The sequence below is a fragment of the Malaclemys terrapin genome, chromosome 2 (genome assembly GCF_027887155.1).
Source record: "Malaclemys terrapin pileata isolate rMalTer1 chromosome 2, rMalTer1.hap1, whole genome shotgun sequence".
Classification (NCBI taxonomy): domain Eukaryota; kingdom Metazoa; phylum Chordata; order Testudines; family Emydidae; genus Malaclemys; species Malaclemys terrapin.
Genome location: NC_071506.1, coordinates 284,988,281 through 285,058,817, shown reverse-complemented (window position 1 = coordinate 285,058,817; position 70,537 = coordinate 284,988,281). Strand labels below are relative to the sequence as shown.

Genomic DNA, 70,537 nt, shown 5'->3' with positions numbered 1-70,537 from the left:
TAAAACTAGAAATATAAAATGTAACTCTGAGGGCCTATTGTAATTATGTAAAGTGTGGACCATTAATGATGGTTTGGAATCTTGATGACTCCCATTGTCTGCAGATGGCTGTATTTACCTGTGAGTCTTCCTGTATATGTGTGTGCTGGCAAGTGAGTAATGAAGTCTTGCAGTGACGTGATCATGTCACCTGAACTGGAATCCATCTTTAACCTGGTGCTTTTCCAGTGAGGGGGGGTGGAAACCCAGAGAGACAAAGAGTTCCCGCCTTATGCAAAAGATATATAAAGGGGGGAAGAGAACAGAGAGGGAGAGGAGCCATCATGAAGAATCCCCTAGCTATCACCTGAGCTGCAACAAGAGCTGCACCAGGGGAAAGAATTGTGCCCAGGCCTGGAAGGTGTCCAGTCTGAGAAAAACTTACTGAAGCATCTCTGAGGGTGAGATTATCTGTATTCAGTTTGATTAGGCATAGATTTGCGCATTTTATTTTATTTTGCTTGTGACTTACTTTGTTCTGTCTGTTACTACTTTGAACCACTTAAATCCTACTGTCTGTATTTAATAAAATCACTTTCTATTTAGTAATTCACTCAGAGTATGTATTAATACCTGGGGGAGCAAACAACTGTGCATATCTCTCTATCAGTGTTATAGAGGGCGAACAATTTATGAGTTTGCCCTGCATAAACTTTATGCAGGGCAAAACGGATTTATCTGGGTTTAGACCCCATTGGGAGTTGGGCATCTGAGTGCTAAAGACAAGCACGCTACTGCGAGCTGTTTTCAGGTAAACTTGCAGCTTTGGGACAAGTGATTCAGACCCTGGGTCTGTGTCTGGAGCCAGACGGGAGTGTCTGGCTCAGCAAGACAGGGTGCTGGAGTCCTGAGCTGGCAGGGAAAACAGAAGCAGGGGTAGTCTTTGCACATCGGGTGGCAGCTCCCAAGGGGGTTTCTGTGATCCAACCCGTCACAGCCATAACAGGGACGCACAGCAGTGCCGCGTGAAAATTAAGGAGCTAAGGCAAGCCTACCACAAAGCCAGAGAGGCAAACGGAAGTTCTGGGGCAGAGCCGCAAACATGCCTCTTCTACGTGGCGCTGCATGCCATTCTAGGGGGTGCAGCCACCACTACCGCAACCATGTGCTTTGACTTCATCAATGGAGAAACATGCAACACTCTCATCACTCTCGTCACCGCGCTGCAATCGCCTCATCGGCTAGTCCTGGTTTTGCTTTGGCATGTCCTGGCTCTGCATATACTCCAGGACAATGCGCGTAGTGTTCATAGTGCTCATAATTGCCGCGGTGATCTGAGTGGGCTCCATGATCCCAGTGCTATGGCGTCTGGGCTGAAAAAAGGTGCGAAACTAGTATCTGGGTATGTCTACACTACGGGATTAATCCGAATTTATATAATTCGAATTTGGAAAACAGGTTGTATAAATTCGATTGTATGCAACCACACTAAGCACATTAATTCGGCGGTGTGCGTCCATGTACCGGGGCTAGCGTCGATTTCTGGAACGTTGCACTGTGGGTAGCTATCCCATAACTATCCCATAGTTCCTGCAGTCTCCTCCGCCCATTGGAATTCTGGGTTGAGATCCCAATGCCTGATTGGGACAAAAACATTGTCGCGGGTGGTTCTGGGTATATCCTCCACCCTCTCCAGGAAGCAACGGCAGACAACCGTTTCGTGCCTTTTTCCTGGGTGAACAGTGCAGATGCCATACCACGGCAAGCATGGAGCCCGCTCAGCTCAAGACAGCAGTCATGAACATTGTAAATACCTCGCGCCTTATCGTGCAGTTTATGCTGAACAAGAACCTGGAAAACCAGGCGGCGAGGAGCAGGCTACGGCAGCGCAGCGGCGAGAGTGATGAGGATATGGACATGGAATTCTATCGAACCGTGGGACCCGGTCCTTTGGAGATCATGCTGTTAATGGGGCAGGTTATAGCCGTGGAATGCTGATTCTGGGCCCGGGAAACAAGCACAGACTGGTGGGACTGCATAGTGTTGCAGGCGTGGGACAATTCCCAGTGGCTGCGAAACTTTCGCATGCGTAAGGGCACTTTCTTGGAACTTTGTAACTTGCTTTCCCCTGCCCTGAAGCACCAGAATACCAGGATGAGAGCAGCCCTCACAGTTGAGAAGCGAGTGGCGATAGCCCTGTGGAAGCTTGCAACGCCAGACAGCTACCAGTCAGTCGGAAATCAATTTGGAGTGGGCAAATCTACTGTGGGGGTTGCTGTGATGCAAGTAGCCAAAGCAATCACTCAGGTGCTGCTACAAAAGCTAGTGACTCTGGGAGATGTGCAGGTCATAGTGGATGGCTTTGCTGCAATGGGATTCCCTAATTGTGGTGGGGCGATAGATGGAACCCACATCCCTATCTTGGCACCGGAGCACCAAGGTACCCAGTACATAAATCGCAAGGGGTACTTTTCAATGGTGCTGCAAGCACTTGTGGATCACAAGGGACGTTTCACCAACATCAACGTGGGCTGGCTGGGAAGGGTTCATGATGCTCGTGTCTTCAGGAACACTACTCTGTTTAAAGGGCTGCAGCAAGGGACTTACTTCCCGGACCAGAAAATAACTGTTGGGGATGTTGAAATGCCAATAGTTATTCTTGGGGACCCAGCCTACCCCTTAATGCCATGGCTCATGAAGCCATACACAGGCAGCCTGGACAGGAGTCAGGAGCTGTTTAACTACAGGCTGAGCAAGTGCAGAATGGTGGTAGAATGTGCATTTGGCCGTTTAAAAGGTCGTTGGCGATCTCTACTGACTCGCTCTGACTTCAGCCAAAGAAATCTCCCCATTATTATTTCTGCTTGCTGTGTGCTCCACAATCTCTGTGAAAGTAAGGGGGAGACCTTTATGGCAGGGTGGGAGGCTGAGGCAAATCGCCTGGCTGCTGATTACGTGCAGCCAGACACCAGGGCGATTAGAAGAGCACACCAGGAAGCGCTGTGCATCAGAGAAGCTTTGAAAACCAGTTTCATGACTGGCCAGGCTACAGTGTGAAATTTCTGTTTGTTTCTCCTTCATGAAAACCCGCCCCCTTTATTGACTCATTCATTCTCTGTAAGGAACCCACCCTCCCCGTTCCCCCAGCTTTCTTTCAAAGGAAATAAAGTCACTATCATTTAAAAATCATGTACTCTTTATTAAGTGATTATAAACATAGGGAGAGAACCAACAAGGTAATCTGGGTGAGGTTTGGGAGGAGGATAGGAGGGAAGTAAAAGGCCACTGAACAAATTCAATATAATGACAGCCTTTTGGTTGGGCTGTCCACTGGGGTGGAGTGGGAGGGTGCACGGAGCCTCCTCCCCCGCATTCTTACACGACTGGGTGAGGAGGATATGGAACATGGTGAGGGGGGAGGGAGGTTATACAGCGGCTGCAGCGGCACTCTGTCATCCTGCTGCCGTTCCTGAAGCTCCACCAGACGCCGGAGCATGTCCGTTTGCTCACGCAGCAGCCCCAGCGTTGCAGCCTGCCACCTCTCATCTCAAGCGTCCCTCAGGACCTCACGTTCACTGGCATCTTTCCTAAATTTAGATACAGTGTCCTTCCACTCATTCAAATGAGCTCTTTCATTGCGGGTGCATTCCATTATTTCCGTGAACATGTTGTCTCGCGTCCTCTTTCTACGCCGCCTTATCTGAAATAGCCTTCGGGACGGAGGAGGGAGGCTTGAAAAATTTGCAGCTGCTGGAGGGAGGGTTGAAAAAAAGGAGAGAAGTTTTTAAAATGATACATTTTACAGAACAATGCTTATACTCTTTCATGGTGAAAAACACTATTCACATTACATAGCACATGTGATTTCAGTACAAGGCCGCATTTCCCATCTTAATATTGAGTGCCTGTGGCTTTGGTGTTAGAGATCACAGACGCAGGTCCGGGCAACAGAATTCAGCTTGCATGCAGCCATGGTAAGCCATTGTCTTTTGGCTTCTGCGCCCTCCTTTCCCACATACCAAGCAAAGCCCGTTGACTGCTGCGGTTTTCCTGTTAACCTTCAGCAGCAGAAAGCAAACTACCCTCCCCCATCCAATTCTCTGGGATGATCGCTTTATCCCTCCCCCCACCGCGTGGCAGGTATCAGAGAAGATCCCTGCAGAAACCAAACTAACCCCCCCGCCCCCCCTCCCGCCATGAATTCTCTGGGATGATCGCTGTACCCCTCCCCCCACCGCGTGGCTGGTAACAGGGAAGATCCCTGCTAGCCAAACGCGAAAAGCTCAGGGCCAATCCCCCCCCCCCCCCCCCCGCTTGGCTAACTGCAGGGAAGGATTTCTTTTCAGCCACAGGCAAACAGCCCAGTAGGAACGGCCACCTCTGTCCCCTTAATTAAGTTCCCGTATTTCAACCAGGTTACCATGAGCGATATCACTCTCTTGAGGATTACACAGCAAAATAAAGAACGGATGTTGCTTGAATGCCAGCAAACACCGGGACCATACGCTGCCAGGCTTTGTCAGGCAATGATACCAGATTACTTGCTGCAAGCATGGCGTGGTCAAGTGTCCTACCATGGAGGACGGAATAAGGCTTCACTGCCCACAAACCTTGTGGCAAGGCTTTTGGAGTACCTCCAGGAGAGCTTCATGGAGATGTCCCTGGAGGATTTCCGCTCCATCCCCAGACACGTTAACAGACTTTTCCAGTAGCTGTACTGGCCGCGAATGCATCTCAAGTCCTCAGGGCAAAGTAATCATTAAAAAACGCTTGCTTTTAAAACAAAAGTTTTATATTTTAAAAGGTAAACTCACCTGAGGTCCCTTCTATGGGGTCATGGTCTTGGATACTGGCTTGGGAGGGTTGGGAGGGTACTTCAGTCAGGCTGAGAAAAAGATCCTGGCTGTTGGGGAGAACAGAGTGCTGTGTGCTGTCCGCAAGCTCATCCTCCTCCTCTTCCCCGTCCGCAGAATCCTCAGGTGTAGCTGATGAGATTACCCCCGCCTCGGAATCCACAGTCAGAGGTGGGGTAGTGATGGCAGCCCCCCCTAGAACTGCATGCAGCTCGGCGTAGAAGCGGCATGTCCGCGGCTCTGATCCGGAGCGACCGTTTGCCTCCTTTGTTTTTTGATAGGCTTGTCTGAGCTCCTTGACTTTCACGTGGCACTGATCTGAGTCCCTATTGTGGCCTCTCTCCATCATGCCCTTGGAGATTTTTTCAAAAGTCTTGGCATTTCGTCAGCACCCTATTTGCTTTCAGGTTATTTACTCATAGTATTCATTTGTTTGCTTTGCCGTGCTGCCACTCTCTGCATCTGTTCATTTGTTTAAGTAACATCCTTTCAGTTTTTGCTTCTGTTTCCTCTTATTACAGTGTAGTATCTGCTTAGCACTTTTAAAAAAAATCAATTAGAAACAAAATCCTGATCCTACATTCAGGAGGAAGGTTTCTGAGAATTTGGCTGCAGAACTTTAGTGTCTGCATATTTCATTCAATATTATTTATTCGGATGCAGGTCTGATGCAATCTGCCCACCCAAGAATGCCCATATGAAGCATGGGGTGCCCTCAGAATACCTGTTAAAAGAGAAGAAAAGAGTAGATTAAAAGTTGGGGAAATCAACCAATGCATCAGCACTTCTTTGCATCATTGAAGCACCAGTCATGGGAGTGAAACAGGTTCAAAATCCCCATCGTTTTTTCCCACTAGACAGCCATCCAAAAAGAAAAAGGCCTTCAGCCAATTATTTCCTTACACTCTGAAGGGGTGAAATTCAGTCCTGTGCGGACAGCCAGGGCAAGCTCTGTGCATCACAGCGGGTTTAAGTGGCACTTCACTGCACAGGGGCTGTGAGGTTTCAGTGGCAGAGTTTTCCTCCTGGATTGGAACAGCCGGCTGGAATCCTGCGAGGTACAGAGCAGAGAGAGGTTTGGGCCACAACGTTCACCTCAGAGGCTGAGCTTCTGCAGATTTTTGGGACGTTCCCATCTGAGGAGGATGTTTTTGGCCAGCCCCAGTTCAGAGCTTTCAGTCACCTCAAGCGGTGATTCTCTGGCACAACTGATCTAAAGTAGCTGAACTTGACAGGCCTTGCCCCCATCTCCGACACCCCTTGCACCCTGCATTGCCCTCTAATAGCCCCGTCCCTTCTCTTGATCCCTGCCAAGCTCAAATACAGAGCCTAGCTCACGCTCCTCCTCTCTTAGACCCTCCCCTTACATGACCCTCCCCTACCTCTGACAGACTGCTCACTGTGCCCTTCCCCAGCTCCTGGAGGAATCCTGGCTCCTCAGAACAACCTGGGAATGGCTGGTTCCAACCTCTGTGTGGGGTGCGTGGTTTTCCGTCGAAGCATCACTGAGAGCCAGCGCTTCTGGATTTCACAGGATGAGGCTATGGCTCCCCAAGCTGGGCCAGCTGCAGGCTGCGTTGCTGTGGACAGATCCCAGACATTGGAAGACAGAGGGGGAGGAAACCCCTGCTCATTTCCAGTTCAGAGATCCCCATCGAAGACGGGCCACGAGGGGAGGAGAGAACGAAGGGCAGAAAGTGAAGCTGCCACTGTGGGGAAGGCACTCCTGTAAAACCCAGTCCAGTTCCCAGATCTCCTCCACATTTCCAGGTGTGACTTTGGAGAGGTCACTTCATCACCTTCATTCCCTGTCTGTAAAAGGGGGGCAGTAGACCCCCCCACAAGCAGGAGGAGGGAGGACAGTCCCATTGTCTGTGAGGGGCTTGGTCACTCTGGGCACGGATTGTGCCAGAGTGAGGGAAGGGACCCAGAGTTTGCTCCCTAGAGCCAGGGGAGGAGGATGGGATCAGAAGGTCAGCCAAGGGGGATGGGTCAGGAACTGCTCCAACAGACGGGGCATAGGGATTGGGTCAGTGCCAGGGACTTGGTACCTTCCTTCAGCAAATGGCTTCCCTCTTGTCATCAGCAGTCTGTATAATATCTGACTCCTTCCTAGTGTCCTCGAGGGGCTCCCTTCATTCTTCTTGAATGTAATGGAGTTGTTGACCCAGGTCAATAGCTGGGAAGTTCGGAGAGGCCATTAGTAGTGTGGCATGAAATCAGTGGGAAATCTATAGTTAGCAAAACAAAGGTGTCATTGGCCTTTGGAAATTTGGAGCTGATCTGTCCTCTCAGCCGAAGGTACTCGTGCACAGAGGGATGAAGCACGCCATCTTGGTCAGGTGATCTATGAGAGTCAGTTCCATCATGTGGCCATTTGAATGAGTGAAATTCCTGGCAATGGCTGCCATGGATGGAGCAGGGTCTCCAGAGGCCTGAGATGCCAAGAAGTTAGGTGCGTGGTGCCTTGGTGAAAGCGCAGAAGTCACGCGAGTCAAGCTAAGTCTGAATTTCGGCCCACGTCTGGCAACACCAAATAAAGCAGGCCCTGGTACTCAAAGTAGATGTGTCTACTTCCACGATGAATGCTGTGCATCAGAATAGATGCAGCGGTGAAGGCAATTCTGGGCTGTTTGCGGGCTTGTTGGAACTTGGATGACCAAACCATTGCGGCCATTTTGTGGAGGAGAGCTCTCGTGGGGGTTACTGGCTCTGAGAACCCTGGGCTGACGCAGCAGTAAAGCTGGTGAAGTCTAGGAAGCGCTGCTCTTCTTGAGGACTTCAAACTTTGTCCCATTTATGAATGGCTTCCACCTTATTTGCATCAATCGTAACACCTTCTGGGGAGAGGATGTACCCCAAAAACTCTGTGGAGAATTGGCTGGAGGTACGCTTTTCCAATTCTGTGTTGAGACCACACTGCCGAAACATCTCCAGGTTCGGATGAGGTGTGTGTACTGCTCTGGGTTTTCCAAATAGAGGAGTATGTCACCTGAATGGATGACACTGTCCCCAAATACATCACTGATGAAGGGTTGCAAGGTCAGGGGACTGTTAGTTAGCTCCAATGGCATATCAGACAGTTAAAATGTCCATAGTGTGTTTTGAAATCTGTCTTCCATTTGTCCCTTGCCCAAATGAGTGTTAGATTGGAAATCCTCGCAGATGAAGTTTGATGAAAACCTTTGCCGATTTCCTGTGAGCCAACAATTGTGAGATTCACAGCAGGGGGTAATGGCCTGGACTTGGACACTGGCTCTGGTTCTCTTTCTGCTTTGTTTATTCATAGATTCATAGATTCTAGGACTGGAAGGGACTTAAAACAAAATAGACACCGGAAGTATTAAAGTGCTTGATTTACAGATCCTCAAGCTAGTCCAGTTTATACCATCTCAGGATCTAGCTCCACCAGTCCTGATTACAAGAGATGTACATGTTTTGCAGGAGACCAGGTGAGGTTACGTTTGTGTCCAGATGTGTTTTGTATTGGCTGAGTTGGCCACTGCACTTGCTTTTCCTGTTTTGTTGTGGATTGTGTTTCTACTCATCTGTAGATCTGTGTTTCTACTCATCTAAAGCTGGCACAGATGTCTTTTAGGTCTTCAAAGTCTAAAGACAATGAATAACGTATGGGCGGCACAGGAAACTGCAGTGGAAGAAACCTAAACTAGGACGGGGATATACAGAGGAGGGTAAGGGAGTCAGGCATAAGGATGTTCCCATGGCTGAGGGGTTAATCCTAGATTTGGTAGACCCAGATTCAAGTACTTGTTCTGTCAAAGACTTCCTGAGTTATCTTCACAACTTGCTTTATCCCATTGTGCCTCAGCCCCCCATTAGTGGAATGGGGACAGTCATAATTCCTGACCTCACAGGGGTGTAGTGAGGTTAAATACATGCAAGGTTGTGAGGTGGGCAATTGTCATGCTACTGAGGAGTATGTGAAGGCAATGGATCAGTACATCGAACTTTCCAAAATTCCTTTGAAAAGCCCAGATTAGCTGCTTCAAACAGCAACTCCCAGGGTGGCCTGAATGCACTGGCTTTTAGCTAGGGTTTAAACAGAAAGCATCCCTGGACGTGGGCAGAGGTTGGCTTATTAGTTAATGTAAACACTTTATTATTACAAGATCACCTCCGGTTTAATTTGCTGGTCGTTCTGCAGTCCAATAGGCTCTTAGTTATCCAACACTGGGTAATGTGATGTGTCATTGCACAGTGAGTTAAATCCAGGCAGAAGCACGGCCATTTCTTACACTGCCTCATCTGGGAAGTTGTGACAACGTGGATGAACTGGGTATGGCTTTTGAGTTAAAAATCCATCTTTTCCCTATAATGGTTTGTGCGCATGCTAGCTCTGATCTTCAGACTGATTGGAACAAGGGGGCTCTCCAGTAGCTAGATATCTGGCTTCCTTTAATTGCAAACGTGAAAACCGGAGAGAAAAGAAGGAGGACGGGTTTGTAACTATTTGGACCATTGCATCTATCATATTCCACTATTGCATGCTAGGTTGCTGTGTGAGCACACTGAGCACTGATCCCATGGCAGGGCTGGTCCTACATTCTCCACTGGCAACTGTTAGAGGAAGTGTTCGAAGTATGCGCAGACCAACAAAAGCATTTGGAAAGAGGCTGGTCATCTTATTTGTGCACATATATTCCAGAACAGCCTTTGGGGTAGATCCTGCTGAAATGTAACTTGAAAGGGCTTTCAGTTTGGGGTCTCTTATGGGATTATCCCGTGACTCGTAATCAAAATGTCTTCTTCTTTGGTGACTCTTGTATTTTTTGATGGGTGGTAAAATAGCTTTGGTGTGAAGTTTCTCTGCCAACTTCTGTGCACTCTTCAGAACGTTTTGAAATCCCTCATCTGACCGGTAAGACTGTAGGTATGACTTTGCTTTGTCCAGTTGTTCCATTGCTCCAGTTATATCAAGGTCAACACCTTAAAGTCTCTTGCTTACAACATTTATTTCAAACAGTATGTCATGCCACAACACTAAGCCACACAGAAATTTGAAGTTATTTATGTTTCTGGTGATTCCATTTCCCTCTGCCACTGTTCTCCCACGAACAGTTCCTGTCATAGTATTATCCTCGATAATGGCAACTATGGCATCAAACTCAGGCATCAGCTTCACAATTTTAAGGAATTTCTATTGTTTGGCACATGCAGCTGATCTGAAGTGCAACGCAGTGCTAGGATTTGGGTAGCAAGCATTCTCACAAAGGCAATGAGGCTTTTCAGAACATTTTGCCAGTAAAGAGACTCGGATGCAATCTTCTCTTGATGCTGATCATCTATGGTGGCCTTTAAACTTAGTCTCATCTCAAGTTCTTTCCATCTATGGAATACTCTCTGGTGAATTGCTGTCGTCTCATGGCATGCCAGATTTCTAGCCAGATTTTTCCAGTCCTTTGTTCCTGTAGAACCCAATGTGGCTGGAACATTAGCCTGGAAGAGGTTGCAACAAAAACAGTATGCAACGTTCTGGGTTTTTCAGTACATACGCCATGGCCTCTCCACTTTGTCACCATTGGGGATTTCACATCAGGAATGTGTTGGATGGAAACGTCTATTTTCATTCTCTTTGGAGGACATGAAGTTTTTTACTTGCTGTGGCCCATGCAGTACAAGGAAGTCCCTCAGGCTACTGCTCAAGTGGGTCCACAGTCCTGGATCATCTAGACTTAAGGAACTAAACTCAGCAGCAGCTGTTTCTTGCACCTCCACCACACTCTTCTCTGATCTACACTTTTCTTCAGGAATGTGCCTGGTTACACCCATTTGAGATGGAGATATGGATGCTGCAGTAGCTGCCAGGTCACCTGCACTCTGACTAACTGGAAGATCAGGCATCTCCTCACCACTCCCATCCTCACTGGGGCCGGAAGGCTCACCGTGAACATTTGTGTCTGTGTATCTCAGGAGAGCTCCTTCCTGCTTAGGTAGAAAAGCTTCCTTTGCTTTCTTTCTTTTTCTGAATGCTGCCCCAGAGGGGCGTTTTCGTCTTTCACTCATGACTGCTGTTCTGTGCCAGCTAGAGTGGCTCTCAACACTCAATTGAAGGGGACAAATAAGCAGGCTGGTAGCAGGGCCTGAGTGAGGGAAGAAATCAGCCTCTTAAGGGCCTAACTGGCTCCTACTATTTCAGTTGACCACCTGTTCTCCTCAAGTTGGTTCAGGAAAGCAGCAGGAAACAGGAAGCTCCCTGACAAGCTGATGTTAATCAGTCCAGGCTCCTGCAGGTGCTAGACAGGTGCATAAGAGGCTCCTCCTCCTTTCTCTCCCTGCAACTCCTGTTACTTTCCGTTATTCTCCTCTCACCTTTTCTCCTGACTGCCTGCACGGTGCAACCTAGGGCGCCAAGATTTGGGGGCGCCGCTGCCAATCAAGACGCTTGCTGCAGATCGCAGACTGTAGGAAGGGAGGACGTGTATGGTAAGAACCACGCTCCCAGTGAATTGCTCTCCTGCCCTTTAGAAAGCCAGCGAAGGCCTTTGCGTGTGACTCGATACAGATAGGTACATTGACACAGTAATGGCTCTTTTCCCTTGTAGCCCCTGCTGGGGCCAAGCTGTGCTGTCCGTGCGGTACAGCCGGGGCTGGCTTGCATGGCATGCTCCGACAGCGGGCGGGCTGCAGGATTTGCAGGCAGAGGAGGCTCTGCTCCCTGGGGAGAGATGGGAGGGATGGCCCCTTCCTCCAGCCCAGCACGCCACCATCTCTGTGCATCTGGAGCAGGGAGAATACATATGCACCAGCAGCAGACACCATTTTCTACACTCTGGGGCCTAGTGGTGCCCCCCCACAGTCTGTCACCTGAGGCGGCCACCTCAGTTCGCCTCATGGCAAGGCCAGCCCTGTCCTGTGGGCACGGAGAACCTAACTCCCATTGAGGTCAGCCAGGGAGGCTGGATGTGCACATTACAGGAAATAGACAGTCAGGACAGCAGAATCCACTGAAAAAACCGCGTATTGCCAATTGCAACCCAGGCTGTCACTGGGTGGCTCTTTGTCCTGCCTCTCTTGGCTAGCGCGTGAGCAGAGCTTGGTGAGACAGCTGCTGCGGCTGTGGCAGCCATCGAAGCGCCTTTCCCGTCGTCTCTCTTCTGGCTGTGGATGCTCGACTGCAGCCGCTCCACAGAGGTCCCAGCCTCACTCTCTAATGTCCATCTCCCCGTGCTTGCATGGCGCTTCATGGACCATTGAGTAGCCTCATGACAACATCCCAGTTGTGGACACAGGCACCAGCCACCGATTCCCCAAGCCAAAGTCCCCTTCGCAATCCAGGGAAACAGCCGGGGTTGTCTGGAGCGCAGGGTTTGGCCCATGGTGACTGCAGACACTGCACCGGCTGCACAGCGACTCCTGGGATCCCTCTAGCCCATCAGCACTCGGCTCTCCCGCATTCTGCTGAGCGGCTGAGATCTGGGGGAACAGAAACCCTTTGTTAGAGATGGAAAAATCTCCTCACAGGAACACTCTGTCAGTGGCTGCCAGAGGCCTTCCCTGTGAAACCCAAATGCGCAGCCCCTCGGATTCCCACAGGGGAGATCTCAGCTCATTCCCTTGTCACCCGTGGCTGCAGTCTCTGATAGTGGGAATGGAGAGGGTTTTTTTACCAATGGTCCCTTCTACAGTGCCCATAATGGGAGGAGGTTTGGCCTTGTGATGTGAAGCCCGGGTCTGAGAATCAGGGCTCCTGGGTTCAGCAGCTCTGGAAGGGGGCGCGGTCTAATGGCTGGAGCTGGATTGGTTGACACTGAGTGAGAGGGGCTTGTGCTGAAGGAGCCTGGTTCAATCCCCACCATTTCCTGTGATGTTTACATGTGGCCATGAATGTACTTACCTATCAGTGTAGGTTGTTTAGCCTATTCCAGGACACATGTGTTACATCTGCTGCTGGCCATCCCTCAGATGTAGGTCCTTCATCCACTCAAGGACATGGTATATCAAGGTCAATCCAGCAACTCCCATCTGGTCTTCACCTCCTAATGGATGGCGAACTTTAACCTGACCAGAGAAAGACAGGGTGGTGTTCTTCAGGAGAATCTCCTGGAGCTCCCGTCTCCCCTGCTCCACCTCACAGCCCGGCACTCTAAGGGTTTTCCAGAGATACCACTAATCTCGGATAAACAAAGCAGCTGAGATGAGGTCAGTGTGGGTGGATTTACTGCGCAGTCTGGTTCTAATGGAAGAACAGATTTCTCCCCTGCTCTAGGGAGATTCCCATAGGAAAAGTCTCTGATGGTGGGGATGGGGGCAATGCAAACCCCTCAACCCCTAGAATGGCAGGAAATCAGGACTCGAGGAGTTAAGTGGTGTCCCTGTCCTGCTGGAGGGAGCGGATCTGGAGAGCAGAAAGAGCACTAGTGGCATTGTAGGAAAGACAGTGACTTCTACCTGTGAAGGTGGCTGAAGCTTCTTGCAGACATTAGAGTCCAGGATCCTTACACCTCCTTTGGGGATCCTTTTCCTAGGAATAAAATAAGGACAACACCATACAGAGAATGACGTTTGAATCCCAGGTCTGGGATCCAGGGAAAAGGGATGATCTCAGCCAGGCTACGTACCAGGAACCTGATTTTTGTCCCAAGAGCCACAATTACCCAGATGAGGTTTTCTTCCCTATTTGCTTTCAGATTATTTACTCATAGTATTCATTTGTGTGCTTTGCCGTGCTTCCACTCTCTGCATCTGTTCATTGGTTTAAGTAACATCCTTTCAGTTTTTGCTTCTGTTTCCTCTTATTACAGTGTAGTAGCTGCTTAGCACTTTTAAAAAAAATCAATTAGAAATAAAATCCTGATCCTACATTGAAGAGGAAGGTTTCTGAGAATTTGGCTGCAGAACTTTAGTGTCTGCATATTTCATTCACTATTATTTATTCGGGTGCAGGTCTGATGCAATCTGCCCACCCAAGAATGCCCATATGAAGCATGGGGTGCCCTTCGAATACCTGTTAAAAAAGAAGAAAAAAGTAGATTAAAAGTTGGGGAAATCAACCAATGCATCAGCACTTCTCTGCATCATTGAAGCACCAGTCATGGGAGTGAAACAGGTTCAAAATCCCCATCGTTTTTTCCCACTAGACAGCCATCCAAAAAGAAAAAGGCCTTCAGCCAATTATTTCCTTACCCTCTGAAGGGGTGAAATTCAGTCCTGTGCGGACAGCCAGGGCAAGCTCTGTGCATCACAGCGGGTTTAAGTGGCACTTCACTGCACAGGGGCTGTGAGATTTCAGTGGTAGAGTTTTCCTCCTGGATTGGAACAGCCGGCTGGAATCCTGCGAGGTACAGAGCAGAGAGAGGTTTGGGCCACAACGTTCACCTCAGAGGCTGAGCTTCTGCAGATTTTTGGGATGTTCCCATCTGAGGAGGATGCTTTTGGCCAGCCCCAGTTCAGAGCTTTCAGTCACCTCAACCGGTGATTCTCTGGCACAACTGATCTAAAGTAGCTGAACTTGACAGGCCTTGCCCCCATCTCCGACACCCCTTGCACCTCGCATTGCCCTCTAATAGCCCCTGTCCCTTCTCTTGATCCCTGCCAAGCTCAAATACAGAGCCTAGCTCACGCTCCTCCTCTCTTAGACCCTCCCCTTACACGATCCTCCCCTACCTCTGACAGACTGCTCACTGTGCCCTTCCCCAGCTCCTGGAGAAATCCTGGCTCCTCAGAACAACCTGGGAGTGGGCGGTTCCTACCTCTGTGTGGGGTGCGTGGGTTTCCGTCGAAGCATCACTGAGAGCCAGCACGTCTGGATTTCACAGGGTGAGGCGATGGCTCCCCAAGCTGGGCCAGCTGCAGGCTGCGTTGCTGGGGACAGATCCCAGACATTGGAAGACAGAGGGGGAGGAAGCCCCTGCTCATTCCCAGTTCCAAGATCCCCATCAAAGACGGGCCACGAGGGGAGGAGAGAACGAAGGGCAGAAAGTGAAGCTGCCTCTGTGGGGAGGGCACTCCTGTATAACCCAGTCCAGTTCCCAGATCTCCTCCACATTGCCAGGTGTGACTTTGGAGAGGTCACTTCATCACCTTCATTCCCTGTCTGTAAAAGGGGGGTAGTAGACCCCCCCACAAGCAGGAGGAGGGAGGACAGTCCCATTGTCTGTGAGGGGCTTGGTCACTCTGGGCACGGATTGTGCCAGAGTGAGGGAAGGGACCCAGAGTTTGCTCCCTAGAGCCAGGGGAGGAGGATGGGATCAGAAGGTCAGCCAAGGGGGATGGGTCAGGAACTGCTCCAACAGACGGGGCATAGGGATTGGGTCAGTGCCAGGGACTTGGTACCTCCCTTCAGCAAATGGCTTCCCTCTTGTCATCAGCAGTCTGTATAATATCTGACTCCTTCCTAGTGTCCTCGAGGGGCTCCCTTCATTCTTCTTGAATGTAATGGAGTTGTTGACCCAGGTCAATAGCTGGGAAGTTCGGAGAGGCCATTAGTAGTGTGGCATGAAATCAGTGGGAAATCTATAGTTAGCAAAACAAAGGTGTCATTGGCCTTTGGAAATTTGGAGCTGATCTGTCCTCTCAGCCGAAGGTACTCGTGCACAGAGGGATGAAGCACGCCATCTTGGTCAGGTGATCTATGAGAGTCAGTTCCATCATGTGGCTATTTGAATGAGTGAAATTCCTGGCAATGGCTGCCATGGATGGAGCAGGGTCTCCAGAGGCCTGAGATGCCAAGAAGTTAGGTGCGTGGTGCCTTGGTGAAAGCGCAGAAGTCACGCGAGTCAAGCTAAGTCTGAATTTCGGCCCACGTCTGGCAACACCAAATAAAGCAGGCCCTGGTACTCAAAGTAGATGTGTCTACTTCCACGATGAATGCTGTGCGTCAGAATAGATGCAGCGGTGAAGGCAATTCTGGGCTGTTTGCGGGCTTGTTGGAACTTGGATGACCAAACCATTGCGGCCATTTTGTGGAGGAGAGCTCTCGTGGGGGTTACTGGCTCTGAGAACCCTGGGCCGACGCAGCAGTAAAGCTGGTGAAGTCTAGGAAGCGCTGCTCTTCTTGAGGACTTCAAACTTTGTCCCATTTATGAATGGCTTCCACCTTATTTGCATCAATCGTAACACCTTCTGGGGAGAGGATGTACCCCAAAAACTCTGTGGAGAATTGGCTGGAGGTACGCTTTTCCAATTCTGTGTTGAGACCACACTGCCGAAACATCTCCAGGTTCGGATGAGGTGTGTGTACTGCTCTGGGTTTTCCAAATAGAGGAGTATGTCACCTGAATGGATGACACTGTCCCCAAATACATCACTGATGAAGGGTTGCAAGGTCAGGGGACTGTTAGTTAGCTCCAATGGCATATCAGACAGTTAAAATGTCCATAGTGTGTTTTGAAATCTGTCTTCCATTTGTCCCTTGCCCAAATGAGTGTTAGATTGGAAATCCTCGCAGATGAAGTTTGATGAAAACCTTTGCCGATTTCCTGTGAGCCAACAATTGTGAGATTCACAGCAGGGGGTAATGGCCTGGACTTGGACACTGGCTCTGGTTCTCTTTCTGCTTTGTTTATTCATAGATTCATAGATTCTAGGACTGGAAGGGACTTAAAACAAAATAGACACCGGAAGTATTAAAGTGCTTGATTTACAGATCCTCAAGCTAGTCCAGTTTATACCATCTCAGGATCTAGCTCCACCAGTCCTGATTACAAGAGATGTACATGTTTTGCAGGAGACCAGGTGAGGTTACGTTTGTGTCCAGATGTGTTTTGTATTGGCTGAGTTGGCCACTGCACTTGCTTTTCCTGTTTTGTTGTGGATTGTGTTTCTACTCATCTGTAGATCTGTGTTTCTACTCATCTAAAGCTGGCACAGATGTCTTTTAGGTCTTCAAAGTCTAAAGACAATGAATAACGTATGGGCGGCACAGGAAACTGCAGTGGAAGAAACCTAAACTAGGACGGGGATATACAGAGGAGGGTAAGGGAGTCAGGCATAAGGATGTTCCCATGGCTGAGGGGTTAATCCTAGATTTGGTAGACCCAGATTCAAGTACTTGTTCTGTCAAAGACTTCCTGAGTTATCTTCACAACTTGCTTTATCCCATTGTGCCTCAGTCCCCCATTAGTGGAATGGGGACAGTCATAATTCCCAACCTCACAGGGGTGTAGTGAGGCTAAATACATGCAAGGTTGTGAGGTGGGCAATTGTCATGCTACTGAGGAGTATGTGAAGGCAATGGATCAGTACATCGAACTTTCCAAAATTCCTTTGAAAAGCCCAGATTAGCTGCTTCAAACAGCAACTCCCAGGGTGGCCTGAATGCACTGGCTTTTAGCTAGGGTTTAAACAGAAAGCATCCCTGGACGTGGGCAGAGGTTGGCTTATTAGTTAATATAAACACTTTATTATTACAAGATCACCTCCGGTTTAATTTGCTGGTCGTTCTGCAGTCCAATAGGCCCTTAGTTATCCAACACTGGGTAATGTGATGTGTCATTGCACAGTGAGTTAAATCCAGGCAGAAGCACGGCCATTTCTTACACTGCCTCATCTGGGAAGTTGTGACAACGTGGCTGAACTGGGTATGGCTTTTGAGTTAAAAATCCATCTTTTCCCTATAATGGTTTGTGCTCATGCTAGCTCTGATCTTCAGACTGACTGGAACAAGGGGGCTCTCCAGTAGCTAGATATCTGGCTTCCTTTAATTGCAAACGTGAAAACCGCAGAGAAAAGAAGGAGGACGGGTTTGTAACTATTTGGACCATTGCATCTATCATATTCCACTATTGCATGCTAGGTTGCTGTGTGAGCACACTGAGCACTGATCCCATGGCAGGGCTGGTCCTACATTCTCCACTGGCAACTGTTAGAGGAAGTGTTCGAAGTATGCGCAGACCAACAAAAGCATTTGGAAAGAGGCTGGTCATCTTATTTGTGCACATATATTCCAGAACAGCCTTTGGGGTAGATCCTGCTGAAATGTAACTTGAAAGGGCTTTCAGTTTGGGGTCTCTTATGGGATTATCCCATGACTCGTAATCAAAATGTCTTCTTCTTTGGTGACTCTTGTATTTTTTGATGGGTGGTAAAATAGCTTTGGTGTGAAGTTCCTCTGCCAACTTCTGTGCACTCTTCAGAACGTTTTGAAATCCCTCATCTGACCGGTAAGACTGTAGGTATGACTTTGCTTTGTCCAGTTGTTCCATTGCTCCAGTTATATCAAGGTCAACACCTTAAAGTCTCTTGCTTACAACATTTATTTCAAACAGTATGTCATGCCACAACACTAAGCCACACAGAAATTTGAAGTTATTTATGTTTCTGGTGATTCCATTTCCCTCTGCCACTGTTCTCCCACGAACAGTTCCTGTCATAGTATTATCCTCGATAATGGCAACTATGGCATCAAACTCAGCCATCAGCTCCACAATTTTAAGGCATTTCTATTGTTTCGCACATGCAGCTGTTCTGAAGTGCCACGCAGTGCTAGGATTTGGGTAGCAAGCATTCTCACAAAGGCAATGAGCCTTTTCAGAACATTTTGCCAGTAAAGATACTCGGATGCAATCTTCTCTTGATGCTAATCATCTATGGTGGCCTTTAAACTTAGTCTCATCTCAAGTTCTTTCCACCTATGGAATACTCTCTGGTGAATTGCTGTCGTCTCATGGCATGCCAGATTTCTAGCCAGATTTTTCCAGTCCTTTGTTCCTGTAGAACCCAATGTGGCTGGAACATTAGCCTGGAAGAGTTTGCAACAAAACCAGTATGCAACATTCTGGGTTTTTCAGTACATACGCCATGGCCTCTCCACTTTGTCACCATTGGGGATTTCACATCAGGAATGTGTTGGATGGAAACGTCTATTTCCATTCTCTTTGGAGGACAGGAAGTTTTTTACTTGGTGTGGCGCATGCAGTACATGGAAGTCCCTCAGGCTACTGCTCAAGTGGGTCCACAGTCCTGGATCATCCAGACTTAAGGAACTAAACTCAGCAGCAGCTGTTTCTTGTGCCTCCACCACACTCTTCCCTGATCTACACTTTTCTTCAGGAATGTGCCTGGTTACACCCATTTGAGATGGAGATATGGATGCTGCAGTAGCTGCCAGGTCACCTGCACTCTGACTAACTGGAAGATCAGGCATCTCCTCACCACTCCCATCCTCACTGGGGCCGGAAGGCTCACCGTGAACATGTGTGTCTGTGTATCTCAGGAGAGCTCCTTCCTGCTTAGGTAGAAAAGCTTCCTTTGCTTTCTTTCTTTTTCTGAATGCTGCCCCAGAGGGGCGTTTTCTTCTTTCACTCCTAACTGCTGTTCTGTGCCAGCTATAGTGGCTCTCAACACTCAATGGAAGGGGACAAATAAGCAGGCTGGTAGCAGGGTCTGAGTGAGGGAAGAAATCAGCCTCTTAAGGGCCTAACTGGCTCCTACTATTTCAGTTGACCACCTGTTCTCCTCAAGTGGGTTCAGGGAAGCAGCAGGAAACAGGAAGCTCCCTGACAAGCTGATGTTAATCAGTCCAGGCTCCTGCAGGTGCTAGAGAGGTGCATAAGAGGCTCCTCCTCCTCTCTCTCCCTGCAACTCCTGTTACTTTCCGTTATTCTCCTCTCACCTTTTCTCCTGACTGCCTGCACGGTGCAACCTAGGGTGCCAAGATTTGGGGGCGCCGCTGCCAATCAAGACGCTGGCTGCAGATCGCAGACTGTAGGAACGGAGGACGTGTATGGTAAGAATCACGCTCCCAGTGAATTGCTCTCCTGCCCTTTAGAAAGCCAGCGAAGGCCTTTGCTTGTGAATCGATACAAATAGGTACATTGACACAGTAATGGCTCCTTTCCCTTGTAGCTCCCTGCTGGGGCTGAGCTGTGCTGTCCGTGCGGTGCAGCCGGGGCCGGCTTGCATGGCATGCTCCGACAGCGGGCGGGCTGCAGGATTTGCAGGCAGAGGAGGATCTGCTCCCTGGGGTGAGATGGGAGGGATGGCCTCTTCCTCCAGCCTAGCACGCCACCATCTCTGTGCATCTGGAGCAGGGAGAATACATATGCACCAGCACCAGACACCATTTTCTACACTCTGGGTCCTAGTGGTGCCCCCCCACAGTCTGTCACCTGAGGTGGCCACCTCAGTTCGCCTCATGGCAAGGCCAGCCCTGTCCTGTGGGCACGGAGAACCTAACTCCCATTGAGGTCAGCCAGGGAGGCTGGATGTGCACATTACAGGAAATAGACAGTCAGGACAGCAGAATCCACTGAAAAAACCGCGTATTGCCAATTGCAACCCAGGCTGTCACTGGGTGGCTCTTTGTCCTGCCTCTCTTGGCTAGCGCGTGAGCAGAGCTTGGTGAGACAGCTGCTGCGGCTGTGGCAGCATCTCAGCGCCTTTCCCGTCGTCTCTCTTCTGGCTGTGGATGCTCGACTGCAGCAAGTCCACAGAGGTCCCAGCCTCCCTCTCTAATGTCCATTCTCCCCTTGCCCGCATGGCGCTTCATGGACCATTGAGTAGCCTCATGACAACATCCCCGTTGTGGACACAGGCACCAGCCACCGATTCCCCAAGCCAAAGTCCCCTTCGCAATCCAGGGAAACAGCCGGGGTTGTCTGGAGCGCAGGGTTTGGCCCATGGTGACTGCAGACACTGCACCGGCTGCACAGCGACTCCTGGGATCCCTCTAGCCCATCAGCACTCGGCTCTCCCGCATTCTGCTGAGCGGCTGAGATCTGGGGGAACAGAAACCCTTTGTTAGAGATGGAAAAATCTCCTCACAGGAACACTCTGTCAGTGGCTGCCAGAGGCCTTCCCTGTGAAACCCAAATGCGCAGCCCCTCGGATTCCCACAGGGGAGATCTCAGCTCATTCACTTGTCACCCGTGGCTGCAGTCTCTGATAGGGGGAATGAAGAGAGTTTTTTTGGCAATGGTCCCTTCTACAGTGCCCATAATGGGAGGAGGTTTGGCCTTGTGATGTGCGGCCCGGGTCTGAGAATCAGGGCTCCTGGGTTCAGCAGCTCTGGAAGGGGGCGCGGTCTAAAGGCTGGAGCTGGATTGGTTGACACTGAGTGAGAGGGGCTTGTGCTGAAGGACCCTGGTTCAAACCCCACCATTTCCTGTGATGTTTACATGTGGCCATGAATGTACTTACCTATCAGTGTAGGTTGTTTAGCCTATTCCTGGACACATGTGTGACATCTGCTGCTGGCCATCCCTGAGATGTAGGTCCTTCATCCACTCAAGGACATGGTATATCAAGGTCAATCCAGCAGCTCCCATCTGGTCTTCACCTCCTAATGGATGGCGAACTTTAACCTGACCAGAGAAAGACAGGGTGGTGTTCTTCAGGAGAATCTCCTGGAGCTCCCGTCTCCCCTGCTCCACCTCACACCCCGGCACTCTAAGGGTTTTCCAAAGATACCACTAATCTCGGATAAACAAAGCAGCTGAGATGAGGTCAGTGTGGGTGGATTTACTGAGCAGTCTGGTTCTAATGGAAGAATAGATTTCTCCCCTGCTCTAGGGAGATTCCCATAGAAAAAGTCTCTGATGGTGGGGGTGGGGGCAATGCAAACCCCTCAACCCCTAGAATGGCAGGAAATCAGGACTCGGGGAGTGAATCGGTGTCTCTGTCCTGCTGGAGGGAGCAGATCTGGAGAGCAGAAAGAGCACTAGTGGCATTGTAGGAAAGACAGTGACTTCTACCTTTGAAGGTGGCTGAAGCTTCTTGCAGACATTAGAGTCCAGGATCCTTACACCTCCTTTGGGGATCCTTTTCCTAGGAATAAAATAAGGACAACACCATACAGAGAATGACGTTTGAATCCCAGGTCTGGGATCCAGGGAAAAGGGATGATCTCAGCCAGGCTACGTACCAGGAACCTGATTTTTGTCCCAAGAGCCACAATTACCCAGATGAGGTTTTCTTCCCCATTTGCTTTCAGGTTATTTACTCATAGTATTCATCGGTGTGCTTTGCCATGCTGCCACTCTCTGCATCTGTTCATTGGTTTAAGTAACAGCCTTTCAGTTTTTGCTTCTGTTTCCTCTTATTACAGTGTAGTAGCTGCTTAGCACTTTTAAAAAAAATCAATTAGAAATAAAATCCTGATCCTACATTGAAGAGGAAGGTTTCTGAGAATTTGGCTGCAGAACTTTAGTGTCTGCATATTTCATTCACTATTATTTATTCGGGTGCAGGTCTGATGCAATCTGCCCACCCAAGAATGCCCATATGAAGCATGGGGTGCCCTTCGAATACCTGTTAAAAAAGAAGAAAAAAGTAGATTAAAAGTTGGGGAAATCAACCAATGCATCAGCACTTCTCTGCATCATTGAAGCACCAGTCATGGGAGTGAAACAGGTTCAAAATCCCCATCGTTTTTTCCCACTAGACAGCCATCCAAAAAGAAAAAGGCCTTCAGCCAATTATTTCCTTACACTCTGAAGGGGTGAAATTCAGTCCTGTGCGGACAGCCAGGGCAAGCTCTGTGTATCACAGCGGGTTTAAGTGGCACTTCACTGCACAGGGGCTGTGAGATTTCAGTGGTAGAGTTTTCATCCTGGATTGGAACAGCCGGCTGGAATCCTGTGAGGTACAGAGCAGAGAGAGGTTTGGGCCACAATGTTCACCTCAGAGGCTGAGCTTCTGCAGATTTTTGGGATGTTCCCATCTGAGGAGGATGCTTTTGGCCAGCCCCAGTTCAGAGCTTTCAGTCACCTCAACCGGTGATTCTCTGGCACAACTGATCTAAAGTAGCTGAACTTGACAGGCCTTGCCCCCATCTCCGACACCCCTTGCACCTCGTATTGCCCTCTAATAGCCCCTGTCCCTTCTCTTGATCCCTGCCAAGCTCAAATACAGAGCCTAGCTCACACTCCTCCTCTCTTAGACCCTCCCCTTACATGACCCTCCCCTACCTCTGACAGACTGCTCACTGTGCCCTTCCCCAGCTCCTGGAGGAATCCTGGCTCCTCAGAACAACCTGGGAATGGCTGGTTCCTACCTCTGTGTGGGGTGCGTGGGTTTCCGTCGAAGCATCACTGAGAGCCAGCACGTCTGGATTTCACAGGGTGAGGCGATGGCTCCCCAAGCTGGCCAGCTGCAGGCTGCATTGCTGGGGACAGATCCCAGACATTGGAAGACAGAGGGGGAGGAAGCCCCTGCTCATTTCCAGTTCAGAGATCCCCATCGAAGACGGGCCACGAGGGGAGGAGAGAACGAAGGGCAGAAAGTGAAGCTGCCTCTGTGGGGAGGTCACTCCTGTAAAACCCAGTCCAGTTCCCAGATCTCCTCCACATTGCCAGGTGTGACTTTGGAGAGGTCACTTCATCACCTTCATTCCCTGTCTGTAAAATGGGGGTAGTAGACCCCCCCACAAGCAGGAGGAGGGAGGACAGTTCCATTGTCTGTGAGGGACTCGGTCCCTCTGGGCACGGATTGTGCCAGAGTGAGGGAAGGGACCCAGAGTTTGCTCCCTAGAGCCAGGGGACGAGGATGGGATCAGAAGGTCAGCCAAGGGAGATGGGTCAGGAACTGCTCCAACAGACGGGGCATAGGGATTGGGTCAGTGCCAGGGACTTGGTACCTCCCTTCAGCAAATGGCTTCCCTCTTGTCATCAGCAGTCTGTATAATATCTGATTCCTTCCTAGTGTCCTCGAGGGGCTCCCTTCATTCTTCTTGAATGTAATGGATTTGTTGACCCAGGTCAATAGCTGGGAAGTTCGGAGAGGCCATTAGTAGTGTGGCATGAAATCAGTGGGAAATCTAGAGATAGCAAAACAAAGGTGTCATTGGCCTTTGGAAATTTGGAGCTGATCTGTCCTCTCAGCCGAAGGTACTCGTGCACAGAGGGATGAAGCACGCCATCTTGGTCAGGTGATCTATGAGAGTCAGTTCCATCATGTGGCCATTTGAATGAGTGAAATTCCTGGCAATGGTGCCATGGATGGAGCAGGGTCTCCAGAGGCCTGAGATGCTAAGACGTTAGGTGCATGGTGCCTTGGTGAAAGCGCAGAATCACGTGAGTCAAGCTAAGTCTGAATTTTGGCCCACGTCTGGCAACACCAAATAAAGCAGGCCCTGGTACTCAAAGTAGATGTGTCTACTTCCACGATGAATGCTGTGCGTCAGAATAGATGCAGTGGTGAAGGCAATTCTGGGCTGTTTGCGGGCTTGATGGAACTTGGATGACCAAACGAATGCGGCCATTTTGTGGAGGAGAGCTCTCGTGGGGGTTACTGGCTCTGAGAACCCTGGGCCGACGCAGCAGTAAAGCTGGTGAAGTCTAGGAAGCTCCTGCTCTTCTTGAGGACTTCAAACTTTGTCCCATTTATGAATGGCTTCCACCTTATTTGCATCAATCGGAACACCTTCTGGGGAGAGGATGTACCCCAAAAACTCTGTGGAGAGTTGGCTGGAGGTATGCTTTTCCAATTCTGTGTTGAGACCACACTGCCGAAACATCTCCAGGTTCGGATGAGGTGTGTGTACTGCTCTGGGTTTTCCAAAAAGAGGAGTATGTCACCTGAATAGATGACACTGTCCCCAAATACATCACTGATGAAGGGTTGCAAGGTCAGGGGACTCTTAGTTAGCTCCAATGGCATATCAGACAGTTAAAATGTCCATAGTGTGTTTTGAAATCTGTCTTCCATTTGTCCCTTGCCCAAATGAGTGTTAGATTGGAAATCCTCGCAGATGATGTTAGATGAAAAGCTTTGCCGATTTCCTGTGAGCCAACAATTGTGAGATTCACAGCAGGGGGTAATGGCCTGGACTTGGACAGTGGCTCTGGTTCTGTTTCTGCTTTTTTATTCATAGATTCATAGATTCTAGGACTGGAAGGGACCTCGAGAGGTCATCGAGTCCAGTCCCTGCCAGCATGGCAGGACCAAATACTGTCTAGACCATCCCTGATAGACATTTATCTAACCTACTCTTAAATGTCTCCAGAGATGGAGATTCCACAACCTCCCTAGGCAATTTATTCCAGTGTTTAACCACCCTGACAGTTAGGAACTTTTTCCTAATGTCCAACCTAGACCTCCCGTGCTGCAGTTTAAACCCATTGCTTCTTGTTCTATCTTTAGAGGCTAAGGTGAACAAGTTTTCTCCCTCCTCCTTATGACACCCTTTTAAATACCTGAAAACAGCTATCATGTCCCCTCTCAGTCTTCTCTTTTCCAAACTAAACAAACCCAATTCTTTCAACCTTCCTTCACAGGTCATGTTCTCAAGACCTTTAATCGTTCTTGTTGCTCTTCTCTGGACCCTTTCCAATTTCTCCACATCTTTTTTAAAATGCGGTGCCCAGAACTGGACACAATACTCCAGCTGAGGCCTAACCAGAGCAGAGTAGAGCGGAAGAATGACTTCTCGTGTCTTGCTCACAACACACCTGTTAATACATCCCAGAATCATGTTTGCTTTTTTTGCAACAGCATCACACTGTTGACTCATATTTAGGTTGTGGTCCACTATAACCTCTAGATCCCTTTCTGCCGTACTCCTTCCTAGACAGTCTCTTCCCATTCTGTATGTGTGAAACTGATTTTTTTCTTCCTAAGTGGAGCACTTTGCATTTGTCTTTGTTAAACTTCATCCTGTTTAACTCAGACCATTTCTCCAATTTGTCCAGATCATTTTGAATTATGACCCTGTCCTCCAAAGCAGTTGCAATCCCTCCCAGTTTGGTATCATCCACAAACTTAATAAGCGTACTTTCTATGCCAATATCTAAGTCGTTGATGAAGATATTGAACAGAGCCGGTCCCAAAACAGACCCCTGCGGTACCCCACTCGTTTTGCCTTTCCAGCAGGATTGGGAACCATTAATAACAACTCTCTGAGTACGGTTATCCAGCCAGTTATGCACCCACCTTATAGTAGCCCCATCTAAATTGTATTTGCCTAGTTTATCCATAAGAATATCATGTGAGACCGTATCAAATGCCTTACTAAAGTCTAGGTATACCACATCCACAGCTTCACCCTTATCCACAAGGCTCGTTATCCTATCAAAGAAACTATCAGATTGGTTTGACACGATTTGTTCTTTACAAATCCATGCTGGCTGTTCCCTATCACCTTACCACCTTCCAAGTGTTGGCAGATGATTTCTTTAATTACTTGCTCCATTATCTTCCCTGGCACAGAAGTTAAACTAACTGGTCTGTAGTTTCCTGGCTTGTTTTTATTTCCCTTTTTATAGATGGGCCCTATATTTGCCCTTTTCCAGTCTTCTGGAATCTCTCCCACCTCCCATGATTTTCCAAAGATAATAGCTAGAGGCTCAGATACCTCCTCTATTAGCTCCTTGAGTATTCTAGGATGCATTTCATCAGGCCCTCCTGACTTGCAGGCATCTAACTTTTCTACATGATTTTTAACTTGTTCTTTTTTTATTTTATCTGCTAAACCTACCCCCTTCCCATTAGCATTCACTATGTTAGGCATTTCTTCAGTCTTCTCGGTGAAGACCGAAACAAAGAAGTCATTAAGCATCTCTGCCATTTCCAAGTTTCCTGTTACTGTTTCTCCCTCTTCACTGAGCAGTGGGCCTACCCTGTCTTTGGTCTTCCTCTTGCTTCTAATGTATTGATAAAAAGTCTTCTTGTTTCCCTTTATTCCTGTAGCTAGTTTGAGCTCATTTTGTGCCTTTGCCTTTCTAATCTTGCCCCTGCATTCCTGTGTTGTTTGCCTATATTCATCCTTTGTAATCTGGCCTAGTTTCCATTTTTCATATGACTCCTTTTTATTTTTTAGATCATGCAAGATCTCGTGGTTAAGCCAAGGTGGTCTTTTGCCACATTTTCTATCTTTCCTAACCAGAGGAATAGCTTGCTTTTGGGCCCTTAATAGTGTCCCTTTGAAAAACTGCCAACTCTCCTCAGTTGTTTTTCCCCTCAGTCTTGATTCCCATGGAACCTTACCTATCAGCTCTCTGAGCTTACCAAAATCTGCCTTCCTGAAATCCATTGTCTCTATTTTGCTGTTCTCCCTTCTACCCTTCCTTAGAATTGCAAACTCTATGATTTCATGATCACTTTCACCCAGGCTGCCTTCTACTTTCAAATTCTCAATGAGTTCCTCCCTATTTGTTAAAATCAATTCTAGAACAGCTTCCCCCCAGTAGCTTTTTCAACCTTCTGAAATAAAAAGTTGTCTGCAATGCAGTCCAAGAATTTGTTGGATAGTCTGTGCTCCGCTGTGTTATTTTCCCAAAATATATCTGGATAGTTGAAGTCCCCCATCACCACCAAATCTTGGGCTTTGGATGATTTTGTTAGTTGCTTAAAAAAAAAAAAATGTTGATGGACTCTGATCTCGGTTTTGATCCTGGTGTGTCCCTGGACCTAGATTCTAGCACCACTCTTAGCCATTAGAAAATGTAGGGTTCCTTTAATCAACCTCCGTCCCTGGACCTACTACACCATTCTTGACTCGGACACCCATCAGCACTATAAGGGCCCTACCGCCAATCAAACCCCAACCACCACCCCTTGACTCCTTAAGCCCCACGCCTTGACCCGTGGTCCCTCCCACCTGTCACTGGAAGTCTTGCCCCATGGGGGTGTTACTTTTGGGGTCAAGGTGGCCACATGACCAGAAGCAAGGTGTGTCATGTGACCCCTCTAAGAACTGCTCCCACCACTCTCTACCAATCAGGATGGGTTTCTTCCCAAAAGGAGTGCCCCGAGGGGAGATTTGACCAATCAGGGTGCCTTCTGGGGTGGGTTGACCTCTCTGGAAGTGGGCCGTGTGACCCCTCTAAGAACTCCTCCCGCCACTCTCTACCAATCAGGATGGGTTTCGTCCCGAAAGGACCATCCCAAGAGGAGATTTGACCAATCAGGGTGAGTTCTGGGGCAGGGCGACCCGTCCAGAAGTGGGCCGTGTGACCCCACTAAGAACTCCTCCCAAGGCCCTCTGCCAATCAAAGTGCAGCACCATTACCCCATAAGTCCCAGTGCCAGACAGAGAAGGCCATCTCTTACCAAGGACATGTATTTTAGAAATCGTGGAAAGGCTGATGAGTGGAAACGTGGACTCCTTCACTACCCCCGTGAGAACTTTGGACTTTGTTTTAGCCCCGAGGTCTCTCTTTGTCCACCTCCTCAGAGGTGGAATACGATCACGGCTTGGGGAATCACTGGCGGACAAGGTGAACGGAAAAGACGTCTCACAGGTAAATGAATGATTAAGAAGCGACAGTCGAGGAGGATGTGTAATGGGTTAGGAACTGGGGGTTGTGTAAATCTAAAAACAAGCAGTGGGGTGCTTACACTGAATCTTTTCTGAAAATCTCTCAACAGCTCGACGATGCCTTTCTAGAGGTCCTGGAGGCCCTGGAACAGCGTTGCATCAAGCAGCGAAGATGAACCGGGCCCACCTTGTCTTTGCTCAACGCCGATACAAATTGTTGAAGAGGACTCTGAGGATGACGGCTATGAGTAGTTTAGGAGGAGGCTTGGCATAGAATTAACTGAGCCAGTGCCTCCCCGTGAGCATAAAAAAGTCATGCAAACTATTGTACGCGTTGCTGTTTATGCTGTCCTTAAACACTGCCTTAGGAAAAAGCTTTGTGAAGATTGCGAGGGCTGTGTCATAGATGCGCCAGCCCAACGGCACCGTGACTCTGTGACTTGGACTTCAGTGGCGATAAACTGCAAGCTCCAGGACCTATGTGCTGAGCTGTGTTTGGAAAGCTTATTAAACACTGGTATTGCCATAGGTTATGCTATGCAATGTCTGTGCCTAACCCAAGAACATTTAGCGCCGGGGTGACCTTGATAAAAGCTGTGCAATTCAGTGGAGACCCTGACCGTGTTTTAAAGAAAATAATCAAACCGGAAGATGTCCGCAATTTTTCCACTACAGCTGTAAGCAGGCATCTTCTGCTTTGGTTATTTTCTTTAAAACACGGTCAGGGTCTCCACTAAATTGCACAGCATTTATCCAATTATGGCAATAATGTGAACAAGGACATGTATATTACTAATTGTGGTTTTTTTTGCTATAAAAGCTGTTGAAAAATCTGTATTCGGGGGGGACTGCCAGTTCGCTGGTACCCCCCTTGCATGCTCGTAATAAAGGGGCCTCGGGCGATTCTGATCCAAACACAACGCGTGGTCGTTTTTCCACGACACAGCGTTACATTGACCGTCTAGTCTGCACAAAAAGTTACAGAACCCTGCTTAAGAAAAAGACTATTTGTAAGAAATCTAAAAGAATTAAGTTAGAGAATGGTGAGGGGACAAACATGCGATATAAAACTTGGTAGCTGTAAATTGAAAAGAAAAAAAACCTATTGAAAAGAGCTTTGTGACTATCTGTGTTTCTGTCAGAAGGCCTTTGGCCCTTAAGTGAGCTAAACGTTTTAATGAAGCATATTGGTTTGTTTTCAAGGAGCTGTATGTCTTTTAAATAAAAAATCAATTGTTTGTGAGAGCCTAGCTCTTGTGGGGTTTTTGTGTAAAAGTGTCCCATTGACAGCAAAAAGCTGAAATGTATGTTGTGGGAGGGGGAAAAAAATCCTAAAAAAATGTGCTTACAATAAAACAAACGGGACTTGTTCAGACACGTGTTTGAGTACAATAGAGTTGAACTGAATGGGTTTAACTACACCCTCCCCCCCGCACGGAATAGGCAGGGTGACTGCGGTTACTTACCCTTGTTGCCATAGGGTTAAATTTGATGGGGGTGCACCCAAAGTAAGGGGGGTGGGGGTGGGGGTGGATGGTGAGTTCTGATTAATATGGAATGAAATAAAAGCTCAGGAATTCGCAGATGCGACTGGACAGTTCAAATATAACCCCTGGAGTTGGCAGAACGCTATTGGACAGGTTAAATATGACCCAGGAGTTGGTGGAACGCTATTGGACAGGTTAAATATGACCCAGGAGTTGGTGGAACACTATTGGACGGTTTAAATATGGCCCTGGAGTTGGTTGATTGCTCTGGGTCATTCTTTCTAGAAAACACCCCCACCCCAAGCTTTAAGCATAAAAGAAACATGTTTAACAAAAAAACCCCAAGCCCCAAGACATTTAATGATCTCTGCAAAGGGCCCCCCATTTGAAAATGGGCACTGTTCAATACTGTAAGAAGGCCCTACAGAAAAATTTATTTTAACTTACAGAAAAAAAAAAAATCCCTGTTTTGCAGACAACTTGGTTCCCCCAGCCAGGGCCGGTTCCAGGCACCAGCTTGCCAAGCAGGTGCTTGGGGTGGCCACTCCGGAGAGAGGCGGCAGGTCCAGATATTTGGCGGACGGTCCCTCACTTCCGCTCACTTGGGGGGTGGCAAAAACCCTGGAGCCGGCCCTGCCCCACCCCGGATCACAAAAGGGTGTGCTATGGGAGAGGTGACTAAAGTTCTTTAGGATCTATTCTTTCAGAGCTGTGGTGATTAAATTAACCGGCTAGCTCCTATGTTGACGTCTGTTTGAAACAATGGGCTAAGATGCTATAAAAAGCTCAGGTATGTTGGAGACTGTCCTTTTCAACAGAAACTTTCTTGAATGGCTGCTGGACTGCAAAAAGAGGTAAGGCTTGCTGTCTTTAACTCTGAAATGCCACTCTTTGCCCATGCTGTCTTAGTAAAATAATGGTGTCTATCTTCATTGCAGTGTGATCTGGTTAGCATGGAACCAGTAACTTTAAGCTGCACTTCACCACCAGGCCAAGGTAAAAACCATTTTAACTAGAGTTGTGCTTAATATTGTTTTAAAAAACTTTAGGTATTACGCAGGTTGTATAGGGATTTGGTGGTAATACTAACTAAAATTTGTTCTTCTTCTTTAACCTGAAGGCCCAAATACACATGGGGGGGAACAGAACAAGCATATGCTTGCAATACTTTATCCCATAGTGAAAGGTAACTTTTTTGCAATTGTAGGGTTACCATACGTCCGGTTTTTCCCGGACATGTCCAGCTTTTCGGCAATCAAACCCCCGTCCGGGGGGAATTGCCAAAAAGCCGAACATGTCCGGGAAAATGCCGGCCGGGCACTTCCCCTCCCGCGGCTGCTCTGCTCCTCCCCTGACTCTTCGGCTCTGTTTAAGAGCTGAGCTGCCGAGCGCTATGGGCTTCAGGCAGCCCCCTTGCCTCCGGACCCCAGACGCCGGCCGGGCACATCCCCTCCTGGGCTCCGGCGGCGCAGGGTCCGGAGGCATGGGGGCTGTCCGAAGCCGGTAGTGCTTGGGCAGCCCGGCTCTTAAACAGAGCCGAAGAGTCAGGGGAGGAGCAGAGCCTCCGGCCACGGCGGACGGGGCGGAATTAGGGCGGGGAAGGGGCGGAGTTGGGGCGGGGCTTGGGGTGGGAAATGGGCGGGGCCAGGACCCCGTGGAGGGTCCTCTTTTTTTATTTGTTAAATATGGTAACCCTAGCAATTGGCTTTTAAATGCATGCGGGGAGGGGGGTTATTGAAAAGTATATGGCTGCAAACTTGGTTTGGTGTGTTTATAAAGCTGCTGGTTTGTGTGTGAGAGGGGTCTGTGCAAGGCATAGGAGTAGGTTATTAAAAAGTACTTGGTTTGTTTCAAACTAACAAGGTTTTTTACTGTGCAAAATATGTTTTTAAATGGATTTTAAAAGCAGTTTAGTTTTTTATTCTGCAAAATGAGATGTATTTTTTAAAAAAATAGTTTTGGGTTTTTTGTGGCTTGTTTGTTTTGTTTTGTTTTGTTTTTTAAGTGGTGGAAATAAACTCAAAGCCTGTGTTTGTTGTACAGCCTGAAATGGATTATTTGTTTTAAAGCTGTGACTTTTTAAATAGAAAAACACCGTAATGAATATTTTATTTTTTAAGTTTACAAAACGGTTTCATGAGTTTTATAATAATGTTGTTTGCCCCGCAGTACGGTCAAAACATGAGAGATCCTTACACCAGAGGAAAAACAAGTTCAAAAGAAAAAGGAAAGAGAGAGCTGCAAAGGAAAATTCATCAGCATCAGTGATTGATGGATGGATGAAGCCCAGTAAATACATTTTGCTTACTGGTTTGGTTGTTCTGTGAGATTTTGTATTTTAAGTAAATACATAGATGTGGGTGAGAAAGATGGTAAAGTTCAGTTTTGTAAAATGTTTTTTTTTTTTGTCCTCCCCGAGGTATTGCAACAACACAATCACAACACCAGTTCCTTAGCGGCCACCGACACACCAAACCCTGAGGAAACTGAGAGTGAAAACGCCCACATTCACAAACCCACAGCACGCACCCTAGTGGCTCTGAATGTGCGCAGAACCACACACATTCACAAACCCAGAGCATGCACCCTAGGGGCTCTGAATGTGCCCAGAACCACATACATTCACAAACCCAGAGCACGCACTCTAGGGGCTCTGAATGTGCCCAGAACCACATACATTCACAAACCCAGAGCACGCACTCTAGGGGCTCTGAATGTGCGCAGAACCACACACATTCACAAACCCAGAGCACGCAGTCTAGGGGCTCTGAATGTGCGCAGAACCACATACATTCACAAACCCAGAGCACGCACTCTGGGGGCTCTGAATGTGCGCAGAACCACACACATTCACAAACCCAGAGCACGCACCCTAGGGGCTCTGAATGTGCGCAGAACCACACACATTCACAAACCCAGAGCACGCACCGTAGGGGCTCTGAATGTGCGCAGAACCACACACATTCACAAACCCAGAGCACGCACTCTAGGGGCTCTGAATGTGCCCAGAACCACATACATTCACAAACCCAGAGCATGCACCCTAGGGGCTCTGAATGTGCGCAGAACCACACACATTCACAAACCCAGAGCACGCACTCTGGGGGCTCTGAATGTGCGCAGAACCACACACATTCACAAACCCAGAGCACGCACTCTAGGGGGTGTGAATAAAAAACGAAGGATTGAAAACTCCTGCGATGCTGGAGTTTGTCAGGGAAAAAAGAGTCGCACGATTAACCTAAACATAAAGGACCTGGTTCTGTTCAAAAACCCCAGGGATAAATTACAAATCGCTACGCTCGCTTGGCAAATGTACCCCGGCAAAACTCAATTCTTTCTAGAAGCTTTTGAGGATGCTACCAAAAGACCTTATGGCTACCCGGTGGTGGATTTCAATGCTTCCACACCAGAAGCTTATAGACTAAGAACTGGTCTTTTCCCTCCAGACTGGCCGGCGATTTATACTTTGAAAAGAACAACAGCCGGGTATATAAAGAGATGAATTATTGGCAGGCCCCTTTTTAACAGCCAGGGCTGCTGACCGATAACATGTCTAGTTGCGTGAAGAGAAACCTGGGCCTGCTAAAATGACTTAGCAAATCGTCCCTGCAGCAAAGGAGGGCTATACTGTGTTAGGCCTCTGACGATCTAGTAGTGGCCATCTCAGAAACAGCGCTCATTACCTTCAAAGGAAACGTACCTTTAACACACAATCAAGTGCGTGTGCTGAAAAAGAGACGCATGCTTATAAAAACTTTACGTAATAAAAGGGCTTCACTTCAAAGAAAGAAGCATCTGGTGAAGCAGTCTGGGGGGTTTATCAGCCCTCTGTTAAGGTTTGCTTTCCCTCTGATAACGGGGCTTTTAACTAATTGATAATGGAGTATGCAGAAAAAATGTACCTGGTGCCCAGCCGCCAGTTGGAGCAATTAAGGGCTCCCCCTCTGGCAGAGGAAAATAGGAGAATGACCCCAACTCGCTTATTGGATGCTGAAATGAAGTCTGTTCTTCTAAGAACTGACTGAGCCGAATACGAAAAGGATCAACTTTACAGTGCCGTGCTTCAAAGGTACCGAATGTACGTGAAGCAGAGTGATGCGGATCAGGGAAAATAGGTCTGTTTCTACCAGAACAGGAACAGAGTGTAACTGCCAAACCCCCAGAAACACCAAAGACCTCAGACTCTGTTGCTCAGGAGATGTTGGAGAACGTGAATAAGCGTTATAAGAAAATGCATTAGAATTGCTAAATAAGCTGGGCCAGGATACAAATCTCTCGTCATTGAATGATAAAGGGGCTTTTGTGTAGAAAGGCTCTGTGGCTAATGGTTCTAACATGCTCGACTTAGGCAGGGCCGTCACCCAGACGTGCTCTGTTCCTAGCAGACATGGACCTAAACGATGGGGTGTGTTTCTGAATGCCATGGCAGAACTGAACATACCCTCTTCCGTCATGGGCAATGAGACGTTCCAAAAGATCTCTGTTGGCCGCAAGACCTCGAAAGTCTCTTCTTAATCATTCATTTACCTGAGCGCTGTCTTTTCCATTCACCTTGTCCACCGGTGACTCCCGCAAGCCGTGATCGCATTCCACCTCTAAGGGGGTGGACAAAGAGAGGCCACCATGCTCATCGGGGTGTCTCACAAGCACTTTGGTTTTGGTTTTGGGTTCGGGTTCCGACGTATCCATCAAGGGCCGGGCCAAAGGGCTCCCCTCGGTCGCTCCCTCCTCCTCCTCGGAACTGTTCCTGATGTAGCACTTTCTCTGCAGATGGTCAAAGACACTCGGGGCTAAAACAAAGTCCGAAGTTTTCATGGGGGTGGTGAAGGAGTCCAACTTTCCTCTCAGCAGTCTTTCCACAATTTCTAAAACACGTGTCGTTGGTAAGAGATGGCCTCCTCTGTCCAGCACTGGGACTGATGGGGTAATGGTGCTGCACTCTGATTGGTAGAGGGCCTTGGGAGGAGTTCTTAGTGGGGTCATACGGCCCACTTCCAGAAGGGTCACCCTGCCCCGGAACTCACCCTGATTGGTCAAATGTCCTCTCGGGATGGTCCTTTCAGGACGAAACCCATCCTGATTCGTAGAGGGTGGTGGGAGGAGTTCTTAGAGGGGTCACATGGCCCACTTCCAGACAGGTCACCCCACCCCAGAAGGCACCCTGAATGGTCAAATCTCCTCTTGGGGCGGTCCTTTCAGGACAAAACCCATCCTGATTGGTAGAGGGTGGTGGGAGGAGTTCTTAGAGTGGTCAGATGACACACCTTGCATCTGGTCATGTGGCCACCTTGACCCCGGAAGTAATACCTCCATGGGGCGGGACTTCTGGTGACAGGTGGGAGGGACTAACGGGTCAAGAGATTGGGCTTAAGGAATCAAGGGTGGGGGTTAGGATTTGATTGATGGTAGGGCCATTATACTACGGCCGGGTGCCAAGTCAAGAATGGTGCCGGAGGTTGTTTAAAGGAACCCCTGCATTTTCAGTCATTTCCATTGCGCAACTCCAGTAGGGGCAGCACCGGGCCAGGCTCATGTAGTGAGGCCATGGTTCACACCTGGTGTGATGGGTCCCCTTTTGCATATGGATGGCACCTAGGCTAAGACTGCTGCTAGAATCAAGGGCCAGGGACACACCAGGATCAAAAGTGAGATCAGAGTCCATCAACAAAGCAGAAGCAGAACCAGAGCCAGTCTCCAAGTCCAGGCCAGAGGTCGAAGCCGGGTGGTCAGACCAAAGATCATCCAAGTCCATGCCCAAGCCAAAGTCCATAGACACGCCGAAGGTCAAATCCGGGTAGTCAAAATCCAAGGGGTTGGGGAAGATCAGGATGAGGAGGTAATGCTGGAGCGGGTGGGTGGAGGGCCTGGAGCGAGGCTAGAGAAAGGCAAGGAGAAAACTTAGCCGGGGTTCATAACCAAAATCTGGAGCCAAAAAGGGTCACGCCAAAGTCATAGCCAGAGACCGGAGTCAAGAGTCAAGCCAGAGTCAACAGCAAGGAAACTGGAGGGCAGGGCAGGGCAGGGGGGTACATGCGGACGGGAATGAGGATGACTTACTGGAGCCCTAGAAACCCCTCATCGGTGGACTCCCTTCTGAACAATAAAAGAAGGACAGCAGGATGACCAAGATGTCTCTGACCCTGGGGTCCAAGCCAAGGGGAGCTCCCATTCAGGCTATCACCCCCCTGTTCATTTCACACTCACAGACCCCCTAGCCGGAGGGGAGAATAAAGGGCAGAAAGTGAAAGTGCCCCGGGGGAAAAGCTCTAGGCTGGGACCCAGTCCACTTTCCAGATCTCCACCCAGGATTGTGTGACCAGGCCCACAGCCCTTCCTCTACGTCTCAGTTCCCACCTGCCAGATGGGGAGGATCCTTCCCTGCCCCAGACTGTTAGGGGGGAGTTTCATTCCTGGCTGGGAAGGGTTCAGATACCAGGTGGGTGGATTGGCCCCCAGGTGGGGGATGGTCAGACATTCGCTGCGGCAGGGGTGACACGGGCCATGGGAAGGTCTGAGCAGTGACGACAGGGGAGGGGCTCCATGTCAGGCCACCCCTCCCAGCCTGCAATGGTTATAGAGCATTATCCCGGGTTCTGCGGATGCTCTCATTTCTGGGCCAGCCCCACAGCCCGATTCTCCCGAACCAGTATCTGGCCTGGCCCCAGCTCCAGGGGTCGGGGTGGGGCAGGGTGTTGAGAGTGAGGTGCTCAGCCTTGGTTTCTCTCAGTGCTGTGGGCTCTATGGCCCCTTCCCCCAGCCCTTCCCCCCCCAGGCCCAGTGAGACAGAGCAGTACCTGCGGCAGGGGCTGGGGGCTTCTGGTCATGTGAAGGGGGGGTGGGTCTTCAAGGCTGCCCTGCAGAGCACAGCCCCTGCAGCGCTTTGGGCACCTGGCGCAAGCTCCTGATAGCAAAGAGCTCGGCCATCACCTTTGCTGTAATGTCCCCCTGTTGCAAGGGAACAAGGATCAATCAGAGACTTGGACACCCACGAGAACGAAGGGGATTAACGGCACCGGGAGCCAGCAAAATTTCCTCCCCGCCCCTCCCCATGTCTGAGGGACGGATTCCCCCACCCAACCCCCGAGCCGAAATCTTGTCTCTTCTCTAGTGACTCCCATCCCCTCTCCCACCATTGGGGAATGAACTCCTGCCCCCACTCCTCTCAGTCCCCCCCTGAGAGCTGTTCTACCTCCCAACCCAGCTGGGGATTTAGCTCCGCTCCCCAGAATCCCCTCAGCCGCCCTTGCCCCCTCCAGCTGAGGGGCTGGGAACCTCTGGGCAGTAGTGTTGGGGGGTGAGAGGAAGTGGACATCTTTCCCCAAGGGATCCCCCAGTCCTTAACATGATGCCATGGACAGTAGCTCTGAGGAATGGGGCACTTAAGCAGGCTCTGCTGACTGACTCGTCCAGTTCTCCCAGAGCAGGTGGTGGCTGAGATAACATGATCCCAGAGCACTAGGAACCGGCCTGAGGCCCGGAGGGGATGAAAGGCTCCGAGAGGTGGCTAGGGGAGTTGGCAGCCCCTAGCATGAGCAATGGCAGCGTGTCGTGTTGATGTGATGCCTGTTAGGAAATAGCCTTTTTGGAGAGCTGGGGCTGCCCTGCTTTGAGCTGCTCAGGGGACAAGCTGGCACCTACCAATGGCACCTGCCTGGGTTCCTCCTCTCCTTGCTCCCAGGTCAGCGCATGGGGATGGGATGGGAGTGATTTTCAATGGGCTGGAGGTGAAAGGCCCTGGGGTTCCCTCCCCAGTTGATCCCTCTTTGGTTACCTCGTCCCCTAGCAGCTGGCCGGCTTCCCCCAGAATGGAATACGTCAGCATCAGCCCAGCCTGGCTGACACGGAGCAGCGGGTGGTGTATGGCCTGCAGCGCTGCCTGGAGGAAAGTCCTTTTCTGATCTTCAGTAAATAGCTCTCCAAAGACCTAAAACCAACAGAACCAGAGCCCTTGCAATGGCTCAGAACCAGGCCCCAAATCCCTCTAGTGGCTCACAAGGTGGAGAAGAGTCCTGAGGCAGCCAACCTTTGGGGTCCCATGGACCAAGAAACCCCCTTCTGTAAGAGGTTGCAGGCACTGAGGCCTCAAATAGCTCTTTCTGGAGCAGGTGCCATGAGATGCTGGCAATGTGTCTCCGCACTCTGAAACCCAGCTCACACAGACAACACAGGACACTACTGCTCCCAGCAGCGATATCTCCTGCAGCTCACCCGCTAGAGGTGAGGGGTCTTTTAGGTCTGGTTCATTCCCACGCCTCACCACACTGACATTCCCAGGAGCCTCACATACTCTGCTGGAAATAAGTAGCAGGCTCTTGCCCTGTGTCCATGACACACTCACTGCAGGGGGAGACAACTCCACCCCGGAGCTGCTGCAATGCACCGGCAGAGAGTCCTTACCTCTCCCACCCTGGCCAGGTTTTTGTACCCCACGCGCTCGGTGTCTTGGAGCCCGTCCCGGCACCACAGCTCTCTTCCCTCTGTGATGTTGAGCCCTGGGGGAGAAAGACACACCCATTGGGGAGGTTTGGCATTCCGCTTTCACTGCCGGTTTCCTTCTGGGTGCACGCTGGCCAGGGTCCTGGTGGCATCCACGGCCCAATGGAATCGCAAGGGCCATACCAGGCGGTTTAGTAGCAGAAGGGGGATTTGTTTCAGTCATCACAGTAATCCTGTGACCCTAACGGTCATTGTGCTCTGGGAGTGGGTGCCTGTCAATGGTGGTGTCTAATACTGAGAACCCCCCACACCCACTGAAGTCAGAATCTGGCCCTGACTACCCAACTGGTGACATCCTACAAACTTTGTGTCCTTCCCCTGTGGTCCCTGCTCCTGCCCCTGCCCTGATGATGGGCTCTTTCCCTCCATGTGTCTCAATAGCTCCGTTCCTGTCCCCTCACGAGCTGGCTGCCCTGTGGGTGGGCTATTTCTCTGGGCTGGGGGACAGAGCCGGGCTCTGAAATAAAGCAGCCAATTTCCCTGGCACTTTCACACTCATCTCCCTAATTCCGAGAGAGGGGAAGAGAAAGAGTCATCATCTAAGGTGGGATCGGTCTCAGAGGAGGGGGCTTCTTTCTGGAGGGTCCCATTGCCCAGCAGAGGGAGTCTCTAAGGAGGGGCCTTGTTTCTATTGGGATTCCGCTTCCCCGCTACAGTGGGTCTAAACAGAGAGGCCTTAGTTCTATAGGCGTCCCAATGGCCAGCTGGAACTAGTCTCCGAGAGGCTTGGTTCCGTGGGGTCCCATTGTCCAGCTGGCTTTCTTACCCCTCTTCTGCACCAGGAGCCTGTGCAGCCAATATATCCCAAGCCTGGCTTGCGGACCGATGTTGTTGGCTGGGTGGGATACATGGAGACCCAGCTGCAGCACGAAGTCGCCTGCCTTGGAGAAGTCGGAGGAGGTCTGGTGGAAGGAGGAGAAGAGGGGAATCCATCAACATTCTCCCTTCAGCTCTCCAGCGCCCCTGGGCCAGAGCTCTGCTCCCACCCCTCTGTAGGAGGCGCTGGGGGAGAGAAGCGAGAGCCCTCTTCCTCTCTGCCCCCAAGGGAGCTTGGAGCAAAGGGACCAGGGCAAGGGCGCTCTAGGAGCATTCGCTGCCTAGCTGCTCCAGAATAACAAGGGCCCTGAGGCCAGGCCCAAATCTGGCAGCCAGTGGCCTATGGAACGCAGTCCCTTTCAGACCCAGAGGGGACCAGTTAGTCAGGGGATGAGGAACTTGACTCAAGGCCTGACTCTGCAGGATGCTGGGGTCAAAGGTCACTTACGTCAAATCCAGGCAGGCAGCTGGCAAATTCAAGCAGGGCCGCGCTGCTTTGTATGGTCCTAGCTCTCTCCTGGGCCTTTTTTGAATGGAGCCAGACATGGACGTGCTGCAGGAGAAGGAGGCAGGGGAGGGTCAGCGGGCAGACGTACATGCTCTACAAATGAGCCTCTCCCCCTCCCCAAGGGGCTGAGACTTTGTGCTCAGGGTGGAATAGCTGAGCCCTGGTCACAAAGCTTGAAAAGGCAGTCCATGACACTGCCCACGTCTTGCTGCGCAGAAGCTCATTGTCTCTCCAGGCTGGGACAATGGTCAGTCTTGGGACTGGTCTATTTGCCCTGAACCCCTGATCCATGAACAGCACAACAGGATCAAGGCACATGCCCTGGACCCCCGACCCCATTCACACAGGCCTTGGTAGGATGGATGGAACGGCCGTGAGAACAATCCCTCCGGGAACTGCAGTGTCCCTAGGACAGAAGAGCTGATTCCCTGAGGCTCCTCCTGCATCTCAGGGTCTCCCTAGAGAGGAGCCTGTGACTTTTCTCAGAGGCCCATGTCCTGCATCTCACAGGGGTTTGTCTCTCAGTCCCCGGCCAGGCCTGGTGCTCACTGTTAGTGCTTAATGCAACCGGGCAGAGCTCTGTCTGACAGTCCCAGCTCCTTCCCCCTGCACTGGCAGCTCTGGGAAAGTGTGGCCGGCTGGGTCCAAGCTGGAAGGACACAATGGAAATGTGGCTCTTCTAATCTCTCCTTCGCTGCCCTCCCCCAGGGTTCAGGGGCAATTCCACCCCAGCCCGTCCCATTCTACTCACCTCCAAGAGGTGCTGCAGCTTCTCCAAGGTGGGGGTCTCGCTCAGCAGGCCCCTGAGCATGCTGTCCAGGCTCTGTAAATAGCTCTTGTGCAGAGCCTGCAAGAGGAGGGAGCACCCGCCAGTCAAGGGACATGGGGCTACACCAGTCAAGGGACAATTAGGAGGATTCTCCAGGAGCCCTGGCAAGACTCAAAAGGCACAACCTGGCCTCTCCCATTCACATCACTCCAGGGACACTAAGCAAAAGTTCATGGCCAGATGCCTGCTGCCTCTTCAATCCTTGCTCTAGCAGTTCTCTGCGCAGGGCCTGGTACCCAGCAGACTATGGACCAGGCAAACTGCAACGGGTGGGAGGCAGGATCCCCGGGAGAGTCCATGCAGCAGAGCACAGAATGAGGAGAGGAGGAAAGTCTGGGATCAGCCACGGAGGGGTAATGCAATCTCCTCTGGAGGGAAGGGGGCCCCCCTGCCAGTTTGTCACGGGCCTGTTCCCAGCTCTGCTCACCCCTCCCCTATTCTCAGCAGCTCTATCAAAGCAAGGGAGCAGGGACCAGAGCCTGCTTCTGCTCCTGGGACAGAGAAGTAGGATCAGGACCTACCCGGAACTGGGGGGTGTCGTTCCCAGTGCCCATGGTAATGATCCTGTGGAGAAGAGCCCGCAGGAGGCGAGATTCCAGCTCCAGGGCCAGTGGCGGCTTCAGTTTGCTGGCAGGAGAGAGGAACCTGTCATACACTTTGCAGCACCAGCGTGGCGTTGGAACTGCCATGGACATGACCCCCTCCCCAGCAGTGATCCCCTCCCTATGGCCACTGTAACGTTCCTGGAGTGAAATCAACCCCCCAGCCAGGAAAGAGGGGACGTTCCTGCCTCCTCTGCTGGGGGATGGGAACAGCCTCAGCTGGGGGTAACCTAGCCGGAGGAGGATCTGGGACTCCCGGCTCTGGGCCCAATCAGCACTAGGCTTAGGGCAGCTGGACGGGAGGGTCCTGGTACCTGAGATTGTAAACCGCGGCCATGGAGCTGGAAATGATGGAGCTCGGCTCTGACACCTCCGGGAGATTTTCAATCAGCTCCTGGGAGACCCCAACGAAACAAAACTGCATGTGAGACTCTGGCCCCACAGCAACACAGGTTCTTCCCAGGGAGGAGCCCAAAGTGCTCTGCAGAAACAGCCAGTGTCATCCCCACCCTCAACCAGCTGGGCCCCCCCATTCCTCCCATCCATCAAACTTCCTTCCCCGTCTCTCACCCAATTCCTCCCTCCCCTTCCCTTCCCTCCCCTCCGGGCTTACAATTCCCCCACTGCCAGCTCCTGATCAGTGTCACCATTATCCCCGTCCCTGCTCCCCAGCCCTCAGCCCCAGGAACCCCTGTCCTCTGCTTCCCCCTCCGGCCCCACTAACGCTTCCTCCCATGTCTGGCTCCCTCGCCCCAGGGGCCGGGCACGGGGTCCCACTCACCACAATGCTCTCCACAAGGGCTGCTTTGGAAACCTGGGGCTCCAGAGTGTCCCGCCCCTGACGCTGTGCCGAGGAACACAGACTCGGCACAGCGTGGAGGAAGCGGAGCTGAGTGGCCCTGTCCTTCACCAGCTAGGAGTGGGGTGAGGGGAGAGAGAGAGAGCCTGTTACATAGGGACCTCCCCGCCCAACCCAAACCAGCTCCAGGGCTCAGGACCTCCATGGGGTTGGACAGGGAAAGCCGCCCCTTCCTGAAACCTGTGTTGCCCGGCACAGACCGGGTTTGTACCTTGGACAGTGTCTGCGGGGAGCGGAAACCTTGACCTGTGTGGGACAAATGTCCCCACTTTGGGGTGCCAGATAACAGAGGAGACGTGTCCCCCCATTGGGGGTGAGGGATTGTCTGGGACAAGACCCCCCTGCCTGGGTGGGGATGGAACAAGGAGCAGGACAGACCCGATGGCAGCGCAGTAACAATTGGGGGATTTTTGTACCTCATCTCTGCCCTGAAGGTGCTTCTGGATCATCATGATGGTGTCTTGTTCAGGGTACACCTCCTCCTCCTCCCCCTCCTCCTCCTCATGGGCACTGGGTGGCTCTGCACCGGGGAGAGAAGGAGAAAGTATAATCCCTTCTGCTGCTGGGGGGATGCAGTGGACAGAGAAGGCTCCATGTTTCCCCCTTCTCTGTAAGGAGCCCCATGGCAGCGAGGGCCCCACCCTACCCCTGTGAGAGACGCCCTCAGCACCGTGAGCCTCAGGGCCCCATGGCAGTCAGCCCCCCCCACATGATCAGGGGAGGCTGGAGCTCCCCCGACTCCACCCAGCATCCCCTGCCGTGGGGCATGGCTGTGCCCCCCCCCCCGGTGTTAGTGGGGCTCACATGGGTCAGTCCCGGCACCTTGGTGAGCCAATGGGAACAGGGTATTACTAGTCCCCCACTGCCCCAGTCCTCCTCCCTTTCCCCTGGGTCTCCCCTCACCTGCAAAGAGGGAGCCTTCATCTGCAGACCAGTCAGACCCCACGGAGGAGCTGCTGGCCCCTCGGGAGTAGGCGGAGCTGCTGGTGTATGTCCCACAGTCGCTCATCTCCTGCTCTGCGCTGGCAGGAGACTCCTCAGTGGCCAGGGTGGGGCTGGCGCGAGGCTCCTCAGTGGCCAGGGTGGGGCTGGCGCAGGGCTCCACAGTGGCCAGGGTAGGGCTGGCGCAGGGCTCCTCAGTGGCCAGGGTGGGGCTGGCGCAGGGCTCCACAGTTGCCAGGGTGGGGCTGGCGCAGGGCTCCTCAGTGGCCAGGTTGGGGCTGGCGCAGGGCTCCTCAGTGGCCAGGGTGGGGCTGGCGCAAGGCTCCACAGTGGCCAGGGTGGGGCTGGCGCAGGGCTCCACAGTGGCCAGGGTGGGGCTGGCGCAGGGCTCCACAGTTGCCATGGTGCTGGATGGCTCCTGCTGGGCCCTGGGGCGCAGCTCCTGGCTCCTTGGCTTCCTCTGAAGGAAGCCCCAGAGCTGCCTTGCCCGGCTCCTGCCCTCTCCTGGCTCCCTCCTCCATAGCTGTACCCGAGGCCACCTCCATTTGGGCCCAGAAGGTGCCTCAGGATAAGCTAGGGGAGCTGTCTTCCTCCTCCTAAAGCATGCCAGGCAACTCCTCTTTTTAGCCTGTCCACAAGCCTCTTCCCCGCCCGTGGGGACAGAGGGGCCGCTCTCTTCCTGGGAAAGCCGGATGCTCCTTCCCTCTGGCTCTGGAGCCACCTGCCCGGCCTTCCTCCTGAGCATCTGCCTCAGCCGCTCCATCCTGGAACTGAGTGGGGAGCAGCCGTGAGTCTGGCTTCAAAGCAGCCTCTCATGAATGGGGCCTGCCTGCTCCCCGGCCCACCTCCCCTCTGCTGAGGCAATTCCTCCGCCCCACACATCCCACCCCAGGGCACAGGAACCCCCCACCTGGGGAACAAACTCTGCCAAGGGACGGGCTGGGAGCCCTATTGGTGGGATATTTCCACCACACTGGGGATGGCTCTGGAGAACTCCACTTACTTACTCTAGATGGGATGGAGCTGGATGGCAGATGCTCGGTGTTGGTCCTTCCTTTACCCTCCTCCTCGATCTCCTGCACCCAGGTGGCCTGTAAGGGGTGCTGCAGAATCCCCTGCCAGCAGGGCAGGGGGTAGAAGTTGGGAGATCGAAACTGACTGTGAAAACAAGACAATGTTTTATTGCCAGGGGATGGATAAACTCAGGCCAGCAGCCAGGGGTTCACAACACTGACCGACGGCCAGCAGGACACCTCCCATCTCAAGGTCTCCTAGTACCTCACGCACATTCCTGAAGCGTGATGGCCCAAGGGCTGTAGGGGAGTGTCCCCAGCCCCACTGATGGAAACAGAGGCCTTGGCAGGAGAAGCCGCTGCCTCAGGGTTGCACTGGGAGTCAGGGATAGAGCCGGGGATGGAGCCCAGGAGTCCTTTGTCCAGGCTCCCGCACAAACCGCTAGAGGAACACTCCCTTCCAGAGCTGGGAAGTGCCAGTCTCCCTGGCTCCCAGTGTGACCTGTTGTAGTGACTGACGCATTTGCTACTTGTCCCCCATCCAAAGCCAATAACACATCTCTGTGTTGGCAATCATGAGTTAGACCTTCTCAGCACCCCTCCGTCTCCCGCAGCTGTCAGGTATTCCTTCGATTATGGAGGCTTGGATGCTGACAGGACTGGAATTTGTTACTGGCTCACTGGGTGTTTCTAGCCAATGAGGGTCTCAGTCTATCCTCAGAGCCCCCCCCCCCCCCCCCCCCCCCGCCTCAGACACTGAAGATCAGGGTGGATTGATTTCATTCCAAATGTTTTGTATTTGTATTTTTGAGTTATTTTCCTAATGAAAGATTGATTCTCATGAAATTCTTAGTGGTGGCCGATGACAGAACACAGAGCAATGGTCTCAAGTTGCAATGGGGGAGGTCTAAGTTGGATATTAGGAAACACTTTTTCACTAGGAGGGTGGTGACGCCTTTGAATCTGCTACAATAGAGTCCCTTATCTTGTACTTAGAACTTATATTTTTTCTTACCTTCTACACAGATGACGATTTCTTTCAAAAAAATCCACACAGATATGAAAAAAAACCGCACAGAATGTCCTCCACACCGACTGTCTCTTGGTCCTCTGAGAGAGACCGCGAGATGGAGACTTGCTGCAGCAAGGCTACAGGGGGTCTCCGAGGTTCCCCCTGCCCTGCAACCCTGTCCTGCCTGGCTGTTGTCAAGGGAGCTCTGTGAGGTCACAGACGCCTCATCATCTTTGCCCAATAGGCTGAGTTCCTGCCGGAGGCCTTTGTGAAGTCACTGCCACACCCACCTTTCCCTTGCAGGCCTGATGTCTCCCCCTAGCCAGCCCAGCTGGATGCTTGAGCTGCACCCCGGATCACCCCACTTGGTCATTATTGATTCTGGGGAGCAAGCACGCTACCCTGTAAAACAGCAGAGTCTGTTCCTCACCCCACACTGAGTTTTTCATAGAGGCATCAGTTATGAAACAATTAGATCTCCTAAGGTGGCCTCTATTTTACGGGCTATGAAATTTCATACTCTTAGCACCCTACTGAGCCCAATTGCTTGTAATTCTCTAAAAGGCACCTTCCTAACTAGTTATGATGGTAGGACACCAGGAAACAGAAACGCCACCTCTCCCCAAGGGTAATTTGTTCCAGTAGCTAGATTCTCTCACTGTCATAATTAAATTTGAAATTGACAACCTTTGATAAGGGCAAAATTCATGACAATCTTTTAAATAATTTAAATAGAAGAGAAAAAATAACATTAAGTGGAATATGTTCACTGCCAAGTTTCTCAGACAGTCGCACCACTGATGTGATAGCTAAGGCCCTGGAAGCAAAGTTAGCTGAAATGCTAATTCAACTTTGGACAGCAGGAGCTTCCTTGAAAGGTGCAGAAAATATTGTTTTCATTTCAGTTTATTCAAATAGTTCAGTTCAATCGACCAGTTTGTTGAAATTCAAGAAAGCCATTGGGAATTCACAAAACAGGCAAACTTGTTTTCCTCCCTCAATCTATGGATAAAAACTAGGTGTGAGGGGATAGATCTACTGGTTCATCAATCTAGAAACACGTGGATACAAGAATGTATCATTTCAGTTCACTAACCACACATCAAAGTTCCTTTGTTTAAGAAATCAGTTAGTTTTAAATGCAAAACATTTTGATACAACTTTTTTCTTATGCTTCTCTTTCTAGCTCTGGCATGACCTTGATGTGTGACCAAAGAGAGGTCACTTCTTTTTTCTTTCCCTCTGTACCATGGGGATGGAGAAAATTCTCTAAGTCCTAGCAGGAGAGAGATTTGAGCACATCAGGCGTGTTAGGGCCCTTGTGTTCTGAAAGACAATGAGTGATTGTTGTTTGGGGCAAGAATCCCAACGGATTTGCTACTTGTCCCCCAACCAAAGCCAATAACACATCTCTGTATTTTCAATCATGTGTTAGACATTCTCAGCACCCCTCTGTCTCCTGCAGCCCCCAGGTGTTCCTTGGATTATGGAGGTTTGGTTGCTAAGAGAACTGTAATTTTTTTATTGGCATCCTGGGTGTTACTAGCCAATGAGGGTCTCAGTCTGACCCCCGAGGCCCACCCCCCAGACACTAAAGATCAGGATGGATTGATTTCACTCAAAGTTTTTTGTATTTGTATTTTTGAATTATTTTCCTAATGAAAGGTTGATTCTCATGAAATTCTTAGAGCTGGCAGATGACAGAACAAGGATCAATGATCTCAAGTTGCAGTGTGGAAGGCTTGGATATTAGGAAAAATGTTTTCACTAGGAGGGTGGTGACGCCTTTGAATCTGCTACCATAGAGTCCCTTATCTTGTACTTAGAGCCTATATTTTTTCTTACCTTCTACACAAATGACGATTTCTTTCAAAAAAATCCACACAGATATGAAAAAAACCGCACAGAATGTCCTCCACACCGACTGTCTCTTGGTCCTCTGAGAGAGACCGCGAGATGGAGACTTGCTGCAGCAAGGCTACAAGGCGTCTCCGAGGTTCCCCCTGCCCTGCAACCCTGTCCTGCCTGGCTGTTGTCAAGGCAGCTCTGTGAGGTCACAGACGCCTCATCATCTTTGCCCAATAGGCTGAGTTCCTGCCGGAGGCCTTTGTGAAGTCACTGCCACACCCACCTTTCCCTTGCAGGCCTGATGTCTGCCCCTGGCCAGCCCAGTTGGATGTTTGAGCTGCACCCCGGGTCACCCCACTTGGTCATTATTGATTCTGGGGAGCAAGCAGGCTACCCAGTAAAACAGCGGAGTCTGTTCCTCACCTGGTGTCAAGTATAAGAGGGGTAGCCGTGTTAGTCTGAATCTGTAGAGCAACAGAGGGTCCTGTGGCACCTTTAAGACTAACAGAAGTACTGGGAGCATAAGCTTTCGTGGGTAAGAACCTCACTTCTTCAGATGCAAGTAATCACTTGCATGTGAAGAAGTGAGGTTCTTACCCATGAAAGCTTATGCTCCCAATACTTCTGTTAGTCTTAAAGGTGCCACAGGACCCTCTGTTTCTCACCCCACACTGAGTTTTTCATAGAGGCATCGGTTGTGAAACAATTCAATCTCCTAATGTGGCCTCTATTTCACTGCCCATGAAATTTCACACTCTTTGCACCATATTAAGCCCAATTGCTTGTAATTCACTAAAAGGCACCTTCCAGAATGACAACCATATATTGGTGTCTAACTACCTACTGCTGCCGGGAGACGCTGTGATATGAGGACACCAGGAAACAGAGAATCCACCTTTTCCTTGGGTAATTTGTTCCAGTGCTTAGTCTCCCTCACTGTCAAAAAAGTGTGTCTTTACTTCTCCTTTGAATTTCTCTGGCTTCAGCTGACAGCCCTTGGTTCTTGTTGTGCCTTTCTTGGCTAGATCAAATTAGCCCTGCCCCATGAAATCCGATCTCCCTGTCCTGCTGGGAGCCCCCCAGCCAGGAGAACCCAGTAGGGGCCTCCTAGCTGTTTCTCTGCCAGGCTGGTGACAGGATTTCCTCTCCGTGGGGATATCAGATGCACCTGCAGAGGCAACGCAGAAGTGAGTGCGCTGCATCAGCCCGGCCTTGGGCTCAGGGCTTTGGCCTTGGCAGCTTCTGCTCCAGTCACATCTCTGGGTGCCCGGACTCAGAGCTTCTGGCCCCCCTGTGGCTGTAGCCAGGGCTGGGCACTGGGCTCAGGACTTTCATGCCTCTCCCCACTCCTGTCGGCTCTCAGGGTACCTGGGCTCGGGGCTTCTGCCCGGCATCTGCAGCTGGGGCTCAGGGATTCCCTTGTAGTTCCTTCTGGGGATCAGGTGTCCATTTTTCTGGATGCCCCAAAAATGGTATGAGCCGAGGTGCTCCCAAGTAGTAGGTAGGAGCTGAGGTGCTCCCAAGAGCAGGGACCCACCTGCACATCTGGGAACCTCCTCTAGCTTCAGAAAGGTTGCTGGCTGCTGCCCTTGGTGCCCAGGTCTGAAGGCAGCACGGAAGTGAGGGTGACAATGCTGTGACCCCCCTACAACAACCTCTGAACTCCCCCATTCTCCCATTTTGGTCGGGACCCCCATGGTTATAATACCATGACATTTCAGAGTGAAACATTGAAATGGCGACATTGTTCAATTTCAAGGCCAGAGGTTTTTAAATTAGTCAAAGTGAGCCCTGAATTTGGTAGGGACCTGGCTATTATGGAAGTCCTAGCAGGTTTGCACTCCCAGTTCTCCTGAAAGGCCATTGAGAATTCATGCTACCTGAGAAGCTTCCCAGAATAAGCTACCAGGACTGGGGGCAATTGAAAGAAACCAACCAAAGCCTGAGCTGGGATGGAGAGCATTGATCCAAGCGGTGTTTGAACCCCTCCACCCCCACCTGCCTGCCTGCGGAGAAATGGACAGAGGGGCACTGATTTCTATTTGTGAACTTACTAAAGACCATGGGCTTCAGCAGGAGCCGTATAGCCCATACTCTGAATTCTTGGATAAACAGCAAAGTTGGGTTTTTAGAAACCTTTTCCCCCAGTGCTCTGTATCCACTTTGGATTGTGCCCAGCAGAGGCTGGTGGAGGGGAGGGGAAGGTAGAGGAGGCCATGCAAATGTTGTGGTATCTGCACTACCCCACAGACACACACACACGGGACCCTCTGTTGCTTCTCACACAGCAATGCACGGCATATTAGCCAGGACAGTACATTATTTGGCCATAACCTACAAAATCCTCAGTGTTGAAAGTACAATTTATCTAGAAAACAATGGGAGGGAGGGGTTAGAGAGTTGCAGTAACCACCTGTATTTCCAGTCTCTGGCCAGGCACATCCCCCTCTCCACAGTTTTCACTGATATCTTCTCCAGACTGGTCCTCCTGATATAATCTGAGGTCACATCCTGGCCTGTAGGGACATTGGCAGGATCTTCACTGTTCCCAGCTGCAGCATCACCCTCGTTATCCTGCCTGATAAGGATCCCGCCAGGGCTCAGCTAAATGGCATGTGTCATGACAGGCTCTTTGCTGAGGGCCCTTGACAGCGCCCAATCGAGACCTGAATCGGATGAGCATGTACAGGTGCATTTCCTGACTTTTTACTGGAATCCTGGACCCTCTCATGCTGCTGCTTCAAATGTTTCCTTCTCTCTCCGCGCTGAGCAGCAGAATGCTCATTGCCCTTTGGCTGTGCGACAGACAGACGTCTAGTCCTGCTGCTCGGAAAGAAAGCATATTCACAGCTCTAATCCTGGCACATAGTGATCAGAATCTTGCCGTGCTCCTCTAAGTGTATTTGTGATTGGACGTGCTTCTTGCTAGGGGGGATTTTCAGATATATGAACGGCATAAAATAGAGGGAAAGACAAAGAGAAGCATCAACCTGTCTAAGAACTTGAACAATATTTGAAGACCATCTATTGGTGTCTAACTACCTCCTGCTGCCGGGAGACGCAACTGGTATTTTAACGACACACATACGCCACCTGTGCTTGACCTGAGATTCAGAGCTCTGAGGAATTCTGTCCCCTTGTCTTCGCAGAACAAATAAACCCCACCTCCAATTACCCCTTACATAATCCATTTGAGTTCAAGAAAGAGAGATCTCTCTCTTGCAAAAAGTTTGTTCCAGTGCTTAGTCTCCCTCACTGTCAAAACAGTAACACGGATACCCTTCTGATACTTGTCAATACAGTGTGGCTAAGAAAACAGGGAATGGGCTTAGCCCATTAGCCCAATGACTTCAGCCGAGCTACTCTGTGTGCATGAGAACAGTACGCGGTCAGCACCGTTGCTGAAATTAATATGAGCTGTATGCCAATGGCGATGAAGTATCTCGTTCCTGTTTCGGATTTTTAGTCTAGATAGAAAGTTACCTGAAAATAGCTTGGGTAATTCCTAATTATTAACAAACTGCTCTCAATCCCGCCAGTTCCTTCTGTCATGTTACCTGCGTCAGGGGTTTAAAAAGTTAAATTATTTAAATTAAATATACAGAACCCAGGAATTTCCAGAACAGGTCCCCCAATGATCTATATCTTCACTGTGGTAGTCATTACAGTATGCTTCAGAGTTAGGTGCAAGCCACCATCATAAGCATTATGGACTCACATAATGGGGGGAGTTTCCCCCTCAGTCTATACAGTAATCTGCTTCAAGCCCCACGTCCCAAAGCCTGAGGTTTTATATCTTTAAACATCTCCATTCCACTGTAAAATACAAATATTCTTAATATTCATACCCATGTCAAATCCTTTTTTGGATGATTAAGCAGATAGTTAGATAGAAGGGTATATGAGGACAGATTCGATAGATTAATTACATGCCTCCAATCTACAGTGACTTCAGTGGAACTATGGCCCACTTACACCAGCTGAAACTTTGACCCATTAATTCCAACAGAGCTGTACTGACTGACACCATTTGGAGATCTGACCCCTTGCTGGCTAAGGGGCTGTTGGAGGCTATTGGAATTGAAATCCTATTTTTGGTCTCAGAACAGGCACCGTGAGGAAAGCGCTTTTCACCCTTCCCACAGACTCATCCCTGTTTTCCCTTCCTCCGAATGTGAATTCTGAGCTGCGGAGAATATCTGAAGACCATGGATGTATTGGATCTGATTTAGGCTGCACATATTCTGTGTATAGACTGAGAACTTCCAGCCCTATGGAAGTCATTCCATGCCCTTAAACCAGTAATAAAACCACTTAACAAAATTATTGGCATTTAAGGAAAAGTGAAAGTCTTTTCGACTGACTAAGTTACACAAAACATAAAAGATTAGACATCCAAATGCCTTATTTTCCATTTTCTCACTTACTCTGTTTTGTTCTTACCAAAATAAATATCCCCAACAGTCAGGAAACTGTTTTTTATGCTGAAGCAAAAACAAAAGAAACAAGGTTGAAATAGCCAAAAATCAGAGTGCAGAAAAATCTAACTGCAAAAGAATAATCAGAGAGAATGTTTATTCCACTTCGGTTGGAGCCATACTTGTGAGACTTACCAGTGGAGAGAGCTATTTCATTCTTCTCTCTAAACACTGGCGTATTGATGATACAGAGTATTTATATTTGCTTCAGTGGCCATTAGGGACAGCACCTCAAGACTCAGAATCACAGGCGAGGCAAAAATGAGATCCTTAAAAATCCTGTACATCCTTTTGGAGATTGGGGATAATCCCAAAGATTTGTTGTCTCCAGTAGTTGGGCATAAATTCAAGTGTCCTCTGTATTCTCCTTCTTTTAGTTTCCAGATGAGCTGCCCCCATTGCCCTGAATCAGAGCAATTCTCACTGGTAGCCCCATCGCTGCCAGGAGTACACTGTGACATATATTTGATAACAAAGATTTTAATCTCAGTTGGCATGTTCTGTATCTCTGGACTAATGGCTAGATGAAGAATTGACATTGTTCTTCACACAGGCAATATGGGACACCAGTTTCCACAGATCATTTCTTGGCCTGGAATAACATGAGCAGAGTGGCTAATAAGATTGTGTCCCATCCCTGTTTTTCTCCAGAAGTGAGACAGCAGTGAAGTTAACACTACAGACAGAAGCTGCATTTTCTATCTTTGCTGTTTTTGACTTTTCCTTTTTGTGTTTCTTTGTCTTCTTTTGTCTTCTAAAAACAGGATCCGACTTCAACAACAATAGGAGCAGTAATAACACTTCCAGACCATCTCAACTAACTAAAGAGTGAGAAAGTCAAGCAGTAGGCATGAGCACAGCATAACCCTGGGAAAAGCTAGAGAGAGCTTCTGTCACTGCTGGCTACATAAGCTGGGGGTGGTAAAGTAAAAAAAAATTGGTCCTTTCTTTCTTAGGCCCTCCTGAGTTCAGAGAAACAGAAGACTGCATTAAAACAAAATACTAGAGCCCATCAGTTTCTACTTCCAACTGGACCATCCCCAGGGCCCTGAAATGTAGCTAGTTGCTTGGCCCATGTATTCCGTTAATATTAATACCGCAATATATAGAATCATAGAATATCAGGGTTGGAAGGGACCTCAGGAGGTCATCTAGTCCAACCCCCTGCTCAGAGCAGGACCAATTCCCAACTAAACCATCCCAGCCAGGGCTTTGTCAAGCCTGACCTTAAAAACCTCTAAAGAAGGAGATTCCACCACCTCCCTAGGTAACCCATTCCAGTGTTTCACCACCCTCCTAGTGAAATAGTGTTTCCTAATATCCAACCTAAACCTCCCCAACTGCAACTTGAGACCATTGCTCCTTGTTCTGTCATCAGGTACCACTGAGAACAGTCTCGATCCATCCTCTTTAGAAGCCCCTTTCAGGTAGTTGAAAGCAGCTATCAAATCCCCCCTCATTCTTCTGCAGACTAAACCATCCCAGTTCCCTCAGCCTCTCCTCATAAGTCATGTGCTCCAGCCCCTTAATCATTTTTGTTGCCCTCCGCTGGACTCTTTCCAATTTTTCCACATCCTTCTTGTAGTGTGGGGTCCAAAATTGGACACAGTACTCCAGAGTTTAAGTGTAAGGCATTTCTATGGGGTAGAAAGTATCCTAACTACAGCTGGCCAAAATTCTTTGGCTGAAACTTTTTTTCAGAGAAAAGTGCATATTCAGCTACACCAGAATGTTTGCCCAATTGTATTGGGTTCTTCGGGATGGAAAAACATCAAATAAATTCATTTCCCCACTGCTAAACCTTGCTGTTCAGTGTCCCACCTCTGCATGGAGGGGTGAAAGTAAAGCTCTAAATCACTGTTGGTGAGAACAGGCTTGTTTGCATTGGGAAGTTATTCCTGAGCAAGATAATAAGTGAATTTAAGGCACTAGAGCTATCCTGGTATGGACACTCTTAACTTACTGGCTTAAACTAAACCAGAAAATGGCATTCTTATTTGGCTACGGCTGCACTACGGGGGGGCGATCGATTTCAGATACACAAATTCAGCTACGGGGATAGCGTAGCTGAATTTGACGTATCTGAGCCGACTTACCCCACTGTGAGGACGGCGGCTCCCCCGTCGACGGCGCTTACTCCTACCTGGGCTGGTGGAGTACGCGCGTCAATTCGGGGATCGATTGTCACATCCCGACGAGACGCGATAAATCGATCCCCGAGAGATCGATTTCTACCCGCCGATCCGGGCGGTAGTGAAGACAAGCCCAAAGGCCATATAGGGAGTTACATTAAATGGCTGTAGCGTCAGTTTCCGTGTCGACCAGCCCTAAAGCAATAGAATTGTGTCAGTGGTGAGAATAGGGCTAATCAGTATATAGCAATGATGAGGGGAAAAAAGTGTATGATCAAAAGAACTCTGTGAATAACTGATTTCTTGTTTTTTTTTTTGAAATTTTGAAACAAAAAGTCTTTTAAATGGGAAACTTAAAATATTTAGACCTTTTAGATTTTTGAGGTTTTAGATCAAAGCAAAACAATCCAGCTCATTTGACAGATTCTGTCAAATATTTCTGTTAACCCAAATCTGCTTTGCTCAGAAAAAAAGGATTTTGGTCCAACTCCCCTCTCCCCCCAGTTCTAATGAACACTATATCGTGATACTCAAAGTAAAACTAGTCCAATTCAGATTAGTCATGAGGCTCACATTTTCAACAGGGAGGGTGGTTAACGGCTGGAATGAACTACCATGGGAAGTGACGGTTTATCCAGCTAGAGCGGCTGTGAAATCAAGACCCGATGGCTCTCCGGAAGATACACTTAATAAAATGCCAGTTAATGGGCTTAATACCGAGGATAACTGTATAGGACTGTGACCTGAGTTAATCAGTCAGACTAAATGATCTCATTGTCCTTTCTGGTCCTTAAAATCTATGATAAATGTCTAGCGATGCTGTAAGTAAACCTATAAAATCACTATATGGCATTGACAACGAGGAGTCCTGTGGCTCCTTAAAGACTAACAAATGTATCACGATAGTTTATGCCCAGATACATTTGTTAGTCTTTAAGGTGCCACAGGACTCCGCGTTGTCTTTGCTGAAACAGACTAACACGACTACCCCTCTGAAATATATGGCATTGGTGGGAGTAACATCACATGAGCATTATTATTGATACTACTTCATTAATTCATTAGTATTGGGCTTAATCCCAACCCCATTCTGTTAGGTGCTGTACCAACATAGAACAAAACAAAAGAAAAAAACCCAACCTCTGGCCAAAGGAGCTTGTAATGTAAGCTTAAAATAAGAGACAATGATACAGATGACAAACAGATGGGGACCAGCACAAGGTGACAACAAGATGATTGAGAATAAAGCTGTATAACAAGTATATAGAGCCTTGTCAGAATTTGATTTTTCATTTTTTTATCATTTTAATTGATAATATCGATGTTTATTTTTAATACTTTTTTATTTTAAATGTTTAAACCTTTACAATTGCAGGAAATTATGGGGATCAGACATTGGGAGGTCAGACATTATTTTTAATGACAGTCGACACAGAGATTCAAAAAGTTAAAGCTTTATAACTGTTAAAACACAAATTGTCAACATCACTTGTCACAATAGATAAAACAAATATCCTTAAATCGAACTCGAATACATTCTGAAGCTGCAATTTTTCTTACTTTGCCTGTCTGTAAATTTCAATTATTATTGATGGCAACATTTTTTTCATTGGTTTGTGTGCATATGGTGAAATCAATATTTACCAACATTTATTGAGAAAAATCTATTCCTTCCCAGCCTAAGTATATACAATAACCCTGTTAAGAGTAGATGTATGGAGCACTAGTATGAATATAGAGGTGATCAATATAAAGACAAGTGCAAAGTACTTCACTCTAGAAGGGAAAATCAAATGCATAATACAATGTGGGGAATAACTGGCTAGGGAGAAGTGCTGCTGAGATGGATCTGGGAGTTCAAGTGGATCACAAGTTGACTAGGAGCCAACAATGAGGTGCAGTTGTGAAACAGGCTGTCTAGGGGGGATTACCAGGTATGTTGTATGTCAGACCAGGGCGGTGCTGGTTTGGCTCTGCTTGGCACTGGTGAGGTCTCAGTTGAAGTTCTGTGTCTAGGTTTGGGAGCCGCACTTTAGAAAAGATGTGGGCGAATAGGAGAGAGTCCAGAGGGGAACAACAAAATTACTACTAACAAAAACTAAAAAAAAAAAAAAAAAAAAAAAAAAAGCAATGGCTGTTGAAAATAGCAATTCCAGTCCTAATAACCACTGGGAAGCATTTCTTGCTCAATTTATTCTACTTTTTCTACAGCAAGTTACAGTGGATCAGTAGATTTGATTTGAGAGAAATGAAGTAACAGCTGCCCAAACTGAGCTTGAGCACTCCTGAATGTTGAGGGTGTTTAAATCTGGAAGGCAGGTGCTAGATTCCCTTTCTGAATATTAGCTAAATCTGGAAAAGAAAAGTCAATTTCTGCTTCCATGGCTCGGAAGTGTAAATCCTCCTACGTGCCTGGTACTGTATCTAAGGCTGCCCAGGTCCTAGTAGAGCCTCCCCTCCCTTACTTTTCATTTTAAATTCTAGTGGGATCTCCCTTGCTAGGCATCAGATAGAGAGGTGCACTGTCCATTTAGTTCACCCAATTCTTTCTTTGGGGGAGAGCCCAGGGCTGGGGCGGCAGGAGGTGCGGGGGGGGGGGGGGAGAGCCCAGGGCTGGGGCAGCAGGAGGTGCGGGTGCAGGGGGAAGAGCCCAGGGCTGGGGCAGCAGGGGATGCGGGGGGGGCGGGGGGAGAAGAGCCCAGGGCTGGGGCGGCAGGAGGTGCGGGGGGGAGGGTGAGAGCCCAGGGCTGGGGAGGCAGGGGGGTGCAGGTGGGGGCCAGAGCTGGGGCAGCAGGGGGTGTGGGCAGGGGAGAGTCCAGGGCTGGGGCAACACAGGGATGCGGGGGGGGGAGCCCAGGGCTGGAGTGGGTGGGGGGGGCAGCAAAAAACCTAGAGCTGGCTCTGTCCCTACCATTCACAGCAAGTTGCAGCATGCCGTTTCAGGTCCACACTCCTTCCCCCTCCCTTTCCTGTTAATTGTGGCTGAGGGAATGCTGGGAAATGTAGTTCTTTCCCTGCTCCTGGGCTGGCTCTAGAGGCAGGGAGCTAACCAAGGAACTACAGCTCCCAGGGACCCCTGTTGGTTCTCAGCTCCCAGGCTGGATTCTTGTGCCCCTGCAAATTTGCCGCCCCAAGCACCTGCTTGCTTTGCTGGTGCCTAGAGCCGCCCTGATGCAAGTGGACAGGAGAAATGTTTTGAGGAACTGTTTGCAAAGGTGACCTTGCCCTTCACTGACAGAGTATATTTACCCTGCCACTCAAAGCAGAATCCTGCTTGGTTACTCATTGCTCTTGAGTTTCAACTAGCTGCGGTGATCAGAAAATCCTGCTGCTACCTTCCATTGGCCAAACAATTATGTTCATTCCTTTCTGATGTGGACCCAGCCACAGAGATCCATGGGCTGCAACCTTCTCTATCTGGGCTTACCAAGGCGCTGCGCCTTCTAAGCAAAACTGTCTATAAAAAAATTAATTAATAGAGATATCCCAATCTCCTAGAACTGGAAGGAACCTTGAAAGGTCATTGAGTCCAGCCCCCTGCCTTCACTAGCAGGACCAAGTACTGATTTTGTCCCAGACCCCTAAGTGGCCTCCTGAAGGATTGAGCTCACAACCTGGGGTTTAGCAGGCCAATGCTCAAACCACTCAGCTATCCCTCCCCAAATGATTGGTTAAATGATGGGTCCATTTCTAGGTGCTTGCCCTGAATGGGCTAGAGTCCAGAGAGCTCTGGGACCACCTGTCTTCTCCAGTCCCCATATCCTTCCTACACTCAGCTGGGACACCGAGGGTGACAGAGCCCAGATTTCATCTTGTGACAGCAGAAGAACAAGGTTCTTGGTGAAAACCCCCGCTTGTGACAACAACTTCCCCAGCATATCAGCTTGATACGCACATCTCACTACCTCGAAAGGATGCTGCAAGAAGACACCCGCTTAAACCAGCATTTCCCCATGCAACCAGGTTGTAACGACACCATTCCCCCACATCATCAGCTACCAATGGAAGAAGACAGATTAAAGGGAGAAAGGTTCAGAGTTTTACCTCCTACATGTAAAATCCTCCCTAGGTAACCCATTCCAGTGCTTCACCACCCTCCTAGTGAAAAAGTTTTTCCTAATATCCAACTTAAACCTCCCCAACTGCAACTTGAGACCATTACTCCTTGTTCTGTCATCTGGTATCACTGAGAACAGTCTAGATCCATCCTTTTTGGAACCCCCTTTCAGGTAGTTGAAAGCAGCTATCAAATCCCCCCTCATTCTTCTCTTCTGCAGACTAAACCATCCCAGTTCCCTCAGCCTCTCCTCATAAGTCATGTGCTCCAGCCCCTTAATCATTTTTGTTGCCCTCCGCTGGACTCTTTCCAATTTTTCCACATCCTTCTTGTAATGTGGGGCCCAAAATTGGACACAGTACTCCTGATGAGGCCTCACCAATGTCGAATAGAGGGGAACGATCACGTTCCTCAATCTGCTGGCAATGCCCTACTTATACAGCCCAAAATACCGTTAGCCTTCTTGGCTACAAGGGCACACTGTTGACTCATATCCAGTTTCTCATCCCCTGTAACCCCTAGGTCCTTTTCTGCAGAACTGCTTCCTAGCCATTCGGTCCCTAGTCTGTAACAGTGCATGGGATTCTTCCGTCCTCAGTGCAGGACTCTGCACTTGTCCTTCTTGAACCTCATCAGGTTACTTTTGGCCCAATCCTCTAATTTGTCTAGGTTCCTCTGTATCCTATCCCTACCCCCCAGCGTATCTACCACTCCTCCCCAGGGCCGGCTTTAGGCCGATTCAGCCGATTCGGCTGAATTGAGCCCCGCGCCAAGAGGGCCCCGCGCTGCAGCTGTCCGCCCGGCCCCCCAGCTCACTTCCCCCTCCTCCCCTCCCCTGCACGCCCCGCCCCCTCCCCTGCTTTCCGCGAATCAGAGATTCGCGGGAAGTCTGAGACTAAGCAGGGGCCGGCCGGCCGGCAGCACGAGGTAAGCTAGGGTGGGGGCGGGAGAAGGGCTCCGGGGAGGCGCGGCCCGTTCCGAAGGCCCCAGCGGCTCTGGCCCGGCTTGGCTCCAGCCCGGCCTCCGGGGCCCAGCTCCAGCCTGGTCCCCGCGGCTCGGATTTCCCCCCCCCTCCCCGGCGCAGCCCCCGCGGCGCGGCTCGTCTCCCCCCGGCCCCCCCCGCGGCTCGGCTCGGCGCGGCTCGGCTCGGCGCGGCTCGGCTCGGCGCGGCTCGGCTCCCCCCGGCCCCCCCCGCGGCTCGGCTCAGCACGGCTCGGCTCCCCCCGGTCCCCCCGCGGCACGGCTCCCCCTGGCCCCCCCGCGGCGCGGCTCGGCTCCCCCCCGGCCCCGCTCCCCCCCCGGCCCACCGGCGCGGCTCCCCCCCCCTCGCGGCGCGGCTCGGGTCCCCCCGTCCCCGTCCCCCCGTGGCTCTGGTCGTCCCCCCCCATCCCCCCCCCCCGCGGCGCGGCTTGGGTCCGTGTCCCCCCCCGCGGCTCGGGTCCTGGGGGCGGGGCTTGCAGCAAGCCCCGCCCCCAGGAATCGGGCCCCGCTCTTGCTAGAGCCAGCCCTGCTCCTCCCAGTTTAGTGTCATCTGCAAACTTGCTGAGAGTGCAGTCCACACCATCCTCCAGATCATTAATAAAGCTATTAAACAAAACCGGCCCCAGGACCGACCCAGGAAGAAGGCCCCGAGAGGAACATTTCTTCCCTTTGGACTCTTGCATCCCTCAGTGCCCTGCTGCGTTACTTGTGCTGGGTGAAATCCACCCCGTAGGGCTTGAGCGGCATGTGGAAGATTCCTAGGTCTCCCCTGGCTCAGAGCTGCTGTGCCAAGACCTGGCCCTTCCCCTTTATTGCAGACGTTTAAAGAAGCTCTTTGTGTTGCAGAAGCAAAAGCACACAGTGAGTGCTGACTTCTTTGCAGGGGCTTGTGCAGGGACATGGGTCTCAGCCTGGCCCAGGGAAATTACTTTGTAGCCCCGCTCTTTGGTTTGGATTTTTTAAAGTGGAATTTCTCAATGTGTTTCTGTTGCATTCAGGGCACTTCCCTTTAGTGGTTTTCGGTAGGGTTACCATTCGTCCGGATTTACCCGGACATGTCCTCCTTTTTGTGCTAAAAATAGCGTCCGGGGGGAATTTGTAAAGCACTCACAATGTCCGGGATTTCCCCCCTCCCCCGGAGCGGCTGGGAGGGCTGCAGGAAAGTCCCGGGCTGGACTCCGGAGCAGCTGGAGAGGAGCTCCGCCCTGCATTCTGAGCAAGTGTCTCAGCACAAAGTGCAGCCCTCCCCTTTTGCAACTGGGAGCGGTTACTGCCATGCAGGGTAGCAAAACGGGAGCGAGAGCACTTTGTGCTGATACAAGGGCAGCTTTCCCCTGCAACCCGGTCCGGAGCAGGGACCGGGTTTTGTTGTGCAGGGCCAGGGACCCGGTTTTGTTGTGCTGGGGAGCTTAGCCACGTGTCCGGCTCGCACAGAGCCCAACACCCTGTTCTGAGCAGCAGGGTAAGGGGGGCAGGAGAAGGGGCAGGGAGGTTCTGGAGGGGGCAGTCAAGAAACGGGGGGGGGGCTTTTTGGGGGGAGTGGAGAAAGTTTTGGGCAGTCAGGGTACAGGTAGGGGGTAGGGTCCTGGTGGGCAGTTGGGGGGGGGGTCTTAGGAGGGGGCAGTTAGGGGACAAGGAACAGGGAGTCTTAGGTAGGGGGTGGGGTTCTGGAGGGAAGTTAGGAGCAGGGGTCCCAGGAGGGGGCAGTCAGGGGACAAGGAGCGGGGGGGTAGGGGGCTGGGAGTTCTGGGGGGGAGCTGTCAGGGGGCAGGAGTGGGGAGAGGGATCGGAGCAGTCAGGGGACAGGGAGCAGAGGGGTTTAGATGGGTTGGGAGTTCTGGGGGGGGGCTGTCAGGGGGCAGGAGTGCGGAGAGGGATCGGAGCAGTCAGGGGACAGGGAGCAGAGGGGTTTAGATGGGTTGGGAGTTCTGGGGGGGAGCTGTCAGGGGGCAGGAGTGGGGAGAGGGATCGGAGCAGTCGGGACAGGGAGCAGAGGGGTTTAGATGGGTTGGGAGTTCTGGGGGGGGGCTGTCAGGGGGTGGGGAGTGGTTGGATGGGGCGTGGGAGTCCCAGGGGTCTGTCTGAGGGTGGGGGTGTGGATAAAGGTTGGGGCAGTCATGGGACAAGAGGCAGGGAGGCTTAGATAGTCCTGGGGGGCAGTTAGGGGCAGGGGTCCCAGGAGGGGGTAGTCAGGGGACAAGGAACGGGGGGAGGGTTGGGAGGTCAGGGGGGGCGGGAAGTGGGAGGGGCAGGGGCGGGGCTAGGGCGGGGCTTCTCCCGTCCTCTTTTTTGCTCGCTGAAATATGGTAACCCTAGTTTTCGGGCCGGTAAATGTGGGTCAGTTGTACCAAAGGACTGTGTAGCCTAACGGGTAACGTCTCTGGTTTGAACTTCCAACTCTTACTGGGGTTATACTTTTATTAAATGTCTAGGCAGACTGCTCCATCACTGTGCTTCTCGATTAGTTCATCCTTGAACCACATCTGTAAAGGGAAAAAAATCCAAAACGTTTCCCACATCAATAGATCCAAGCTGGAAAATAAAAATTTCAGCCATGTAGAAGGCAACAGAGGGTCCTGTGGCACCTTTGAGACTAACAGAAGTATTGGGAGCATAAGCTTTCGTGGGTAAGAACCTCACTTCTTCAGATGCAAGAAGTGAGGTTCTTACCCACGAAAGCTTATGCTCCCAATACTTCTGTTAGTCTCAAAGGTGCCACAGGACACTCTGTTACCTTTTACAGATTCAGACTAACACGGCTACCCCCTGATACTTGACAGCCATGTAGAGATGCCTATGCAATCCACTGGTGAAGCATGTGTCATGTCCCCCTCAACTGGCTGGCCTACTACTGCTATTGAAGTTACTCTTTTTTTTTTTTTTTTAATTAAATAGAGATATCCTATTTCCTGGAAAGGTCATCAAGTCCAGCCCCCTGCCTTCACTAGCAGGACCAAGTAGTGATTTTGCCCCAGACCCCTAAGTGACCCCCTGAAGGATTAAACTCATAACCGTGGGTTTAAGCAGGCCAATGCTCAAACCACGGAACTATCCCTCCCCCCAGCTGTTTTAAGGAGTTTGTGTCTCCTTAAAACACTCTGCAAAAATCCTGGGACCCAGACACATGCACAGGCCAGCTGTGGCAGAGTCAGCCTCTGCAGTGCCCCCTGTGACATTACTCACCCTGCCTCAGTTTCCCTCAGTCCATGGTTGGCCACTGCCTCCCACGTGGTCTGATGCTGTGACGACTTACCCCTCATCTGAAGTTCCACCCCTCCCAGGAAACCAACATTCCCAAACAAATATAACAAAATCAACAGAAGAGCCTCCATCCCAGTCTTGGGCTGGGCCCATCCTTCTACTCGGGTTTAGCTAGTTACCCCTCACCAGCGCTCCCTGCCTCAGGCCTGCCTTTCCTCTGGGGGAGACTCTCCCAGACACTGGTCTCTCTCTGCGCCGGACACACACTTAGACAACAGTCCCAGGGGCAGCATCAACGGAAGGGCCTTGGCCTCTTGTGGGCTCAGCACCCAGTTCTTTCTGCTCCTCTCTCAGGGCTTCCTCAGGGAGCCTCCCCTCTTCCAGGGCCGGTCCCCAGAGCCTTCCACGGCTCCTCGCACTAACTGAGCAATCTCGCCCTTTGTCGGCATTGCAGGACCCCTTCTCAGCTGGGTTTAGTAACTGACCAGGGCCGCCTGCTCCCTAGCCAATCGGGATCAGCTGGGGGAGGTGATCTGTCACAGGTCAGACTGGACCAGACTTTCCCTAAAGGGCCAGCCAGCCTGTGGCACCAGGCCTCTCCCTTCACATACAGAAAAGTGGGGTCCCGCGGGCCGAGGAGTGGGGAACACGGACGGCAGCGGTGCTTGGCTGCGCTGGCAACGCACCGAGGGATGGGAGACCGGAGCGCCCCTTGGTCCCCTGTCCTGCGCCTGGCGCAGGTTATTCCCTCCCCTCCGTCTCCTTGGACGGCACACAGTCGAGCGCTCAGAGGCCTGTCCGCAGCAGGGCCAGCTCGCCCCGTGCTCCCAGCTGGAGGTGCTGCTGGCAGCCAAGGCCCTTCTCAGGCCGAAGTGCTGCGGGCGCCTTTTATTTGTGCCTCTTCTTTTCACCCCCTCCCAGGCCCGGGTGCCGATGGGAGCAGCGCTCCCAAGCCAGTGGAGGAGAGGTAGAAATAGCCTGGCCAGCGAGCACCAAGCGGGCAGGTTCACGTACAGCAGATGGCAGTTAGCGGGGCTGGGGCTGATGAAGGAGGCTGGCATCCTCCTATTGTTATTGCCAAGGTGCCCGACCCGGGGCGCTGGGTGGGCCCTGCAGTGACAGGGCTCTGTGCACCGAGGGTAGAGCTGCAGGGTCTCCTCTGCCCGTCGCTCCCCCATAGAGACAACCCGACATCCCATCTCTGCCTCCAGCCCAACCCGCCACCATCCAGCCCCAGCTCCCTCCTGCCCCGCTGCTCCTCCTCTCCACTCACCCCTGAGATCCTGGCACCGTCTCTGCTACGGCCCTCAGGCCAGGAGAGAGAAGGACCTGGCTCAGCCCGGCGTGTCTATTACACTGGCTGCTTTGCCAGCTCCCAGCTGGGAAATCCAAGCTTCCTCTGGTGAATTCAGGGGAGAGGAGGGAGAAAATCAGGGGCACCATTTCAGAGTTTGGTGAAGGGGGTGCAACTTTAACTGTGATTCCAGGGGCTATGTAGCAGGAGGCACCTGAAAACTCTAGTTTGTATGTAGTATGTAGGCACCTGAAAACTCTAGTTTTCTGGCAGATAATTTAACAATTAACTGACAGGAGCCTTGTATCTAATTCCTAGATAAAAGAAAGAACATTTAAATAACTGTTAGACCCACTCAGCTCTAATATAACATGTTCTGACATCTTGTGGCCAGTCACTGAAGGGACACCGATTAGATTTAAAATTTTAATGTATATTCTTACTTTGTTACTAACTCTGCAGAGAGAGAGAGAGACCCCGTCAGGACTCCTGGGTTCTAGCCCAGCTCTGGGAGGGGAGTGGGGTCTAGTGCAGGGGCACCATTTAGGGAAAGGCAGGGGGGGCTCCTGCCCCCCCACATCAAATTTTGAACCAGGGGTTTGCTCACAGCACATGCCCTAGCCCAGCTCTCGGAGGGGAGTGGGGTCTAGTGGGTTACAGCAGGGGCAGCTGCATCTGGGTTATATATAAGAACAGTAGAATGGCCATAGTGGGTAAGACCAGTGGTTCACCCTTTTACAGATAGGGAAGCTGTGAGACACAGATTAGGGGATTTGCCCAAGGCCCGACTGCAAAACTGGGATTAGAACTCAGGACATCACGCCTCCCGGGCTCAGATACATCCCACGTGGCGCCCTCTTTCTCTTCTCCGTATACACTTTTATGAATCCATCCCTGGCAATGAAAAGCAGTGCTGGGTTTGTATCTTTTAATAGAGCACGTGGGTGGCTGTGAAAGGGAAGGGTCAAAGTCACTCCTATTTCTCCTGGAGGGTGTTATCCCCCGGCAGGCGAAGACTCTTGTTCCTGGAGGATTTGCTGCTCTTGACCTTCAGCAGCATGGCCTGGCTGTTGGGTAGGATTCCCCCCTGGAAGACAGCACCGCCAGCCAGCAGCAGCTTGTGCAGGTCCTTGTTACGGCGGATGGCAAGCCACAGATGCCGCGGCGTGATACATCTCCTCGGGTCGTCCCGGGTGGCGTTCCCAGCCAGTGCCAAGAGCTCAGTGGTCAGGTACTCAATCACGGCAGCCAGGTAAACCAGTGCTCCACCTTTGATCCGCTTGATGCAGTGTCCTTGACACAGCATCTTCTCTATATGGTCCACAGGGAACTGCAACTTCTCCCGAGAAGACTGGGACTTGGAGTTTGCCTGAGGGGCCTCCCTGGTTTTTCCCGGCCCAGACATGATTGCAAATTCCTGCCGCTCAGTGGCCCTCCCTGCGGTAAACAGCAAGATGAGCGAAAGAGGCTCAGATTGAGGATTCAACACTGTGGTGATGGGGGGAAGGGAGGGAGGAAGGATGGCAACCTTACATTTTGATTCGTCAGGTATGAACCAATGGGAAGCAAGATCTTTTATTAGCCAATGGGGATATTTCCTTTCTTTATGATGTCATTTTCATTAACAGCCTGTTGACCTTTGCAGCTTCAAGGGAGAGGTGAGGAGGAACCTAGGTCTTTTTAGACAAGCTCTTGTGTAGTATGATCTTAATTTACAGGATAATTCCTTTAACTCATCACGTTTACACACCTCATGGGCAGAGGGGTGGGAAGATGTTGTCTTCCGCTAGCAAATACTTCCTTCTCAAACACTTCCCTGCGCACTCCTAGCGGAGGTCTCCTCATCACTGAGCTACACAAGTTGGAGATGGAAAAGACCGAGTTGTAAACACTCCCAAGGACCTTGCCCATCCTCCCTGTGTGGATGTAAGATGCCTTCCTCCCAACCTTCAGAAACAGGCCCCAGAAACACCTTTATACCAGATGCAACGTCTCTGGATTCTGAGCAAAAAGGTACAAAGCTGGAGGGGCACAACGGCCTATATTTCCCCATACCAAGATGCCTCAATGCTGGTCCATGAAGCGTCGGTGCCGACTCCGTGGGTGCTCCGGGGCTCAAGCACCCATGGAAAAATATAGGGGGTGTTCCGCACCCACAAGCCACAGCTGTTCAGCGAGGCTGACGTCTGGCGGGAGGTGCTCGGGGCAGGGCGGAGAGTAGTGATCAGCATGTGGGAGGCCTCGGGGGAGGGGTCAGACCGGGAGTGGGAAGAGGCGGAGCAAGGCCCAGGCCTTGGGGGAGGGGCTGAGCAGGGGCAGGAAGAAGTGGAGTACAAAACTACTCAAGATAGTTAAGTCCCAGGCAGACTGCGAAGAGCTACAAAAGGATCTCTCAAAACTGGGTGACTGGGCAACAAAATGGCAGATGAAATTCAGTGATGATAAATGCAAAGTAATGCACATTGGAAAACATAATCCCAACTATATACAATATACATATACAAGGATGGAGTCTAAATTAGCTGTTACCACCCAAGAAAGAGATCTTGGAGTCAGTGGATAGTTCTCTGAAATCATCCACTCAATGTGCAGCGCCAGTCAAAACAGCGAACAGAATGTTGGGAATCATTAAGAAAAGAATAGATAATATGACAGAAAATATCATATTGCCTCTATATAAATCCATGGTACACCCACACCTTGAATACTACATGCAGATGTGATCGCCCCATCTCAAAAAAGATATATTGGACTTGGAAAAGGTTGAGAAAAGGGCAACAAAAATAATTAGGGGTATGGAATGGCTTCTGTATGAGGAGAGATTAATAAAACTGGGACTTTTCAGCTTGGAAAGGAGGCGACTAAGGGGGGATATGATAGAGGTCTATAAAATCATGAGTGGTATAGAGAAAGTAAATAAGGAAGTGTTATTTACTCCTTCTCATAACAAAAGAACTAGGGGTCACCAACTGAAATTAATAGGTAGCAGGTTTAAAACAAACACAAGAAAGTATTTTTTCACACAACGCACCGTCAACCTCTGGAACTTCTTGCCAGAGGATGTTGTGAAGGCCAAGACCATAACAGGGTTCAAAAAAGAACTAGATACATTCATGGAGGATAGGTCCATCAATGGCTATTAGCCAGGCTGGGCAGGGATGGTGTCCCTAGCCTCTGTTTGCCAGAAGCTGGGAATGGGCGGCAGGGGATGGATCACTTGGTGATTCCCTGTTCTGTTCATTCCCTTTGGGGCACCTGCCATTGGCCACTGTCGGAAGACAGGATACTGGGCTGGATGGACCTTTGGTCTGACCTAGTATGGCCGTTCTTATGAGAGCAGGAAGAGGCAGAGCGGGGGCGGGGCCTGGGGAGGGGGACGAGCAGGGGTGGGAAGAGGCAGAGTGAGGGCGAGGCCTCGGGGAAGGGATGGAGTGGGGTTGGAGCAGCCACCGGGAAAAGTAAAAGTCACCAGCAATAAAGACTGCCATGGGCGGCGCGTATTGTAGGCTGGGGGAGAGTATGGCACCCCAAATAGCCCAGCGTGGCCCCTGTGCTTGTCCTTCCCCTTTGGCCCCCCAGCCCAGGCAGGCTGGCTGTTCCTCTTCAGGGAAGCGTGCTGGGGCTAGGGCTAGGGGACTTGGGGTAGCTGGGTCCGCCCAGTGCTGGGGAGTCCCTGGGTGCTGGGGGTGTGCTGCCTGGCTCTCAGGGGGGGCTAGGGAGGACCGCGTGCTGCCTGCCTGGGGGGCTACGTGCTGCCCGCCTGGCACTCGGGGAGCACCCACCTGCTCGGGGTGGGGGGGCGCATGCTGCCTGCCCAGTGCTCCGGGGGGGCGGCGGGGGGGTGGGATGGGGCTGGCGACTGTGTGTGTGGGGGGGCTCTGGTGGGGGAAGGGAGATGGGAGGGGCAGGGCCGGCCAGGGGCTAGTCTCTGCAAGCTGGTGGGTCACCCGCCACTCATGAAGACTGCACAATTAGAACATGGTTAACGATCCGCTGCTGATGCCTGAGATGGACTAAAATCCAGCTCACTCTCCCAGAACTCTCACCTCACCCACTCTCTGCCACCGCAGGGCTGACCGGAGTAAAAACCAGGAAGAACTTGGTGTTGCCACCGTGTAGGAGCTCAGACGCTGTCTGTGCACAGGGAGTAAGGAGCAAAACGGTGCCACTTTAAAGTTCCCGCCACAATGAAGTTCAAGAAGAATCAAAATTCAGGTAAGCACAGATGGGTCCTGTGTGCATATTGCCCCTGCCAGGCCAGACCGAACAATGACAGATGGGCACAGGGCATTAAACCTAGTATGAAGCCTGTGACAAAGTGGATTTTTCCTCATTCTGTTGTACGCGAGCCTATGTGAGTCTTACTCTTTTACACGAATACTGTGTGCCTCAGTTTCCCTGTGTATTGCACCAATGCCTAGGTGGTAGGGATAAGGGGGTGTGATTTTTGCTGAGACCCTTGGGGGCAGGTGAGGCAGCTCCAGGCGAGGAGGGGGCTGCGACCAGGTGACACTTTGCCCTGGAAACGAGACAAAGACCAAGAGGTGGGGTAACGGGCATGTCGGAGGTTGGGTCGCTGGAAGCTGGGCAGTCTCCTGTTTGGGACTCAGAGGGGTTGTCCAGGACGTCTGGCCCGGGATTCTCCAAGATGGACTTTGCTAAAACTCACCGATTTCTGTGCTAATAAGCTCTGTTCTACGTGGTGTTCCTGTTGACTAATAAACCTTCTGTGTTACACGCTGGCTGAGAGTCACGGCTGGCTGCAGAGTTGGGGTGCAGGGCCCTCTGGCTTCCCCAGGGTCCTGTCCATGTGGACCCACCAAGGGTGAACAGAGGGGCTGAATGCTCTGAGGTCAGACTGGGAAGGCCGTAGCCGAGAAGGCTTTTTGCCCTGGACAGCCCTGAGGGGAGTGACGTTACCCAGAGTCCTGGCTGGCTTCAGGCAGAGCAGTTCCCAAGCATCGGGCCTATGACTCCGTCACAAAGCCCAAGATGAAAAGACACGTGGGAGGAAGGGTGGTTTTGTCATTAAGGCACAGGGCCAGCACTCAGGAGACTTGGTTTCAGTTACCAACTATCACATACATTTCCTCTGGGGCCTTGCGTGCATTGCTTAATCCCTTGGGGCTTCAATTCCATTTGTATAATAAGCACATAAGAACAACAAGGAGTCTGGTGGCACCTTAAAGACTAACAGATTTATTTGGGCATAAGCTTTCGTGAGTAAAAACCTCACTTCTTCGGATGCATCCGAAGAAGTGAGGTTTTTACTCACGAAAGCTTATGCCCAAATAAATCTGTTAGTCTTTAAGGTGCCACCAGACTCCTTGTTGTTTTTGTAGATACAGACTAACACGGCTACCCCCTGATACTAAGCACATAAGAGTAGCCAGACTGGGTCAGACCAAAGGTCAATCCAGTCCAGTGTCCTGACTTCCGACAGTGGAACAGTGTCAGGTGTCCCAGAGGCATAGGCACCAACTCCATGGGTGCTCTGGGGCTGAAGCACCCATGGGAAAAAAATGGTGGGTGCTGAGCACCCACCGACAGCCTCCCTATCAGCTCCCTCCCACCCCCCCCAGCACCTCCCACCTGTCGGCGAGCCCCGCAGATTAGCGCCTCCCTCTCCCTCTCCGCGCCTCCTGTCCACCGCAATCAGCTGTTTCGCAGCATTCAGGAGGTGGGGGGCGGGGCGTGGGAGGGAGGGGAGAGGTGCGAGAACGCAGCGCTCTCGGGGAGGGGGCAGATCTGGGGGGGGAAGAGATGGGGCGGGGGTGGGGTTTGGGGCAGAGCCAGGGGTCGAGCACCCCCTTGCACTTTGGAAAGTTGGCGCCTGTGCCCCAGAGGGAACAGAACAGGGAATCATCAAGTGATCCATCCCCTGTCGCCCATTCCCAGCTGCTGGCAAACAGAGGCTGGAGACACCAGCCCTGCCCATCCCGGCTAAAAGCCATTGATGGACCCATCCTCCATGAACGTATCTAGTTCTTTTTTGAATGGAGACACGAGCACCAACATTCCCCATGGGGGGCTGTTATAAGGATAAAATCACTCCTGTTTGTGAACTGCTCTGCTCCCTCTATGCTGCGCACCACAGGAGAGCCTAAAATTAAACCTGACTGTGTTTGGGATCAAACACTAGAAGGAAGCTTTTATGGGAGAAGGGGAAGGAGACACATACCCATTGCAAAGCCCTGGGTCCTGGCTGGTACATTATATCAATGAAAGTGGAAGGGAGGCGAGGAGATTTAGAACTGATCGCAGGCAGTATTTTTCACACAATGCACTGAGACTGTGGAACTGCCTGCCACATGGAATCCAAGAGTGCAGTAAGATTCAAAGAGGAATTTGATGTTTACATGGCTAACCAGGATAGGCAGAGTTTCTATAGTTAATGCTAACAAAAAGGGAAAGGAGCTAAACCTTGTGCTTCATGGTTTAAACCAGTGGTTCTCAACCAGGGGTACGCAGAGGTCTTCCCAGGGTACATCAACTCATCCAGAGATTTGCCTGGTTTTACAACAGGCTACAGAAAAAGCACCAGTAAAGTCAATACAAACTAAAATTCATACAGACAACATGAGAGAGTCAGCAATGTTTCAGTAACAGTGTGCTGTGACACTTTTGCATTTTCATCTCTGATTTTGTAAGCAAGTCGTTTTTAAGCGAGGTGAACTTTGGGCTACACAAGACAAATCCGACTCCTGAAAGGGGTCCAGTCATGTGGAAAGGTTGAGAGCCACTGGTTTAAAACAATCTCCAACTATTGGAGATGAGAATAAAACTCTTAATGGGGCAGATTATCCCACATGTACAGTGGGGTTTCTTGCATCTTCCTCTGGGCTGCCAACTGTCAGAGATGGTCCTAAATCCCTGGTCTGATCCAAGGGGGCAGGTCCTGTGTTCCTGCTTTCACGTGGCATAGACCCCACTCTTGGGTCTCTTGAAACAGTGTCACAGCTTGTCATGCCATTAACCAGAGCCCGGGTACCAGTGCCCACAGGCTCCCCGTTTGTAGGGGTTCCCCTGGCCAGGCTGGGCACTGCTAGGCCCCTGAACTAGCCAGCAGCCCGGCCCGCTCCCAGCACAGCCAGGAAGGGCGGTGAAAGGGGCTGGGGCGCAGAGCTGCAGGACGCCCCAAAGCCCAGCTGGGGCAGGCGGCGCGGCCCCGGGAGCGCAGCGCGGGGCGCAGCGCAGGACGCGCTGGGAAGGGGAGGAGACCGGCGAGCTGGCGAGGGGACCCGGAGCTGCCTGGGGCTCTGCGGTGCCGCCGCTCCCGGCAGGTCGGGGCTATTCCGAGCGGGGCCGCCAGGCGTCCCTGTGGCAGGACTCCCGGCCCATCGCTCCCCGCTCCGGAGCGCGCTTCCCGTCCTCCCGGGGCGCCAGCAGGGGCGCGGCCGGGAGCCGAGGGCGCGGCGCCATGGGGAGGAAGAGGCCGCGGGCCGGGGCGCCCCCTGCTCAGGTAGGCCGGGGCTCAGGGCCGGGCGCCCCCCCCGGGCTGCCCCTGGCCCAGCAGCGACCACAGCGGGGCCAGGAGCCTGCGGCGTGTCCGCTCCTGCCTCGGGCTGGCCGCAGGGGGCTGCCCCCTTCCCCTCTCCAGCCCCTTCCCGGGGGAAGGCGCAGCCGGCAGCCTGGAAGAGCCGAGCCGAGCCGCTGGAGGGACGCCCCGCACGCCCGGTCCAGGCGAGCTGCGGGTTTGCCCGCGGAGCCCTGGGGATGCTCTGGGCTGGCCAGAGACCCGCCTGCAAGTGACCCCCGAGCAGAGCCCGGCTGGGCTGAAACCCGGCCAGGGATGGGGAATCCGCCCGCCCCGGGGCGCAGCGTTGTCCCAGGGCTTAATTACCCTCCCCAGTAAAGTCCCTGAGCCTTGGGCCAGCAGGGACCGATCCAGCCCCCGCATTTCCCGGCGTTTTCTAATCATGGTTAGTTTGATTTGGTGGAATTTATTGTTTTATCCATTTTACTGGGGGGCGAGTCCTGCCTACGCCCAGG

General features: G+C 51.0%; 2 protein-coding genes and 1 long non-coding RNA gene across 5 annotated transcripts in view; 2 read left to right on the top strand and 1 right to left on the bottom strand.

The window, feature by feature from the left end:
* The first annotated feature begins 11,200 nt into the window (after nucleotides 1–11,200).
* Nucleotides 11,201–31,774, top strand: LOC128830977 (uncharacterized). Of its 2 annotated transcripts, none has more exons than XR_008443719.1 (3): nucleotides 11,201–11,276; nucleotides 30,413–30,470; nucleotides 31,644–31,774. It is a non-coding gene; the product is annotated as an uncharacterized LOC128830977 (long non-coding RNA). The 2 variants fall into 2 exon arrangements; XR_008443718.1 differs by lacking the exon at nucleotides 11,201–11,276 and adding an exon at nucleotides 19,336–19,518.
* A 31,685-nt stretch (nucleotides 31,775–63,459) lies between these two features.
* LOC128830971 (histone H2A-like) lies at nucleotides 63,460–63,959 on the bottom strand. The gene has a single exon (XM_054016967.1). It carries the CDS (start codon nucleotides 63,948–63,950, stop codon nucleotides 63,522–63,524), a length of 429 nt encoding a protein of 142 aa, XP_053872942.1. The 5' UTR covers nucleotides 63,951–63,959; the 3' UTR covers nucleotides 63,460–63,521.
* A 5,938-nt stretch (nucleotides 63,960–69,897) lies between these two features.
* The window catches only part of LOC128830951 (zinc finger protein OZF-like), a 12,647-nt gene continuing 12,007 nt past the window's right edge, over nucleotides 69,898–70,537 (top strand). The window contains exon 1 of one of the 2 annotated variants that reach the window (XM_054016918.1): nucleotides 69,898–70,007. In XM_054016918.1, the coding sequence (XP_053872893.1) occupies nucleotides 69,966–70,007 (42 nt within the window). In that variant the 5' untranslated portion in view covers nucleotides 69,898–69,965. The other variant, XM_054016919.1, reaches the window with a different exon arrangement.

What these genes read in the sequence shown, in the direction of transcription:
- LOC128830971 (XM_054016967.1), bottom strand. Translation starts at nt 63,950, where the DNA reads ATGTCTGGGCCGGGAAAAACCAGGGAGGCCCCTCAGGCAAACTCCAAG.